The sequence below is a fragment of the Hypomesus transpacificus genome, chromosome 2 (genome assembly GCF_021917145.1).
Source record: "Hypomesus transpacificus isolate Combined female chromosome 2, fHypTra1, whole genome shotgun sequence".
In the NCBI taxonomy this organism is placed as follows: Eukaryota; Metazoa; Chordata; class Actinopteri; order Osmeriformes; family Osmeridae; genus Hypomesus; species Hypomesus transpacificus.
Genome location: NC_061061.1, coordinates 8,933,038 through 9,005,126, shown reverse-complemented (window position 1 = coordinate 9,005,126; position 72,089 = coordinate 8,933,038). Strand labels below are relative to the sequence as shown.

General features: G+C 42.3%; 2 protein-coding genes across 4 annotated transcripts; one reads left to right on the top strand and one right to left on the bottom strand.

Moving 5' to 3' along the window:
* Positions 1-33,721: 33,721 nt before the first annotated feature.
* On the top strand, positions 33,722-49,817 carry LOC124483631 (myosin heavy chain, fast skeletal muscle-like). Its single transcript, XM_047044154.1, has 40 exons — positions 33,722-33,763; positions 34,043-34,261; positions 34,464-34,607; positions 34,724-34,880; positions 34,991-35,018; positions 35,183-35,291; positions 35,859-35,951; positions 36,049-36,112; positions 36,217-36,315; positions 36,443-36,546; positions 36,623-36,761; positions 36,865-36,983; positions 37,119-37,268; positions 37,487-37,657; positions 37,805-38,108; positions 38,263-38,327; positions 38,457-38,544; positions 39,541-39,658; positions 39,742-39,865; positions 40,185-40,321; positions 41,061-41,316; positions 41,385-41,627; positions 41,716-41,892; positions 42,100-42,245; positions 43,193-43,283; positions 43,410-43,799; positions 44,066-44,192; positions 44,319-44,437; positions 44,569-44,765; positions 44,909-45,092; positions 45,285-45,450; positions 45,646-45,770; positions 45,869-46,177; positions 46,476-46,679; positions 46,783-46,908; positions 48,282-48,452; positions 48,679-48,783; positions 48,871-48,966; positions 49,131-49,262; positions 49,763-49,817. Exons 2-40 carry the CDS (start codon positions 34,055-34,057, stop codon positions 49,778-49,780), a joined length of 5,802 nt encoding a protein of 1,933 aa, XP_046900110.1. The 5' UTR covers positions 33,722-33,763; positions 34,043-34,054; the 3' UTR covers positions 49,781-49,817.
* Positions 49,818-55,240: 5,423 nt separating this feature from the next.
* Positions 55,241-70,636, bottom strand: LOC124483595 (inner centromere protein). 3 transcript variants are annotated; one of them, XM_047044107.1, is made up of 19 exons: positions 70,433-70,636; positions 69,840-69,991; positions 69,550-69,657; positions 68,824-69,467; positions 68,095-68,134; positions 67,745-67,956; positions 67,013-67,052; positions 66,838-66,931; positions 66,597-66,737; positions 66,441-66,458; positions 65,949-66,058; positions 65,712-65,832; positions 65,497-65,619; positions 64,214-64,377; positions 63,984-64,104; positions 57,712-57,777; positions 57,433-57,492; positions 56,370-56,523; positions 55,241-56,087 (listed from the first exon to the last, which is right to left on the bottom strand). In XM_047044107.1, exons 2-19 carry the CDS (start codon positions 69,980-69,982, stop codon positions 55,903-55,905), a joined length of 2,544 nt encoding a protein of 847 aa, XP_046900063.1. In that variant the 5' UTR covers positions 69,983-69,991; positions 70,433-70,636; the 3' UTR covers positions 55,241-55,902. The 3 variants fall into 3 exon arrangements, with proteins under 3 accessions (XP_046900063.1, XP_046900081.1, XP_046900073.1); XM_047044125.1 differs by lacking the exon at positions 57,712-57,777; XM_047044117.1 differs by lacking the exon at positions 66,441-66,458.
* Between the last annotated feature and the right edge of the window lie 1,453 nt (positions 70,637-72,089).

Genomic DNA, 72,089 nt, shown 5'->3' with positions numbered 1-72,089 from the left:
TTAATTCAAGCTTAGTACCAGCTATTCTATCTGGCTTAGGTGTGGAGTTGTGCAATAACAATAGATTAGTGTTGCTTATAAACAAAGTAGCAGTTTGCATGAGCTCCACAGGTTTACCTGTGTTCAAGTTTTGATATTCAGGATACCTTTTACCTTTTATAATATGATACATTTGATAATATGGACACGAAGGGCTGAGAAACTGAATCACCACTCCGACATCATGAACACCCTTCTCTCATTTCCTACACACATTCATGAAGCACACATGTACACGTGCAGAACATACAGCAAATAAACTCAATAATAACAGATTCAGATAACACACTGCTATTGGCCATTTCTTAATCATGATATCATGTTAAACAGTGATTATCAAGTAGTGGGCATGGATGCCATGGATATCAATAACTGATATCCATGGCATAAACCCCACCTACAGTTTTTTTCAGTCGCTAACAAGTATTTGTCCAAACAGTTGTCACATTTTCAAAACTCTAAACACAATTAGCACAGCATCAGTCTTTTTTGGCCATACAATTCACATATTTCATGTATTTTTCACACAATATTCAGTCAGTGAACACTTACATTTTCTTAACAGACAAGCTATACCTCCCAACAAAATGATGGATTGTTTGTGTAGTATTTACGAATGTTGACACACAACATCCCACAATAGCAAAAACAATCATCCAAACCTTAGATACAGTATAAAAACATCTGCTTCTGCAATGATATTACTGTAGTTCAAAAACAACATATCTCAGCTGAAAAAAAAAAAAAAGACAATTGAAAAATGGACACACAGCTGATTTATGTTGGGTAAAGTGGGCCAACCACAGCTGATTCCAGTTTAGCTTAGACTCAGTGGCAGGGGTTATTTCCTTCAATTACTATAAAAGAAGGACTTTGAGGAGTGATGTTTTTGGAAACAGAAACAGAAAAATACAAACAAAGTAATGGTTGGACGAGGAAGAGCAAGGGGCCCAGGGAGATTCGAGCAGGCCCAGTTAGAGATGGAGGGAGAGGTGCAGAAGCAGTGAGAGATGCAGAAGGAGGTGCAGGTGCAGTGAGAGGAGCAGGGCTGGGGAGAAGAGCAGGCCCAAGGAGAAGGCAAGGTAGAGGTGTAAGAATGTGTGGTGGTGGCATTCCAAGGGCTGCAAGAACAGTAGTCAGGGATGAACTTCGTGCCACTATCATTGACCATGTAATCAACCACGGTCTTTCACAAAGAGAGGCTGGTGAAAGAGTGCAACCCAAGTTGAGGTGGTCAACGGTTGCCTCCATTATACGCATCTTTCAACAAACCAATATTTTGTTCACTGTAAGCATTACTGTAAAACCTTTTCTGTTCTATTACGGTATACTGTGTTTCTACTGTACTTCCTTTAGTAAACAGTAAGAAAAAAACCTACTGATTTGCTTTTTCTTGAAATGTGTTTGAATGTGAACATTATTGTATATGTGGACATACAGTTCCCAACCAAGAAATTTAGTGTAAAAGGTGGATTGCATGTTTTGCATGCTAATACCTGAAACATAAGTCTATGCAGTTTTTATAATGTCAATAGCCAGTATTTTGAAACCTGGTGTACTTTGACTGCATGTACCTTGTGAAGTGAAAACAAGTGTTATTCTTTGACAGAATCATTTCATTTTGAGTCAGATTTCCAGTGTTTTGGTAAAGTCAGTGTGTGCAGAGAAACATGTGTTCTGTCTTGAAATGGAGAGTTAGTATATACAGTGCCCTCCAAAAGTATTGGAACAGTGAGGCGAATTCCTTTATTTTTGCTGTAGACTGAAAACATTTGGGCTTGACATCAAATAATGAACGTGAGACCAGAGATCAACGTTTCAGCTTTTATTTCCAGGTATTTACATCAGGATCTGATGCACAACTAAGAAAATATCACATTTTGTTTGAATCCACCCATTTGTCATGTGATCAAAAGTATTGGAACAGATATACTTAAAACATATTTAAGTGAATAAGACTTAATATTTAGTTGCAAATCCTTTGCTTTCAATAACTGCAGCAAGTCTGTGACCCATTGACGTCACCAAACTTTTGCATTCTTCCTTTTTGATGCTTTCCCAGGCTTTCACTGCAGCCTCTTTCAGTTGTTGTTTGTTTTGTGGGGTTCCTCCCTTCAGTCTCCTCTTAAGCAGGTAAAATGCATGCTCTATAGGGTTTAAGTCTGGAGATTGACTTGGCCAGTCTAATACCTTCCATTTCTTGCCCCTGATGAACTCCTTTGTTGTTTTGGCAGTGTGTTTTGGGTCGTTATCTTGCTGCATGATGAAGGCTCTGCCAATCAGTTTGGTTGCATCTTTCCTTAAATTGGCAGACAAAATGTTTCTGTAGACTTCCGAGTTCATTTTGCTGCTGCCATCATGTGTTACATCCTCAATGAAGATTAATGAGCCCGTCCCAGAAGAAGCCATGCAAGCCCAAGCCATGACATTACCTCCACCGTGTTTCACAGATGAGCTTGTGTGTTTGGGATCATGAGCAGTTCCTTTCTTTCTCCAAACTTTAGCCTTTCCATCACTTTGGTAAAAGTTAATCTTTGTCTCATCAGTCCATAAAACTTTGAGGTTCATCTCTGTACTTTTTGGCAAATTCCAGCCTGGCCTTCCTATTCTTCTTGCTAATGAGTGGTTTGCATCTTCTGGTGTAGCCCTTGTACTTTTGTTCATGAAGTCTTCTGCGAACAGTAGATAGTGATACCTTCACTCCTGCCATCTGGAGGTTGTTGCTGATCTCACTAACAGTTGTTTTAGGGTCTTTCTTTACAGCTCTCACAATGTTTCTGTCATCAACTGCTGATGTTTTCCTTGGTCTACCTGTTCGACGTCTGTTACTTAGTACACCAGTAGTTTTCTTCTTCAGGACATTCCAAATGGTTGTACTGGCTATGGCCAATGTTTCTGCAATGGCTCTGATTGATTTTCCATCTTCTCTAAGACTCACAATTGCTTGTTTTTCACCCAAAGACAGCGCTCTGGTTTTCATGTTGTTTTCACCTCTGAATACAGTCTGCATAGACAAAACCTATCTTACCCAATCTGAACCTGAGTGTAGACATTCAGTGGTATTTATTGATTGAATAATGTATGTAATAGGACACACCTGGGCAACAAAACACACCTGTCAGTCACATGTTCCAATACTTTTGCTCACGTGACAAATGGGTGGGTTCGAACAAAAAGGTGATATTTTCTAATTTGTGCATCAGATCCTGATGTAAATACCTGGAAATAAAAGCTGAAACGTTGATCTCTGGTTTCACATTCATCGTTTGATGTCAAGCCCAAATGTTTTCAGTCTACAGCAAAAATAAAGGAATTGGCCTCACTGTTCCAATACTTTTGGAGGGCACTGTATTTAACAATTTATTTTTGAGAAGAAAATTATCCATTTGGCCAATTGTGTTTTGTAGGAGTCAGTCTGTGTTAAGAGTTTAGAAAAAGTATCCGAAGTATGGGTAAGCGCTTCTTAGCGATTGAAAAAAACTGTAAGTCACGTTTTCAAAACTCTTCACACAGCGAGCACAACAGAAGTACATGTGGGCTAAACTGTGGACCATTTATCATTGATTTGACACAAAATGCATTCAATGACTACATCTTTCAAATGACATTCATTCTTTTCTCACTTCGACACAACATCTGCCAAAACTGTACCTACAGGCCAATTTGCACATGCTTACATACTGTTTTCGAAACTGTTATGTTGGACCAACTGGCTACTGGGGTGTGGACCCAAATGCACGACTCCACTGAAGGTCAAGTTGACTGGTTTATTGAATTGAGGTGAAGGAGAGCGAAGGAGATCCGGTGGGGCAGGCAGGTGTGGCAGGCAGGCTGATGAACCGGAGGATGTGGTCTGTAGCAGGCAGAGAGGAAACAAGGTTTTAGGACGGACTAGATATAGTACCATGTACTGGGAGCCGATACTACCTTCTGGACGAAGCGTTGAACTGGCGATGAGTGACAGGAAAACCGGGGTTATACTGTGGTGCTGATGAGGGGATGGGTTGCAGGTGTGTCAATTACACAGGAGGAATGGAGTATGGCATGAAACCTGGAGCCGGCACAGAAATCCAGAACAGAAATCCCGGCCCGGATTAGGCCGGGGACATAACAGTACCCCCTCCCCCAACGGGCGCCCCCTGGCGCCCGGCGCCCCTCCAGCAGCTCCGGGATGGGCACGGCGAAAGTCCCGGATCAGGGCAGGGTCCAGGATCCGGGAACGAGGAACCCAGCAGCGTTCCTCAGGACCGTAGCCCATCCAGTCCACCAGGTATTGAAAACCCCGGCCGCGGCGGCGCACATACAGCAGCCGACGCACAGTGTAGACGGGATGACCGTCCACCATTCGGGGGGGTGGAGGGGCAGGGTCGGGAGGGCAGAGAGGACTGGAGGACACAGGTTTAAGATGGGAGACATGGAACACCGGGTGGACCCGGAGAGAGGAGTGGAGCTTCAGCCGGATAGCGCAGGGGTTGATGACAGACTCCACCTCAAAAGGACCCACGTATCGGGGTGCAAGCTTACGGGAGTCCACTTTGAGGGGCAGGTTCTTGGCCTGAAGCCAAACCTTTTGTCAGGGGTGTATGTCGGAGCAGGGGAACGGCGACGATCGGCCAGGCGCTTGGATGAGGCAGAAGCGCGCAGGAGCGCAGACCGGGCCGAACTCCAAACTCGATGGCATCGGCGCATATGGTCCTGCACCGAGGGCACAGCGGCCTCGTTCTCCTGTGCAGGGAACAGGGGTGGTTGGTAGCCCAAAGAGCACATGAAGGGGGACATCCCCGAAGAGGCGTTGACCAGGGTGTTATGGGCATATTCCACCCATGGCAGGTAGGTGCTCCAGGTGGATGGCCTAGCAGAGGCAACGCTGCGGAGTGCTGCTTCCATCTCCTGGTTTACGCGCTCCGTTTGGCCATTGGTCTGGGGATGGAACCCCGAAGATAGGCTGACCGTTGCACCAACAGCCTTGCAAAAGGCCCTCCACACCTGGGACGTAAACTGGGGGCCTCGGTCAGACACGATGTCCAGAGGGATTCCATGGAGGCGGAAAATGTGACTGACCAGGAGATCAGAGGTCTCTCTGGACGACGGCAGCTTGGGTAGGGCAGCAAAGTGAGCGGCCTTGGAAAACCTGTCAACTATGGTGAGAACAGTGGTCATGCCATTGGATGGAGGAAGGCCGGTGACAAAATCAAAGGGCAATGTGGGACCAAGGGCGGCTTGGTACCGGCAGCGGGCGCAGGAGTCCAGCTTGTGGATGAGAGGAGGTCTTGTTCCGTGCACAAGTGGTGCACGCTGAGACAAATGAACGGGTGTCAGACGTCATTGTGGGCCACCAGAAGTGCTGTCGGAGGAAGGCCAGGGTGCGGGTAATGCCTGGATGGCAGGTGAGGCGGGTGGAGTGGGCCCACTGGAGCACTTGAGTGCGAACGGAGTCGGGAACAAACAGACGGTTTTGGGGTCCCGTACCTGGGTCTGGCTGTTGCTGCTGTGCCTGGGTGACCAATGACTCAATCTCCCATGACACAGTGGCAAAAAGGCAGGTGGGAGGCAAGATGGGCTCAGGAGGGGAGTCCCTTTCGTCTGGAGCATGCAAGCGGGAGAGGGCATCCGGTTTAGTGTTGCGGGACCCCGGACGGTAGGTGAGGTGGAAATTGAATCTGCCAAAAAACAGGGCCCACCGAGCTTGGCGAGGGTTGAGGCGTTTTGCTGACTGAAGGTAGGAGAGGTTCTTGTGGTCTGTCCAAACTACAAAGGGCTGGTCAGAACCCTCCAGCCAGTGGCGCCACTCCTCCAACGCCAGCTTCATCGCCAGCAGCTCCTTGTTCCCGACATCGTAGTTCTTCTCGGCGGATGTGAGCTTGCGGGAGAAGTAAGCACAGGGGTGCAGCTTCTGGTCTGGGGGGAATCGTTGTGACAGGATGGCTCCCACTCCAGTGTCTGAGGCATCAACCTCAACCACGAATTGTAGCGTGGGATCAGGCTGGGTGAGGATTGGGGTGGAAACGAATCGTCGCTTGAGCTCCTGGAAGGCGGCCTCTGCCTCCGGGGTCCACCTGAAGGGTGTGGATGTGGACGTGAGGGCTGTGAGTGGAGCAGCGACCTGGCTGTAGTTCCTGATGAAGCGGCGATAGAAATTGGCGAACCTCAGGAAGCGTTGGAGCTGCTTCAGGTTGCTCGGCGAAGGCCATTCTGTTACGGCCATCACCTTGGCTGTATCCATCTCCATCCGCCCCTTGGAAATTACATGGCCCAGGAAGGATATGGAGGATGCATGGAACTCACATTTCTCTTGTTTGACGAATAACCGGTTCTGGAGGAGGCGCTCAAGGACTTGACGGACATGTTGAGTATGTTCATTGAGGGACCGGGAGAAAATGAGGATGTTGTCGAGGTAGACAAAGACAAACCGGTTGAGCATATCACGGAGGACGTCATTTACCAGGGCCTGGAACACTGCAGGTGCATTGGAGAGTCCGAAGGGGACCACAAGGTATTCGAAGTGGCCCAGCGGAGTGTTGAAGGCTGTCTTCCACTCATCCCCCTCCCGGACGCGCACCAAATGGTAGGCGTTTCGCAGGTCCAACTTGGCGAAGATGGAGGCATCACGGAGGGGAACGAATGCAGAGCTGAGGAGTGGCAGGGGGTATGTATTCCGGGTGGTGATGGCGTTCAAGCCCCGGTAGTCCATGCAGGGTCGCAGCCCTCCATCCTTCTTCCCTACAAAGAAAAATCCCGCCCCCAGTGGGGAAGAGGACGGACGAGGCCTGCTGCCAGCGAATCCCGAACGTAAGATTCCATGGCCTCAGTTTCAGGACGGGAGAGGTTATAAAGACGCCCGCTAGGGAGGGGCGCGCCTGGGAGCAGATCGATGGCAAGGTCATATGGGCGGTGGGGTGGCAGGGACGGGGCATCTTGTTTACTGAATACTGGCGCAAGGTCGTGGTACTCCTGTGGTACTGTGGACATGTCTGGAGGAGCCACAGAGGTGGGGGAATCGGCAGAGTCCGGGGTGGCAGCCGACCCGAGACAGCGCTGGAAGCAGTGACTGCCCCAGGAAGTAATCTCCCCGGTAACCCAGTTGATGTGGGGATTGTGGAGCTGCAACCAGGGGTATCCCAGCACCAGAGGTGACAGTGGGCAGTCGATGACATGGAGTCGGATTGTTTCATGGTGGTTGCCAGCAAGGAGCTTGAGAGGTGCCGTCTGTTGCTCAATGTGGGCAATCCTTTGGCCGCTTAGCCCTCTGACTACCACAGGTGGACTGACGGGTTCACAGTCCAATCCCAGTTGCCTGGCCATCTCCCGGTCAATGAAGTTGCCGGCAGCTCCCGAGTCGATGAGGGCTTGGACCAACGTAGAGACTGTGCGCCATGTGAGTGTGACGCCAAGGGTTGAACGCGGAGGGGATGAGCAGGCTCGACCCGTCAGTACCTCCCCTACTACTGGCGGGCCTGTTCGTTTCCCGGGCGAGTAGGGCAGGTGGCCACCAGGTGTCCAGGTTGACCGCAGTACAGACAGGCACCCTCGGCTCTTCTGCGTGCCCGCTCCTCAGGAGTCAACCTTGCACGCCCGAGCTGCATGGGCTCAGGCTCGCTGTTCAGATGGGTACCAGGGGATGCCGGTGTTCGAGGTGGGGGTGACTGTGGGCGTCGAAGGGGGGACAAGGGACGTGGCTGGGAGCGAGGAACCCTTTCACGGCGGCGCTCATGGAGCCGGTTGTCCAACCGAATAGACAAAGAGATGAGCTGTTCCAGGTCGGTTGGTTCGTCCCGGGAGGCCAACTCATCCTTCATGGTCTCAGTCAGTCCCTGGTGGAAAACAGCCCGCAGCGCGGCATCGTTCCAGCCGCTCTCAGCCGAAAGTGTCCGGAACTCTATGGTGTAATCGGCCACACTACGGAGACCCTGACGGAGTGACGTGAGGCGCTTCCCAGGATCCGGCCCCCCTTCAGGGTGATCAAACACTTTCAGCAGCTCTCCAGTGAAGGACCCATATGAGGAGCTCAGCGAGCCCCCGGTGGTCCAGACCGCGGTGGCCCAGGAAAGCGCCCTTCCAGACAGAGAACCGATCACATAGGCTATCCTTGCCCTGTCTGTGGGATAGGATGACGGTTGCTGTTCGAATACCAGGGAGCACTGAAGCAGGAATGGACGACAGCGTCCTGGCTCACCGGTGAAGCGCTCTGGGGCTGTGACATGGGGTTCTCGGTGGTAAGGAGCAGCGACAGGCGGGGACTCTGCCGGAGGAGCAGGAAGGCCCTGGGGAGGCTGTAAGGACCCCAGGGCAGCCAGGACTTGGCGAGGGTGCGGGAGAGGTTCTGCATGGTTTCCTCATGACGTGCCAGTACTGCACCTTGGTCGCCGATTGCCCTGCGAACAGGATCGACGTCCGAGTCGGCTGGGTCGCTCATGGCCAGTTCAAACTGTTATGTTGGACCAACTGGCTACTGGGGTGTGGACCCAAATGCACGACTCCACTGAAGGTCAAGTTGACTGGTTTATTGAATTGAGGTGAAGGAGAGCGAAGGAGATCCGGTGGGGCAGGCAGGTGTGGCAGGCAGGCTGATGAACCGGAGGATGTGGTCTGTAGCAGGCAGAGAGGAAACAAGGTTTTAGGACGGACTAGATATAGTACCATGTACTGGGAGCCGATACTACCTTCTGGACGAAGCGTTGAACTGGCGATGAGTGACAGGAAAACCGGGGTTGAAATACTGTGGTGCTGATGAGGGGATGGGTTGCAGGTGTGTCAATTACACAGGAGGAATGGAGTATGGCATGAAACCTGGAGCCGGCACAGAAATCCAGAAAACAGAAATCCCGGCCCGGATTAGGCCGGGGACATAACAGAAACTGTTAAACTTCAGTTCAAAACAATAACATAATAAAAAACTGAATAAGACAGAAATTTGCAAAATTTCTACAGTAATATTGTAATGAAATATATTTTGAATCAAAAAAATTAAATGCTATAAAATGATCTCTACGGAAGGGTTGTGCTAGGTGAGGAAAAGGATGCAGAGAGAAGAAAGCCAACATTTGTATGGGACAATGTGGCATGTCACCACTCCTGTGCAGTCACCGAGTGGTTTGCAGCCCATCCCAGAATGGTGTCACTTTTCTTCCCACCTCTCCATTCCTCAACCCCATAGAATCATTATTTTCCTCATGGAAGTGGAAGGTTTACTGTATGACCACCATCCACATGATCAAATGTCCCTCCTGGACGCAATGAATGCTGGATGCCTGGACATTGCCAGGGATGGATCAGGCATGCCAGAAGATTATTTCCTATGTGTATTGCTGTAGATGACAAATATAGCCAAATGCAAAAGATTACAGTAGCATTCCTATTGTATCTATCAGTGGATGGTGTGTATACAAATTATTGTATTCTGGAATTAGCGGAAAAAAAGAAAGATATACAACATATTGAAGCATACTGCATCATGTCTGATTCATTCCAGTAACATATATTGCAGTGAATTCTAAACAGTAGAGAGATGTCCTTGTTTTACACAAGAAAACATTGTATAATGCTACCTGTTGTTAGTGATTTTTAGGTCATTGTTTTGTGGGTGACAAAGTATGTTTGCTGGCTGTCAACCTTTGCTAGTGTTATGTAAGAATGAGTTGATTTGAAATATGTATGAAGTGATTTGGTAGTTTTAGTGAATTTTAAATGTGCAATTAACTGCTGTGCCGAGCTGAAAGTTGGTTAGGAGAACTGTGTGAAGAGTTTTGAAAAAGTGACCTAAGTATTGAGAAATGTGTCCTAGCGACTGTAAAAAACTGTAATACAATGAGAAACTCCTGCAACAGCATCTGTGCGTGACTGGAAGGCATTAGAGACAGTTGTTGCATAGTTTCCGCCTGCTTTCTCACTATCTGAAGTCCACAATGAAAATTTTGGCCAAATATATTCCTGTTACTCTGTCCCCTGCCCATCTCCTGGGGTAACTTTCTTGGTACAGTAAGTGCTTCTTCATATACATCTCTGCAATATCATGAGGAGCCAAACAATACCGTTTTTTACAATCGCTATGACAGTTTTTTCAATACCTTTAACAAGTTTTCTAAACTCTTAACGCACCAACACATCTACCACACACAATTGGCAAAACTGTTAATTTCATGCTCAAAATCACACATTGTAAACTAAACTCAAACACTAATTGTCATAACACAAAAATACACTAAACATGACACCATGTCTACCAAACACTAACACACGTTCTCTTTTCACAGTAACATTTAGTCAATCATAGCACAATGTCATAAAAAACACTAACATCAGATGGAATTACAGAAACTGCATTCATTTATGCAGGTATGTGTCAGGTCTCACAGTATATGGATTATAGATTGTGTTTGCAATGCAGTTTCTTTTGAAGCCTCTCTACATTTTTGTTTTGTTGGGTTTAGTAAATGCATGCATTTTGTTTCTTTTGCTGCAGAAATTCTGAACAAAAAATGAATGACCGATGTTATAGAATGTACGGTTACTGTATTGAGAAAAAGAAGACAGAAACATAATTGCTGCAGTAAAGGCTTCATTTGTAACAGGACATTACTGCAAGAAATATGCAATATAGCTGCCATTTACAGTATTACCCTAGCTCTGGCCCTTCTCTGAGCGCCACCACACATTTTACGTAACTCCTCTCCCTTGCCCTTGTCCCACTCCTCTCCCTTGTCCTGATACTTGTCTTCCTCTCCTTCGTGCAGGTATTCCTGTATTCTACTGTAATTTCTTCTTGTTGCTCTATACTGTTTTTTTCCACACAAGATCAGCACAAAGAGCTCCACTTTGCAGTATATATACCATATAGTCATGCGATTGAAAGAACCTTAACACAATAGTGTTTCCTAGTTGGGAATCAACTGACATTTATAGTATTTGCATAACTTCAAACAGCTTTTTCTCAGTAGCAATGGAATAAAATACAGGTTTTGAACATTGTTATCTGTTCTGATATACAGTGTTAAAGCATTGGTAAAATGGTCCGTAAAAATCGATTGTTTTAGTCTTGGTTGAGCTTGTGTGTAAAAGAAGTTCAAGCATTTAAAATGTGTGTTTACTCTATGCATTTTGTGTCAAAGCAACAAGAAATGTGTTAATTGTATAGCCAACACAGACGGATGTTGTGCTAACTGTGTTAAGAGTTTCGGAAACTTGTTAAAGGTATTGAAAAAACTGTCATAGCGATTGTAAAAAACTAACATCCAATGTGGATCTGGGACATGCATAACTACGTCATGCACAAAGAGCATCTCAGGTCAAATCATCTAACATTTTAGATTTACTTACTGTGACAATATGGGTTATAATAATTCACATGGGTTTCTGCAGCAGACGTTCTATGAGCAAAGCAGGTTCAGGCATGGCACTCGGCAGCGCGCATCATATCACCCATCTCCGTGTTCTTAGCCCATAGGCTTACCGTGCGTGTCCACTACAGCGGCGCGGAACGGCGCGGAGCGGCGCGGAGCGTCGGCTTCCAATTCATTTTCAATGAAACCGGGCGTTGAAGCCGACGCCGACGCGCCGCCCGCACCGCTGTAGTGGACACGCACGGTACGCCGCGGTGCTATAAATCGCACGCACACGCATCCTCAATTACCTTAGTGTTCTGCTGCCACCCACCACCACCACCATCCCCTTCTCCCCCATGCCTGTTTGTACTCCACGTGGTGGATTTTACTTGTTGCTCCTTGCCTCATTTCATGCATTGTGCAGCGAACGGCAGAATCCAGCTGGTCGCTTCTTCCTGGGCCAAGTTGCGGGCAGCGGAATCCGGCTGGTCCCTTTGTCCGATCGCAAACATGTCCCCCAGCATACTCCTAGCATATTTGACGCCTCGGGCAAGAAATCTTGTGCCGCCCCCCTACCCCACCGGCCGCCCCAACAGAGTACACGTAGCATTTGGCAGGACCACAACCGCTATACTTTTTTATGGCCAGCAGAGGGGGCCAAATTACGGAAAAAGCCGCCCCTCTCGGCGGAAAATGCCCCTGCTCTGCACATATCATGATGTAACTGCACATAAATGATACCATGCAATAGTCACAGCAAACAATATGAAATCACCACAACAAACAAAAACATCTCAAATCATAATCAAAACCCAACTGGCATCTGTGACATAGGCACTTTGCCTTTCCACCAGCTCTCCCTTCAGCTCCTTAAGCGTGGCCTACGCACGCCTGTGCCACTCACTTTCCCGGTCTAGGGACTGGCGCTAAACTTCCCCGGCAGCACCTGACTCCAGAACTTTCCTCTTCTCTTGCTCCAGAAGCTCCCTCTCTTACTGCAGCAGCTTGAGTTCCTCCATGAGCTGCTGGCTCTGCTGGTTATTTTATATTGTAAATTACAGGCAACTTATATTTTATTTTGTTATTGTATATTTTATTTTGTATTCTAATTCCACTTAGTAATGCTAATGTATGTACCCTCAGTATAAATAGTCCACATATTTAAATTTAAAGTTCCTATATATTTATTGTATGCACCTTTCTGCCAAAGCAAATTCCTTGTCTGTGCAAACTTTCATGGCGAATAAATTCCATTTAGATTCTGATTCTGAAGAAGCATGCTTGTTACAGTACATGTGAGTTACCATGTGATGGCATTAAAGCAAAGAATCTCTCTCTTTCTCGCTGTCTATGTCTCTCTCCTTCTCTATGTCTTCCTATCTATTAATGGTCAGGATCAGGGTAGGCTATTTATAAACAAAACTAACTAACTTAGAGTATCAGAAAATCATAGAGTAAACAACAACTAAGAATATGTCAGCCACTACTAATTTGGCTACATACACTTGTGTCATCTAAAAGATATACAGTATAGTATCTGAGTAGAATGATTATTATGCAGGTGACAAAAAACAGGTAGTGATTTCAGGTGACCTAGAACCCAACAAAGTGCCATTCAGTGGTAATTCCTTGTAATAATTTCTGACCTATATGTGCTTGGGTGATGTGCTTGAACAACTGACAAAATAATCCTTTAAAATACAGGTACATTGTATTATTTGAGGTGACTGGCTCATGGGCCCACAGAGCTCTCCCTCTTTTCCCAGCCCTGCACATTCTGGACTTGTATAGGAATAAAAGCCCAAGTACTAATATTCAAACTGATACATGGTGCTATGATATCAACACTGTCTGTTTGTATTGGAAGTAATGATGTAGAGGTGCAGGGAGCAGATCTGGGATGGGGAATTGGAGAAGCATGGAGAGTAGCCTGAAGTAGCTGTTGACGAGCCTCTCACCTCAAGCGTCTGGGAGCCAGCATTCTACGGGAGCTTCCCTGACAGACTGTATTCATGCCACAGCATTTGTAAACAGTATGAGTGTGTGTGTGTGTGTGTGTGTGTGTGCCTTTGAGCATTTTGGTATTACTTGTGGTGAATAAGTGAAGGCACAGTAAAAACAACCATTCTGTCTTCTTTGTCTTGCATATTACATCCTTGAAGGATGAAGCCTACAGTGCACAGTATACCCAAATAACCCCCAAATACCTTAAACTTTACCCCAGGGTGCGAATTACAGAGGGGTTTGGGGGGGGGTCTGACCCCCCTAATTAAGACTTGGACCCCCCCAAAAGAGGTAAAAACAACAGGTCGAGGGGGTTGATACACAGCCTGGAGAAGAAGTTGACCCCTCCGATTGTCATTGTATGATTCACACTCTGCTTTACCCCACAACATTTCTACCCCACAATCCAAACTTAAAAAAACTCAAATCAATTTCTTCATGACTGACCTTGAGACTGCTCTAATAGCTGCTTGGCTCATTTAGTATGATGATGGATCATAAAGTAAGAGCTACAACATCAATTGCCATGTCTATTTTTGTCAGCAATCATACGCTTACTTCTGTGACCATATTAAAAAGAGGTGAGCTTGCTTGTAAATCAATCCCTGAATACTTCTTTAAATTGTTGTTTTGAATGGTGTAACTCTGTTGTTGAAGTTTACATCCTACTTCAGACAGCACCTTCCATGAAACTCATCACAGCATTGTAAATCCTTTATTGTCCATCACACTGCATTGCAGTGCAGAGGCACCCAGTGGTGGGCAAGCACAATGATTCAGCCAAGAAAGTCAACACCCCATGTTTTCCCCCTAACATTTCTGACATTGGTGCTGTAATAGATTTACCACTGAAATGTTTGGACTGGAATACAAATCATGGACTGCCAGTCTCTGCTTAGTGAACTTTGTGGACCCCTAACCTTACATGTGACATTTCCCATCCCAAATTAGATATGATCTCAGGGGACATTTTTTATGATTCAAATCAAGTTACCAAAAACATGCTGATGGGTTAAGTCTAGACAGGGCCGGCGCGAGTACCTTCGCCGCCCTAGGCAAGATGTTTCAACTAATAATAAATAAAAGAATCCCCGGTTCCTCCCCCTCTTCCCCCCCTCCCGGCCTGTGATGCCGATCACAGTCCTCAGCCCTGTAGCTACCTCTGCTTATACTAACCAAGTTGAACAATGGATTTTGGTGTTTCAACACCCATTGACACTTCCCTACTGTATGACTATTTTAAGCCTGTGTTCTGCTCCTCTCTTTCACCAACTGTCTCTGGAGGAGGGGATCTCTCATTGAATTGCTCCTCCTAAGGTTTTTTCAATTTTTTCTCCTCTAGTGAGTTTTTCTGGGGGTTTTCCTTGTCTTCCTTGAGGGTTTAGGTTGGTTGAGGGGCAGTTCTATGGGCGTATGTGAAGCCCTCTGTGACATGCTTGCGTGTAAAAAGGGCTATACAAATACATTTTGATTTGAGAATAATCTGTATGGTTTTCCTGATTGCTGTCCACTATTTTAGATAACATGTAGGGATCTTCACAAAATAGTCAGAGTTAACACACTTATTTACTTTGATGACCCTTGGTAATCAACTGGTGCATAATAAATTACTGGTTGGCATGAGAGACACATAGCTTGGTCTTCAAGTCACAAAAATCCTGTCACATAATATGTTACCGTTGAAATAGTAAAATACGTATTTGGAATCATATCCTCAACCCAGGAGTTTATTTGAGTTTGAAAAATCTTCAATTCAGAGAGGCCTTTTTGTGACCTGACGACACAAAAGCGCAACTTAAAAAAGGTTAAATTAAAACATTATCATGGGTTGTTGACTATGATGGAAAGTATAAAAGAAATCTGTATGGTTTAAAATAAATACATTTTATTACTGGATCTAAAAGTAAATTAAAGCCTTTTTATTTTATATCCTTCTTGTGAACATACTGATGGTTAACATGAAAAATGTTACGTCCCCGGCCTGTTGGCTCCCAGCTCTGGGTGTCCTGCCACATTTTCCAGCCTTCCTGTGAAACTGACACACCTACAACTCATCCCCTCATCAGCAACACAGTATTTCAGTATAACGTAATTACATAATTACATTTACATTTATTCATTTAGCAGATGCTTTTATCGAAAGCAACTTCCAAGAGAGAGCTTTACAAAAGTGCATAGGTCACTGATCATAACAACGAGATAGCCCCTAACATTGCGGGTAGCCAAAATATGAGCTTACATTGTGAAAAAAACTAAACGCACCGCTGGGAAGAACCATAAGAGCATGCAGTTAAACAAGTTCCAATTAAACAACATGTGCTCACACAAGCCACCAATACAAAGTTGCACCAAAGCTGTGGTTTGGCTACTATGCCTGCTAAAAAGCAACCAAAATAAAGAAAGAACACAAATATGTCAATAATGACAGAGCTATCAAATCATCAGAATTAATCACCCCCAAAGAGGGCACTCTCACTGCAAAGGAATGAAAGGACAGGAGTAGGCCCGCCAAACAAATTTAATAACCAAACATAACTTGGAGGTGGTTTCACACACACACGATTCAAAAGGCACACATTGTAGCAGAACATAACCGCCAATGCAAGCCTTGAGATGCTGGCTTAATACTAGTTGCACTGAAATAGCGAATATGGTTTAAATGTTCCACCCCACTAATTTCGTATTAAATGTAATTCTAAGGTAGGGAAAAACAGTGGCTACTAATGGCTCCTGAAAGTAGCAAATGACACATTTGCCATGTGCCCATCAAACGTACTGGATTTACATGTAATTAAGACTTTGTGCAATTAGTACCTGTACGTCTGTGTTGATGTCATAGACTGTAGACTGGAACAATGTATTTTTTAGCACGGGGCACTACAAAGACAATAAGTGCATTATCAATGCAGAGCAGTACAGACATTTCCCATTTAATCCCACAAATTTACACTGTTTAATACACTTCACATTTACCGTCATAAAATCCCAGATAAAACACAGACATCGGTAAGCATAGGCTACGTGCTGATTAAGCTATGCATAACCTGTTTAAAAAGAAAGCTTGTCCTTTCCCGCTTCACCTTAATCACCGCTGGCAAAATCCTGCCGCAAGCAGTGCTCTTACCACTGCGTTTGTCGCGCTCTGATTGCAAACAAAAGACTGAATGTGGCGTGCCATCTACCTGCGTTTAATTGAAATGAACGTGTCAGGTGCGCTAGGCTTGGTCACTTGGTCACTTTGAGACTTCCTGACTTATCCCACTCCCACCGGTCACACTTATGGAGTGCTTAAAGCATATTTGGTCCCCAACCGGAAGAAGCTGGCTCAGCCTCCCAAGGAAGCTGAAGAGACCAGCAAGGCCACCAACTCCAAAGTGTGGCTCTCTGGAGAAAACCAAGCAGAGGCTGCAGGGAGAGGTGGAGGACCTTATGAACATAGACTGTTAGAGGTTAACCTGTTATTTTATGTCCTCCTCAATTACTTTACTAAACTTCTTTCACTTTACTTTCTCTTCCTTCAGAGAGACTACAGTGTTGCTTCTCTTCTATTTTTACTACTCTAAGCCCTTGCAGGTGACAGCTGCTCTTTATCAGAAAAAGCATGAGAATGTGACAGTCACCTAGTGACTCAGAAAACTCAGATGAACTTTTAAACATTGTAATAAGTACTTTGTTGTTTTTTTCAGCAGATTAAACATACCCTTAATCAATTTGGTATCTTGTATGTATATTTTTATCAAGGGGGAGGAGTTGTAATGTAATCACAAACCTAAAGTGAACAGTAGCTTCAGGAAGTGAAAAGTTATCTATTTCCATGCTTGTGAGACATCATACAGTACACCATGTTTCCTTTACATGGGTTTGTTGTCATATTTGTTGGTAAGTTGTCAAATAATTAATGTTAGGTTAATGGTCAAAAACTACAGCAGGCACTACAGAAATGGACCATGCCAGCAACAGGCCTGGACATTAATTATTTTAAATGTGTAGAAATTTTAAGTTGATCCAAATGCCTTTAATGTCTTCCTGAGAAAAGCACCAGTATTTTTGCCCTCCATAAAGAACAAATCATGATAAGCCAATGACATGCTTTCATTGTTTTCATTACTTTCTGTTTTTTTTGTAGTTAATGCTCTGGTTTAAGTACTCTTGATCCCATGGTGATGCTTTGACAAAGCATGTAAGAAGAGCTTCAGGACCCAGTCTGAGAATCAGGTGTGGACTCAATATTTTTGAAGCCAGCACTGGAACCCATGAGAATTACATCCTGTTTGGGTACCCTTGAGCAGGAGTTGTTGGCAGCCACTGCATTTCAAACAATAGATCTCAGGGGTATTAATAAATGAGCGAAGCAAGTTCAGGCATGGCACTCGGGCAGCGCGCGTCATATCACCCATCGCCGTATCTTAAGTAAGTAAATTGTATTTATAAAGCACACTCTCAACACAGCAAGGCTGACCGAGGTGCCGAACAAATGCACAAAAATAATAATACAAATACATAAAAAAACACAATAAAATACATAACAGGGCTCCAGACTGCAACAAATGGACGCATTTTGCGACCAGTTTTTGAGACAGTGCGAGCATTTTTTACAAGGACTCGCGCATGTGCAACCTACACATTTGGAATTTATTGGGTGTGCACAACGTCAGCACACGTTAGCAACGGCGCATAGATACAACGTTCTAGTAAGACAGCGATATCAGCGAGCCCTCAACATAGGTACCGTAGCTAAAAGTCTTGGAAAGTTTAGTCTATTTTTCGGTAGATTCCTACGAACATGTCTTAATCTGCCAGACAAGTGGGTTCCCCTTCGTTCTTTTGGTGAGCAGTTTCACAAGCCCTTCTAACCTGGCGTCATGGAGCCTAGTAGCTACTTATTTAGCACTAGCGTTGCTACTGTATCCTTGGCTGTGTTTGAGCTGTTGCGCTGTTATACTCAGCAAGTCGTGTTGTGGTGTCGGAGGTATGTACAGTACGTAATGTCACATTACATAATGTATTTAAAGGTCACATGACATGAAAACTTAACGTTAGGAGGTTATTTAACATTAATATGAGTTCCCCTAGCCTGCCTTTGGTCCCCCAGTGGCTAGAATTTTCGATAGGTGTAAACCAAGCCCTGGGTGTTCTTCTCCGCCTTTGAGAAACTGAAGGCTCAAACGCTCGGTTTGAAAATCTCCTCCTTGTGACATCGCAAGGAGCCAGGCTACCGCCCTTCTCTCTGCTTTGCCCGCCCAGATAATTTGGCCCGCCCATGAAAAACTGAGCTACGATCGTGCAAAGGCAAGTGCAATATCGGTTTTTCCTGGAGAGACATCATGACTTACAAACGAACGAAGCATTACAGTTGCTCAGTGTTTTTTTTTTGTTCCTTCATCCAAGCCTCTGCACAACCAGTATCTTTATTTTATTTTCGCTGGAAAAGCGCCGACACAACTTCCCAAAGTTTTGTATGTCTGCGCCAAACATTTCAGCCACTACTGTTTCCTCAACTTGAGCCAATACAAAGCTGGTTTTGCTGAAATTAAATTCTGGATCATTACTAACTCTCCTTGGTCAAGCTACAAACCTTGGACAAGTAAGTTAACTAACGCTATATCATTTTGTTGCTTTACTGTATATGGTTACTTAGCTTACTACCCTTAGAATGTGGCTGTAACATTAGCTCTGCAGCTAACAGCTGAGTTACTGTTACTAATGTAAAGGTAGATGGCATCAAGTGTGTGTGTGAATACAAACACAGTAACGCGAGTATTGTACACTTCCTTGTTATTTGGATAACCGTTCTGCTGTTGGTGTTATGGCCCGCGATATCCGCCTTTCTCCTCATTGAAATGACTATGAGTGTACACCTCGGCAAACCAGGGTGATCTGATGAGAATGGCTAAATTCGAGGCATTTTATTTGCATGGACAGTTGCACCACCTGACATTCTGGAGGTTTGAAATGCCAAAGCATAAAATTATATGTATTATTTGAATGTACTGAAATGTATTACAACTAATTAGGTTTGAAAGAGTAAATTGATACGTCATGAATTGATTACATAATTCTTTTTTGAAATAATGCACTCGGACACCAAAATATGCATGTCATGTCATTGACCCATAAGGTGTGCCCCTAAATGTTCTGCTTGCGCTCCTTAAAATGTCAGTCAGCAAACAGTCAACAACAGCAAAACAAGTAATATCACAACTCAAGTGTGCTCTTGGGGCATAATGCCGCCAATGGGCTGCAATGACGAGGAACTGTTCCCGTTCTTCCTGGAAAGCAGCGATGCCGCTCCATCCGCACCCCTGCATGCTCCCCTGGGGAAGGCGTTGGCGAAAGGGAAGCGGGGCTCCGCTTCCCGTCCTGCTGGCGTGTTGCCCACGAAGAGGGCTCGCCTACAGGAGCCAACTCCGACCACGAGCACTCCTGGTGATCCCTTATTGGCAGCCCTCTCGGACATCAAGCTGTCCCTCGGCGACATGGTCTTCCGTATCGCCATCCTGGAGGCCGGGGCGGCAATGGCTCCCGTTCCAGCCAAATCCTAGTAGGTATGGATATCAACCTTCAGATCTTGCTGGGTGCTACCAACCTCTTAGGCAAGCGTCTGGTCGATTGCGGGGATGTGTCGGTGTTCTTTAACTGCAGCGACCCCGGGATGTCAAAGAACTTGACTCTGGACGAATTCTGTGTGGCATTCGGTGTGTACCGAATGTTTCTGCTAAATAACTAAATGTAAATGTACCGAGATACATTGTGCGAGGTGTACCCCGAGCATCGCGTTAAGCTGGATGACTACCTTGCTTTTATATGGGATCTGGCCCTGCACTACGGCGGCAGTTTGTTTTACAAATATCATAAGAGTCTGACCGCCAAGGCTGCCCTGTACCTCCAGAAATGGAATCTGCGGCTGGACTGGTCGGTGAGGGATCTCGACCTGGTGAGCCGGCTGTTCACTGGGCACATGCCGCTCTCCTGCTTAGTGCGCAGATGCCTTGGTCACTCGGTAAATCTCTGTCTTACAACCGCATACGTGGCTGATGTCAAATTTGAGGCGCCTCAGAGGCAGTATCAAAAGGTGGTCGGAGGAAAGTAGGGCCCAAACAAACATCCACAGTCAGTCCAACACTTTGTATTAATTTCAATGACAACGTGTGTCTTTATGCTAACTGCAAATATCTGCATTGCAGTTACTGCGGGGACGCTCATCCCCGAATTGTGTACCCTCGTCGGGCCCACCCGGCCCCGAAGGACAAGTGAATAAAGTGTCAACCCCCGTGAACATTGAGAGACTCAGCATTGCTTTAGAGGGACATCCAGACCGCTGTTTTGTGTTGTACTTGTTGAATGGTCTAACTCATGGGTTCAATGCTGGTCTGTCTGTGCTACCGACTGTTAGTCATGTATGCAACAACCTACAGAGTGCAGTTTGTGAGCCGGGCATCGTGGATACGCTCGTCCAAAAAGAGTAAGCTAAAGGGTTCATGATTGGGCCTTATGAGGAATCCCCTTTTTCCCCGTTCAGGGTCAGCCCCATGGGCGTAGCCACACAGAAGTACTCGTGCAAGAAGCGTCTAATAGTCAATCTGACGGCTCCGCACGGCTGCGTGGTGCCCAGCGTAAACAGCCTGATACCATGTGAGCCTTTTTCCTTATGTTATGCAAGCATGGACAACGCCATCCACATGATCAAAATCACAGGTGTGGGCGCGTGGCTGGGCAAAGCGGACGTGACCGATGCGTTTAAGGTCATGCCGCTCCACCCTCCCAATGGCATCTGTTCGGCGTACGATGGCCCGGTAAACTGTATTTTTCTGTTTGGTTAACTTTCGGCTGCCACAGCAGCCCACACATCTTCGACATACTGTCGGAAGCACTGTGCTGGATTCTGTTAAACGTGCGTAAATTGCCTTTCGTCCTGCACCTACTGGAGGACTTTTTGGTGGTGGATTTTCCGTGTTCGCCTCCGGCCCGTTGTATTTCTGTGTTGCGGGACACTTTCGACGAGCTAGGCGTCCCGTTATCTGACGAGAAGACCGTAGGCCCGCCGGACTCACTCGAGTTTTTCGGCATCCAGCTGGATAGCGTACTAATGCAGGCCTCGTTGCCCGCGGAGAAGCTTGAGCGCATTCGCTCCGTAATTGGGGCCACCTGCAGTGAGGTGTCCATGAGCAAACGCAAAATGCTGGCTGTTAGGCCATCTAACCTTCGCAATGCATAATGTCCGAACATGTCCGTGCTGTGCGATTTCATGGTGCACTGTTTTAAAACCCAAGCTGCAACCGTCATCCATCAAGGCATTGGTGGCAGGTGTTCAGTTCCACGTTCGGTTCGTGGATCCCTCGGCATGCAGCCTTCTGGGAAGCCCATCTATCCGCCTCCTCATGAATGGTCTACGGAAGCAGCGGCCCGAAAGGAAAGACAAACGTCTCCCAATCACACTCCCTCTACTGCACAATCTGGTGCCTGCTCTGAGACAGGGATGCTTTGGGCTTTATGTCGACACCCTGCTCGAGACATTCTCACGGCGTTCTACGGGTTTCTGCGGTGCGGCGAATACACCACTAGATGCTCTACCTTTGATCCTTCCTGCGATCTCACTATGTCCGTTTTAAGTATAGGAAGTGGGATGTTCACCATTGTCCTGAAGCACAGTAAAACTGATGCGAAATGCAAAGGCACCCCCATTGTGATTGATTAAACTAACTGTGCCTTTTGTCCACTCTCGTCCATGTACCGGTACCTGCTATGCCGCCCCTCGGGCGATACCTGATGAGCCCCTGTTTGCCAGCAACACAGTCGGCAAGGACTTGACCAGATCGTGGCTCACGCAGCATCTCCGACAGCTGTACGAGCGCTGTGGCCTGTCCCCGGAGCTGCATACAGTGCATTCTTTCCGTATCTGGGCGGCCACCTCCGCTTCTGCGAAGGTGTCCACATCAACGCTGAAAATGATGGGCCGGTGGTCGTCATCGGCCTACGAGCACTACGTGCGCCCAAACGCGTTGGACATTGTGGATGCGTGGAAGATGTTGAGCGCTTGGTATACAATAAAGAGACTTAAATTAGACAATGCTCAGCAACATTCCTACTAGAAGCATAGGGCTCAAGCCAAGCAGGTCCTAGTCTTCAGGTCTTAGTCTTCATCAAAGGTCCTCATGTCTCCTGTGGTTGGGTGGCTCCGTATATTGCTAATACTAAAATGTATCTTCGGGTCTCCATGTAGCTGTGGCAATTCACAGACATGCTCTGATGCGCTAAGCTAGCCATCAGAATCCACAGTGTCTACATGGAGATATCCGTTGAGATGCCCTGGACTCCCAGGGAACAGCAGATTTTCCGCTGACACATTTGTTCTCACAACCTCATGTAACATTCCATGTCTGCACACAGACACTGAGGGCAGGTCTCTAGAGGAAGCATACATTTGCCCTGTATGGATGAGAAGGCTATCAGTTCTTCCAACGCTGGATTTCTCTGTACAATCTCTGTTGCCTCGTCACTAGTAAATAAGTGGGATGTCATGTGGTTCTCCTGTGGCACAGGAGGAGCAACGCTCCGCTCTACACATAGTCTAACCTGGCATAGTGTCTGTGTTTTTGGGATTTCACTCGTTGCTCCCTGCCTCATGTCATGCATGCTGCAGTGAAGGCAGGGAGCGCTTCCCCATGTACATCCATTCCGCCAATGTTAAACCTATTTTTCATGTGTATGAATAAATGGTGAAATCAATCACGTTAAATGAGCGAAGCAAGTTCAGGCATGGCACTCGGGCAGCGGCTTACCCATCGCCGTATCCTACAGCCATAGGCTTAGCTCGATAGACGTCGCTAAAAGTCACACATGCACTACACGCATCCTCGCTAACCTTAGTGTTATGCGCTGCTGCCACCCACCACCTACCCCTTCTCTCCCATGTGTTCTGTCTGTTCTTCCCGTGGATGATTTAACTTGTTGCTCCCTGCCTCATGTCATGTCAGGCATGCTATAGTGAAGGCAGAGAGTACTTCCCCATGTACACATACATTACATGTATTCATTTAGCAGACGCTTTATCCAAAGCGACTTCCAAGAGAGAGCTTTACAAAGTGCATAGGTCACTGATAATAACAGTTTGGCTACCCCCAAAGCATTGCGGGTAGCCAAAACAAGAAGCACACATTGTGGACAACCAAAAAATAAGTGCCAAATGGAAGAACCATAAGAGCATGTAGTTACAAGTTACAATTAAACAACATGAATCTCTAAGTGCAAGTGTACCTGTAGAAAAAAGCAAGCAACAGTAAAACATTAAATTAAATAAGATTGACTAAAATAGAATATTTTGCAGCGAATACAACAGTTTAAATCAGTTACCACTAACCAACAAGAGCGACAAATCAAGAGTCATTGTGATCCTTGAGGAAACTAGCATTGGGTTCAGCAAACCATTCCTAAGTACCGTTGTACTCCCGGAACAAGTGTGTCTTGAGCCTTCTCTTGAAGGTGGAGAGAGTCTGTGTCTCTGATGGAGGTGGGGAGTTGATTCCACCACTGGGGGGCCAGGCAGGAGAAGAGCTTGTGTTGGGACCGGGCGGACTTGAGCGGTGGGACCACCAGGTCCACCAGGTCTGAAGAAGACCGTAGGTGGCGGGTGGGGGTGTAAGGCTGCAGGAGACACTTGATGTAGTCGGGTGTGGTCCCGTTCACTGCTCGAAAGGTCAGTACCAGAGTCTTGAATCTGATGCGGGCCGTACATGTACATCCATTCCTCCCATGTTAAACCAATTTTTCATGTGTATGAATAAATGGTGAAATCAATCACATGAGTGTCTTGACTGAACTCCCCTTCAAGTGAGTTCTCACAATGAGAGCCAGCCAAGCAAATTCCATTTTGGCCTCTACCTTCTCAAGTACTTCAATATTTACAAATGTCAGAATCATTTGATGTACAATTTATCTGTACACATCCTTTTACGGATTAATTTACATAGTTTTATATGTTCAGAGTTGCTCATGAGCTCCCCCAGTACATGAGGAGGTGACCCACTTGGATCAGACCCAATTTAGAATTGGGAATGACACAGGGGGAGCCTGGAGCAAGAAGAGAAATGAGAGGAGCCTGGATGGCAGCCAAAGCAAGCCACTGAGGAACCTCTTCACCTCAGACGACTGGGAGTCAGTTTACTATAAGGGATCCCCCACAGACATATTCATTGTCCAATGTTTGTGTTATGTAGTACGTCTGCAATGAGGCTAGTTATGAGGTTAGCTATTAAAATCAATAGTGTCTGCTTTGGTCTTTCCTTCTGTGTAATGTCAATTTTTTCAGTTTTTCTCTTTGTCTTAGCTATTCCTGTTTTGGGGATTCCAATACTTCTTGTTCAGAGTGGGGTGATTAAAACATTAATTTGGATACAGACGATTTATGTGAATTTCAGCAACCATATACGGTAAAATATGGGAGTTGATGGGGTGTGGACAAGGAGCTTGTCCCTTGCAATAGAATCCTGCACAATTTCGTTTTTTTGAGCCGTGACCGAACCGCGCAGGCAACATCGATTCCAAGACCAAACCAACACCCGACACAAGGACAGATTTCCCCCCGAAAACCAAACCACCCGCATCAAGAGCCGAATCCTTAATTGTTGAAAAAATTATAGATGTATTTAATTGGTTTACAATCCAAACGTAATATTCCTCTGCGTGTCCCTTAAGGATTTATCAATTGTGTGACACTATTTTAACTCTTAAGTAACTGCAAAGCAAAAAGCTTTTGTAGATTTATTTTTCACGACAATGCGTATATTGACAACTGACATCGCTAAAAGAAAATTGTAGCCTATAACCTATAGGCTAAATAGCTTATTTGTACATTAAGCTAAATATTTATGGTGTTGTTTAGAATTAGAAAATTAAACACATCTTTAAATATTTTATTTTAATAACGTTTCCGACCCGCAACATTAGTTCTGAACAGCAAGTCGCCCTGCGGGTTGAAATATTTTTTTCCCTTAACCTCAAAAATCATATTTTAGCAGGTTACCTGCGAAGAACCCCGGGTACCCAACCCGAAGCAGGACTCTACCTTACAGTCAGTTCACTGTAAGGGATCCCCCACAGATGTATTCATCGTCCAATGTGTGTGTGACGTGTAGTATGTCTGCAGAGGGGCCCGTTATGAGGATGGCTATTAATAGAATCAACAGTCAGGAACAGGCCACGGTAAAGGCCAAAAGGGAGTAACAGTCAAAACAATGCTAAATAAAACAAGTTATAGATATGGCTGCAAGTATGCATTACTTTTGTTATGTTATGCAACCATTTATTTCCTTCTTACAGATTTGCAGTGGATTAATACAAATTGTTCAAGAGTAAAACATAACATTTTGTTCCTTCTTGATTAGTAGCAGCAACAGCTGCTACTAATCAATCAAGATTCTTGCTTGTATTTTCCACAGGTACACTCTTGCACTTTTGTGGTTCAATGCTGTTTAATTGTAACTTGTCTAACTACATGGTCCTATCGTTCCTCCCCTTGGGACTTATTTGGTTTTCACAATGTATGCTTCATGTTTGGTTACCCACAATGTTTGGGGCTATCTCGTTATGTTCAGTGACCTATGCACTTTTGTAAAGCTCTCTCTTGGAAGTTGCTTTGGATAAAAGTGTCTGCTAAATGCATAAATGTAATGTAAGATTATTATTGCCATTACTGCCTATATTGTGGGTGAGTGGTATTTCAACTAAACATGTTTTCAACTAAGAACGTTTTCATTCTTCAGATACAGAATTAACTGGGTTCCCAAAAGCTTTTTTCATTGGTGTGTTTCTGCAGCATGGCTTTAACATCCGACAACACCACTCAAATCAAGCGTCTTCAAAGCTTTATCACCAACATTAGATTCAATGGCACTGCTGACTCGTTGAATTTTTCTATTTTACAACTTGGACACTGAGTGTGGAAGGCACGTAATGTGACCTTAAGTATCAACCCCCATATAGCCTCTCACATATTAAACATACTGTAATACTTTTCCAACTGGGATATTTGGCCTGGAAAATAAATGACCTGGTCTTTCAAACTGAGATCCAGGATTTTGTTGCCTGCCATTGCATGTGACACATCCCGAATTAGACTTTGATTCAAGAGTCCCTTTTTTATAACTCAAATCAAGTTACCAAAGTAAATGCTGAGGTCTTACACAGACTTCTTGTAAGTGTAAGGAGGTTACAACAGCAAGTCCTAAAAAACCTGAGAAAATATGTTTTATATAAGTATTTGGTGGATGGACATCCCACAAGGTTTAACTATTTATTGACATAGCTGTCAATTTAAACAGACCCCTTGGTTGTTTTCATTTTCGTATCTAAATATCCATTCCTTCCTGCAACCCGTAACCATGAGTATGGACGTGGAGATGGTCCAGTATGGAAAAACTGCGATTTACCTTTGCAAGCCTGAGAGGGAGAGGGTTGAGGCCCAGACTTTACCATTTGATGCTAAGAATGCCTGCTATATACCTGACCTCAAGGGTCTAGTTGTTAAGAGAGATGGCAGGCAGTGAGATGTGAAAAAAGGAGCTAAGAGTATAAATGTTTGTGGTCATAACCACGTGAGTATATATAGCAAAACTAATGTACAGTAGCAACATATTTGACTATGTGCAAAAACCTGTCGGCCTGTCAATTGATACATTTCAGTTAGCTTTATTGAAACTCACTTCCTATGGCATTTAGGAAGTGAGTCGAATTAAAATGAATTCAGTCTTTACTCATGTTTCTTCATTTTTAAGATCATTAATATTTGTACATGTTTTGGACATTAGATTAAAACCTTCAAAAAAGAGGAAGTCATGGGCATGAACCCTCCTAAGTATGACACGAGTGAGGACATGGCCATGATGCCCTCAAGCTTTTGTGCTGCGTTATGCAGCATGGATGATCTACTTAAGAAAATGACATATGTACACATGAGCCATCTTAAGGAAGCCAACCAGACCAGTAAAAAATACCATAATAAAAAATACTGTCACGTTAAAACTTACGTTTGTATGAGTTGAGGAATACAGCTCTACGTAGTTTACCTTTACCCTTCAAAGGCTAAATTGTTCTCTGTTAGCTTGCACCCTTTTCAAGTTGATGCATTTTGCTGAGCTTAGGGTATAGTGGAAAGTTAACATTCGAAGATAGAAGTTCACCTTCATGAATTGGTCCAGACTCCAGGATGTGTTGCAGTCAGGCATGTTGTACGGAAGATCTGATCGATATTTCGAGTTGAATTCTTCGTCTTAGAAAGGTGGCCTTGCATGTGTTGTCCGAGTGATATAAAATGTTTTGCAAATGGTATGGTAGTCATCCATTCGTCAAAATAGTCATTTTGAATGTAATGCAGGAATCCAACTCATAATACAGTTTAATTCAATGTTGTCTCTGAAAAAACTATTTGTTTTAGTGAATAATTAGTTAATGATTAGTGAATGTATCATTATGTTATGACTTTACTTGAGGAGGCACATGACTATTAACAAATGATTAAGTACCGTCTCAATCCATGGATGCCGCCATTGTGGTAATTAACACATGAATTAAGGTATTACCATTAGTTTACCCTGTTAACTCAGGGTTTTAGTTCACACAGTTAACAGTATTAATTTGCACGTTTAACTGAAGTAGTTAACTCACCTATCAGTTAATGTGTTGATATAAATAGGAATTTGCACATGATTCTGATTTTAATTAATAGTAAATCATATGTGATTCCCTATTAACAAATGATGTGTTCATGATCAGTGCATAATCAAGTACTTTCTGAGTTATGTATTGACTGATGATGATTCATGCATTAGTTTAAGTATTAATGAACGCTCATTAATGCACCCTTATTGTAAAGTGTTACCTCCGGAGGGTATTTGGAGGAGGGATCTGTAGGAAGGGTTTCCCCAGCAGTGGCCTCTGCTGATTTTAAGCAGAGGTACTGACACACATGCATAATTATGGTACTACAGGTAAGAAAAATGTACAGTAAGAAATCAAGATTTCTCTCGATTCAGATACAAAGTATTGAATGCCGGTGTAATCCCCGAAAGGCCAGTTTGTTGACAACAAGCTTCTGAGAAGCTGCCTGGGTTAATTGATGTACACCATGAGAAGTACAAGTTTGGACACACCAAGGTAACATACCAGATACACTCTTGATGATGCGATTCAAGCAACTTTATGGTAAATCCTCTGCCAACAGTGCATTGGCATTCATTTGATTAGATGAACAGTCTTTTTGAGAGCAATATGTGAATCTGTTTTAGTCATCTTTTTTAATTCAGTTTCATATTCTCCCTATGCCTCAAGTGTTCTTCAAAGCTGGTCTGCTTGGTGTCCTTGAGGAGATGAAAAGCTTGCTAATCTAGCAACCATGATGCAGGCTCTTGCTCGTGGATACCTAATGAGAAGGCAGTTTACCAAGATGATGGAGGGAAGGTGAGACTGAGAAGATACTAAGAAAAATACGGAGTCAGGTTTTTTCCATTCAAACCATGTTTTTAAGGAGTGATTCAATCCTGTTTAACTATGAAGCAATTGTTAGAATAATGACTTTATAACTTTGATGTGATTTTGGAATAATGGATGTCTTGGACTTGATGGATTGATGATAGATTTTACGTGTAGGAATGGGATGGGGTTAGGATAATGATTTATTTGCATTGCATCATTTTGTATCGAGCTAACCAATTACTCTCTTTATCTCTCTTTATCAGAGTGTCTATCTACACCATCCAGTACAATATCCTCTCCTTCATGAATGTGAAACAGAATGTAACCAGACTTCAAGACCTGGTGGATAAGCCGCAGCTTAAAGTGAAGGCCTACAAGTGACAGGCTGAGGAGGCTGAGAGTCATACGTTAATTAATATGAATGCAATGAATGTAATGAATGCTGGCCTCTGTAAAGCGACTTTGAGTACCTTGAAAAAAGCGATTTATAAATAAAATGTATTATTATTATTAATATTAAAGAATTAGACTTGATTACAAAGTAAAATAGCAATTAACCAAATCAGCCTTTTAAAAATGGGATGGCCATTCTGCTAATCTTCAAACCTGTTCTCAATGTCACCCAGGAAGAGCAGTCCAACTCCCAAATGTCCAAGTTCAGGAAGGTTCGGCATGAGCTAGAGGAGGCTGAGGAGCGTGCCGACATCGCCAAGTCTCAGGTCAACAAGCTCAGAACCAAACTCGTGACACTGGAAAGGTAAAGATCTGCTGACAGCAATGTTAAGAATACAATTTGACTATTTATTTAGAACATACTTTTTTCCAAAGTGACAAAGTTTGTACAAACTCTTAGTACAAATGTTACTCTTGATCTATGGCCTATACGGTTGTCTTGTAGACATTGCTTCACAGCACACATTTCATCACTAAATAGCACAACATAGTTGAAAGTGTAGAATTAAAAGTGAAAAAAACGGACACATATATATATTTTCCAACACTGTATTTATAAGTCTCTCTATAAATCACGCTTTTTTTCATAGAAAAAAACTTACAATCAGGTGCGATTTACAGTACCATTCAAAAGTTTGGACACATGAATGGGAAAATGTGTCCATATTTTTTGACTGGTACTGTTTATATCAGAATATATAAAATTTAACATGTTTTTAAATATTAATTCATACTGACTGACATGAACCAACAAGTTAAACAGATTCAGTGATGTGGAATGAGATCGGGAGCTTGGTGAACTAGCTTACCAGTAATTTGCTTGTTGGACTCGCTAGCTTTTAATGTTAATTTAGCCTATTCAGCTTCCCAGTAATTTATTTATGTTATTGTGTAGCTGAATAACTGTTAATGTGATACGTTAACATACCGGACCTCAGCCTGTTCTGTGTGCTATTGTATAGTGGAATAACTTGCCTTTCCAGATTAAATGTCTGTTCTTGGTCTTGGATGTTGTGAAATATTTTTCTGAATAAATGAGATTTATTATCCAATACAATTGATATATGTTATTTTCCTCTTCATGATAATTTTTTGGACTGATGCAATTTATACTCTGGAGCGATTTACGGTCCAAAAAATAGGGTACGTTAAAGAAGCTGAATAGACATAACAACGGGACCCAAGACAGTGCTGTGTTTCATAAAATAGGATTTTCATGGTAATATTTTAAGGATTGTTTGAAAAAAAATCTTGTTGACAATACAATATTGGCTTTGTGGATTTGTTATGGGAAGAAAAAAACTAAATATTGTACACAGACTGATGTTACATAAAATATCTTTACATGTAGAATAATATTAGAATCACCCTCAGCGAGACAAGCACATCATCTCACATGTCCCCCCCACCCTTTCTCATCCACTGTCATTGCAGCTGACCAGCGACAGTATCGGTATCGGACAGGTAATACACACTTTCCGAATAAAGAAATTCACCGTTCACACACACAATATTAAGAATGACTCAGCAAAATAAGTGTCCAACCCTGAGATAACACCCTGCTACAGGGTCAGTCTTGCACAAAAGAGACACATGCATCAAATTATACTGTTTAAAGGGGATGACCATGACCATGTGATTATGTCCTACAAATTCTCATCTACATCTGCTGCTCACTTTACGTCTTTGGCGTTACTACAGTATTATGTAGTTTTATTTAACTGAGATACTGAAGAGGTTACTGGAACAGGTCGAGCCAGCCAGCTTGAACAAACTGTTGAATTACCTCTGACTCCCTAAACTGTCTGGGGGTCAGTTTGCTGAGAGGGATTCCCCTAACAAATTATTTATGGCAAATCATGTGTGTGTTTGTGGATGTGTGGGATTGTGTCTGTGTGTGCGTGTGTATGTGCACTGTAGTCATAGAATTTGAGAATAATGGGTCTATGAAGATAAATGCTACATAACTTTTCCACGACTGTTGCTTCAGTTAGTAGTAGAACCAAAGACCTATTAAATGATGTGTAACATCTGAATGTTTATATAAATATATGAATGTTTCTCCTTTCCCTATCATTCTTACCATCGACAGAAAACATCTCTCCTCAGAGGTCAAGGTTATTATTGACTTCAACAAGCATATAAGGCTTTTCTGACATGATACTTCTCATGTGGCACTGCTGAATGAGTATATTTCTTCTTGTCCTGTCAAGCTGTTTTCCAACATGGTGATGTCAAGGTGGTGGGCAAGAAAGCAATGTGACCATATATGTCCAGATGTTCCACCACAACATATCCCATTCATACTTTGGACATTGATACCAAGATGAAGTGGCCAGTCAGATAAATAGCCCTGAAGGTCTGCCAAGCCAAAACCTTTTCTGGCCTTTCATTGGAGGCACATATAGTTATTTATTGGCCTCACCTTTTATTTGACACCTCAAATCTCAAATTGGACTTAAACTTAGGGGATATGAAATGTTTATTGGTCCAAGCTACTAGCACTACTTGAGCAACCAAAGAAATTGCTTATGTGGCGTTTACGCTTAATGGGGTTTAAAATAAGATCTTTCACATATCATTGGACAATGTTGCATGGTCATGCAATAATCATACAAAACTATTCAATTAATCACCCCACTGCAATAATGCATCTTGAGTTGGTTAGCCCTTACTTGATTCACTTTTTGTTAAGTAGTTTGTAATGGTTTGACATGTTTTACAACCTTTCCATGTCAAAAATGTTCTAGATATAATAAGCCAGACATGCAGCACAGATTGTTGGTCTCAGCCTCAGTTAATGTCATCAAAGCTTTGGGATGAAGTTAATTCATTTCCGACTAGAGAAACCTGAAATACAGGCGTGACATCTTTACATGTTGTCTCCTTATAACTGGATTTAAAGCAAGTCTACTGTAAATGTCTATGGCTTGCTAAATCAGTATATCATGTCATTCGATAATTTATTATCCAAAGGAAATAGGTCTTAGATGTCAATGGACTGAAGAAACCAGACTGGTCACATTTCAAAGTCATTATCAAAAAATCCATACAGTTCAATCATGTATGTGGGTAACTAGACATTTAATCTGTATACTCTTCACGTTGATTTTGAAATAATACACCCAATGTTCCCTCTCAAATAAAAACAATTTTTTTCCTTTTTTGGAGAACTATTTCTATGATATAGAATGAAACAGGACACAAATTAGGGAATTCTTTCAAAAGGTGTGCAAAAACTGCATGCTGTAAAACAAAAAAATACAATTATAAATATACATCGCCAATGATCCAGCTGGATCTAGTGCTGTACTCATTACAACCATTAATGTTTACTGTACTTAAGAGAAATCCAGCTAAGGCCTTTGTATACATTATTGTATAACCTATATGAGTAAACCCATAAAAAAACTCGTTTTAAACTCTAAGAAAAATGAACATGATGCGTAATATATTCAGAAATGTCCTATATTATGCAAAGGGACATAGAGTGAAGGAGGGAAGCAAGGGACGGGGTAAGAGTCAAACTGTAGACTCTTGTCTCTAATCCATCTCCTTTAGGAGAGTAGTCCACAATTAGCTTCTGCTTGCTAATCATTCTCCACTAGATATAAGGAGTCCCACAGAGCAGCATCCATGGACAGACAACTTCCACCTGTGGGGTAAGATACTTGTTATTTTCACATCCTTATTATTGAGATCAGGCACATAGATAAGAATCATAACGCTTATTACGTGATGAGTAGGTTTGCCTTGCCCATATCCAAGAAAAATGAGTCAACTATTGTGGACAAACATGTAAGATTGAGTTTTGAATGTAAAGACTATGTGATACAATACGTTTTGTCCCATAACTGAAATACTATTTTGGGATGACAGACTTTGCTTTACTATAAGATATTGGATGTTGATGTTGTGTTCTTTAACAACATTTAACATTTACAGTAAATCATGTTTGTTGTGTAGCAGGGATGCACTGATTCATTTTCCATGAATGGGTATTGGCCACCATGTTTATATCTGCTGACTACTTTAAAATGGCTGATTACTTGCGATCAAATGTGTGGCACCATCATATTTCTACAATAGGTTATGTTTTTTTGTTTTTACACATATCAATGTGTCCATCAAATGTGTATACCATAACAATTTGTGGTCATTTGTCCTATGTCTGAATGGTATACATTTTTTCTTCATCAAATATATGTACAAATTATTTAAAATTAACCCAGAGTAAAGTCAAAATATTAGCATCAGTCAGTTTTGTTATATAAATATCAGCTTTAAGTGTTGGCAAATCATTTTCTTATCAGTACATCCCTACTATGTAATACTCAAATGTGATGGGAGGTATAGCAATGACATGTAAATATTGTTTATGTTGTTCTGGTTGTTTTATTTCTGGATTATTACTCAAAAACTCAAAACAAACATATTTTACAGCACCAACTAAGAGTCAATTTCATCTGGGAGTGGAAAAACAGGTGAGATACAGTTTGATGCTCCATATGAGTGTATACTGCTCAAAGCTAAAGCACCATCAGTATATCTACTATTGTAATTGTATAAAATGTTTTATTTTATTTTTATTATACACCTTTTGTAGGCTTCTGAGGCCTACTTACTTTACAGTATAATACAGTAATGCACTCATCATTTATACTTTCAGGCCCACAGGATAATTATGAATTTATGAGAAAGGGAACATAATTTAAATCAAAAGAAGGAATAGATTTTTTAACAGTGATATATTTTTCCCCCAGTGAGTCAGCACCATGAGTACGGACGCGGAGATGGCCATATATGGCAAGGCTGCCATTTACCTTCGTAAACCTGAGAGGGAGAGGCTTGAGGCCCAGGCTGCACCATTTGATTCTAAGAATGCCTGCTATGTGCCTGATGTCAAGGAGTTGTACCTCAAGGGTCTGGTTGTTAAGAGAGATGGCGGGAAGTGTGATGTGAAAGTACTTATCACAGAGGAGGTAAGAGGATACTTAGCACGGAATGAAATAATTATTTGGTGGACTTGTTTCTGTACATCTGTATTTTGCAGCCACAGTTACTGACACATTTAAACTGTTTAAAAACGTACAAAAACTAGGAAAAATGATTGAAATTCCGTAAAAATGTTGATATTATTCAATTTGTGTAGGCTTCATGCATGTAATTGACATCATATTTCAGGTTAAATCCTTCAAAGAAGAGGACGTCTTGCAGATGAACCCTCCTAAATATGATAAGATTGAGGACATGGCCATGATGACCTACCTCAGTGAAGCTACTGTCCTGTATAACCTCAAAGAGCGTTATGCCGCATGGATGATCTACGTAAGAAAACTACACATATAGACATGAGACACCTTAAGGAAGCAAATGAAACCCTCAGAAAATGTATACTTGAACTTTAATAGCAATATATCCCTTTACTCTCTGCTCATATGCAGACCTACTCTGGGCTCTTTTGTGCCACGGTGAACCCCTACAAGTGGCTCCCTGTATATGACATGGAAGTGGTCAACGCCTACAGAGGGAAGAAGCGCATGGAGGCTCCACCCCACATCTTCTCTGTCTCTGACAACGCCTATCAGTTCATGTTGACTGGTATGGACGCTCACTGATGGATGACTGAATTCATAAATAGATGGACGAATGTATTCTTATTTGCTTCTCGTATCACTTCTGACATATTTATATTTTCAATTTACTTTCAGATAAGGAGAACCAGTCAGTCCTAATCACGTAAGTTTAAGACTTTGACTGAGTGTATATTTTATGTATATACTATATATATACTTATATGTATATAAATATGAAAATAGTCGTGATTAATGACTTCAGAAGTTTGACAACACTTATTTTAGTTCATGTACACTAAATTATATTTTTATAATCTAATAAACTAGTGGAGAATCCGGTGCTGGAAAGACTGTAAACACCAAACGTGTCATCCAGTACTTTGCCACAATTGCTGTTTCTGGAGGGAAGAAGGAAGTAGTACCCGGCAAAATGCAGGTATGACCTTACATACACCATATAAAGAGCATGCCATCAATTGTTGACCCATCATTGTTTTCAGCCCCCAAAAAAGTTTTTCCAAGGTACAGTTCAAGGGTGTATGTTTCATTTTACATGAAAACTGTAAATAAATCCTCACATTTTTGATTAAGAAAATTATAGCCACTGGCTGCATCATCAGTTTTAAAACAAATCTGTCCCCCCACATTTGGAAACAAGCATACTCCCTTCGTATACGGTAGTTAAAATATAGTTTATATCTTCAAAATATGTTGTCATTCTTGACAGCCGTCCTGTTGTAGTTTTACATGCATCATATCATTAATAAGACTATTAGCATGTTACTTAAATAGCAACTTAAGAAGTTAAGGATTTATGACATTCTTTAAGTGGGGGGTACTGTGTTAACTCTGACCAAACATATTAAACTAAAGGTGTTCAAAGATAATATAAAAATATGGTTAGACCTAGTCTAGGGGAAGTGATTAAAGACGAAGTGACAAGAGAACTACTTTGGAATATAGGTGATAAGTCTACATAACCAACTGGTTTGTGTCCCTTCAGGGTTCCCTTGAGGATCAGATCATTGCAGCTAACCCTCTACTGGAGTCCTACGGTAATGCCAAGACAGTGAGGAATGACAACTCATCTCGCTTTGTAAGTTTGGAGGGAAAATATATATTGTTTAACATTTTACACTAACTTAGAAATCAATAGGATATGTTGAAAAAGCCCTCTCTATGCACTCCTTCAGGGTAAATTTATTAGGATTCACTTCCACATGAATGGAAAACTGGCGAGTGCTGACATTGAGACCTGTAAGTTGGTTTGGATCATTTCCCAGTTGATCCTTTAAATAAATGTTAGTGTCCATTCAAATTGTTCTAATTTTTCTCTAACCTTTCAACCATGTCTCTCACAGACCTGCTGGAGAAGTCCAGAGTAAGTTTCCAGCTGCCTGATGAGAGAGGCTACCACATCTTCTACCAGATGATGACCAACCACAAACCTGAGCTTGTTGGTGAGGCACTGTAGGGAAAGATGTTCTGAATGGCATTTACTCCTTTGTCCACTCATTGAGGGTTCAGTCTTTTACATAAAATGTACACATGCCTTGGGTGATAATCATTTGAGTTTTGTTTCCACAGAAATGTCACTTATCACCACCAACCCCTATGACTACCCCATGATCAGCCAGGGTCAGATCACTGTGGCCAGTATTGATGACACAGTCGAGCTTGATGCCACAGATGTAAGTCAGTAAAAGGGTTGAACTTGAAAATCATAATGTATTGGTGGTTTATTGTAAACGTTATTTCCCCCTCCAGGATGCTATTGATATCTTGGGCTTCACCGGTGAAGAGAAGATGGGCATCTACAAGTTTACCGGTGCTGTCATGCACCATGGCAACATGAAATTCAAGCAGAAGCAGCGTGAGGAGCAGGCTGAGCCAGATGGCACAGAGGGTAAGCCAAATTGTTTGTATCGATGTTCTGAAGAGCATTCATTTATCTATATTTCTTTGGTAAACATTGCACTATGATGCACATTGCGCCTTTCTCTCCCCAGTGGCTGATAAAATTGGCTACCTTCTGGGTCTGAACTCAGCTGAAATGCTGAAAGCCCTGTGCTACCCCAGAGTGAAGGTCGGCAATGAGTATGTGACCAAGGGTCAGACAGTGGATCAGGTAAGGCTTGGAAATATAGCTAAGAAATAAAGCTTGATTGTAATATTCATTTTAGCATTGTGTTCAATTATTACGGGTAAAAAACTATTCATAAAATGAAATCAATGTTTAAGTGGAACCAACATTATAACACAGGTGAACAATTCAGTGAGTGCTCTGGCCAAGTCCATCTATGAGAGGATGTTCTTGTGGATGGTCATCCGCATCAACCAGATGTTGGACACCAAGCAGCCAAGGAACTACTACATCGGTGTGCTTGACATTGCTGGTTTTGAGATCTTTGACGTGAGTTTGAGATTATTATGGTCATAATGGCAATATTTGAAAGATTATTAGAAATACGTTCAAAAGTGGTTTCTTTTGTGTCATTAAACTATACAGATAGTATCTACTCTATTTGAATGATTTGATTTAGTGGAACAAAAAGTGCAGATGAAGTAAAAAATGAATACGGTATGGTGGGATTGTTCAATGAAGGTTTGCCAAACTTTGCAAATCTACAGTACAACAGCATGGAGCAGCTGTGCATCAACTTCACCAATGAGAAACTGCAACAGTTCTTCAACCACACCATGTTCGTCCTGGAGCAAGAGGAGTACAAGAAGGAGGGCATTGTCTGGGCTTTCATTGACTTTGGCATGGACTTGGCTGCCTGCATTGAGCTTATTGAGAAGGTGAGGTGTCTGTAAAAACTGTGGATATGTCATACCTGGCAAGGATACAAGGTAATTCAGACATGTAGATACAGTATGCCTAAACTTTCGTATCAGTTAACTCTCATACATAGTATATTTGACTGATCAAAGTATATTTCTACACAGCCAATGGGCATTTTCTCCATCCTTGAAGAGGAGTGCATGTTCCCCAAGGCTTCAGACGTTTCCTTCAAGAACAAGCTGTATGACCAACATCTTGGAAAGACTAAGGCATTTGAGAAGCCTAAACCAGCAAAGGGCAAAGCAGAAGCCCACTTTTCTCTGATCCACTATGCTGGTACAGTGGACTACAATGTCACTGGCTGGCTGGACAAGAACAAGGATCCCCTGAACGACTCTGTGATTCAGCTGTATGGAAAGTCCTCAACTAAACTGTTGGCCACACTCTATGTTGCTCCTCCACCTGAGGGTTAGTATGGTTGAATTAGATTACAAACACACAGGTTTATACATTACACATATTAACATGATTTGTTGCTTGAACAGTATTGTTCACAGTATTGTTCAAGCAACAAGACATATTAATATATTATGTTGTCTAACTCCTGACACTCCTATAACAGATACCACAAAGAAAGGAGGCAAGAAGAAGGGAGGTTCCATGCAGACTGTGTCTTCTCAGTTCAGAGTAAGTGAGGTTTTTTTAAATATAATTTTTGATAGTTTCATGCTGTGATTGTACTTTAATATTAGTGAGCATTTTAGCTTTATTGTGAATTATATCTGAGAGTAACAATGCTTTATAACAACCTAACAGGAGAACTTAGGCAAGCTGATGACCAACTTGAGGAGCACCCACCCTCATTTTGTGCGCTGTCTGATCCCCAATGAGTCAAAGACTCCAGGTAACTTATATTGTTTTACATATTATTTATCTTAAGTCATTATCGACTTTATGGGGAGATACTACAGGTGAATAGGAAAAAGAAATCCTGTTCTTCTATCAGAATGAAACTTTACCACATGAATATACCCCAAATGATAAGATATATTTGTATTGTGACTTTTAGTTTCTCGCCCAATAGATTATGCAAATGACGTGTTTTCTCATTAAATATGCACTAATTATAATTACAATACAATGTAGAACACGGCAACTACATCATAAATGAAGTCAGAACTTTTTGGTTTGTTTTAATGGGATCAATAACTAATTGGTTAGAATTGTTCAGAGGCTTTTGTCAAAATAATGTTTTTTCAGTCAATTATGTTGAAATGCACTTGACAAGTGCTAAAAAAACATGTTTTCGCCTCTTTTTGGGGATATAACACCACATGAAATGAGATTGACAAAAAATATTTGAAAATCCCCCTGAACATGTCTAGATATTGCAATTACAAAGCAGTGTGTAAAATTGTTTGGCTTTACCCATTATGAGCCAAGAGTTGTCTAGCTTGACATGTGTGCTAGATGCCATTTGGAGAAAATCGCTGTTAAACATTTAGAAGGGTTAGAACAGCTTCTCTCTATAGCTCTGTGTTCCCCCCCTCCCTGCCATGACAAAAGAGTAAATAGCAATATATGATTTGGCTAGCCATATGCTTGAGAGAATAAACTTTCCAACAATGTACAATTCATTTAAGTTATTTCTTAACTTGCTGAGACAAATTTCAATAAAAGTTGGTAACAGACCATGATTTAAGGTTTTGTTTACTTGGCGAAGGTTGTATAAAATAATTTAAAAAATAAAATTTTGTGGCAATATTTGTGGCATGTTATGAAAGTTTACTGAGTTTTTGTCTGTAGTACCTCTACTTAAACATAGAGTACATTCATTTGATTATTATGTCTATGATTAACTTCCACAAAGTAAAAAGCTGACCCTTAATGTTTCATCCAGGTCTGATGGAGAACTTCCTGGTTATCCACCAGTTGAGGTGTAATGGTGTGCTGGAGGGTATTAGGATTTGCACAAAGGGCTTCCCCAGCAGAATCCTCTATGCTGACTTCAAGCAGAGGTAATGTTACACACTAATGCAACAAAGATATGGTAGGTGGATAACAACATATCAATTAATAAACCAAATTTCTCCCTATTCAGATACAAAGTATTGAATGCCGGTGTAATCCCCGAAGGCCAGTTCATGGATAACAAGAAGGCTTCTGAGAAGCTTCTTGGGTCAATTGATGTGAACCATGAGGAGTACAAGTTTGGACACACCAAGGTAACATACCATACACTATTGATGATGGGATACTGGCAACTCATGTTTGTGACCTACAGAGGTTATTAAATATCTAATTTTCCTGGTAAACATTCAAAATGCAGTTTAACGTTTTCTTGAGCAATCCAACAATCTTAATAATATGAGACCAGAATATGATTACATGTGAGAAATGTATTTATTATAAGCAAGTCATTTAATTGGCATTTATTTGATCCTAACATCATACATCACGTTGCTTTCTACTTAAATAGCAATATGTTAACACTAGAAGTGTTTATGTTGTTTTTTAAAGTTTTGTTTCATACTTGTGTCTCAGGTGTTCTTCAAAGCTGGTCTGCTTGGTGTACTTGAGGAGATGAGAGATGAGAAGCTCGCTAATCTGGTAACCATGACACAGGCTCTTGCCCGTGGATACGTGATGAGGAAGGAGTTTACCAAGATGATGGAGAGGAGGTGAGATGGAGATGATAACAAAATAATAATATTGATTAAAGTATTTCCATTCAAATCTTGTTTTTAGGGATTGATACATTTGGTTTTACTATGAAGCAGTTTTTAGAATGATTCTCATTATTTTGGAACCCTGGCTATCTTGGGCTTTTTTGGAATGATGTAGGAATGTAGGAATGGGTTTGGTTTAGTGTAACGGACAGACTCCCAAGACAAATGGTAATTGATCCAAGTGCGGGTTTATTGGGGTGTAGTTGGACAAGCAGGGGTCATACACAATTATCAGAGCCAGAGAGGAAATCCAAAATGGTAGTCAGCTTACAGGTGTAGGTCAAACAGGGGCGGACTGGGCAATGAAGGCAAGGCTTGGTCAGGTTCCACAGGACAGGCAAGGGTCTGGATCACGGCGTCCAGGAATAGTAAAGGTGGAGCAGATAAGAGGTCAGGGGCAAAAACAAGGTCAGTATATAATAGAGTCCATCCGGATATTGCCTAGAAATGTCACTATATTGTTAACAAGACTCAGCACAGAGTGAAGGGAGTGACTGGATTAAATACACAGAGCAGAAGAGAGTGGACTGATGGGTTTAATTGTTTGCAGGCGTGAAGAGGGAGTGCCGTCTTAGTACTCAGGTGATGATGATCTGAGACACGGGGACCTGATTGTCACAGTTAGGGTGCAATACAAATTGCATAATTTGTATTGAGCTAAACAATTACTGTGTCTGTCTCTCATTATCAGAGAGTCTATCTACACCATCCAGTACAATGTCCGCTCATTCATGAATGTGAAACACTGGCCATGGATGAAGGTCTACTACAAGATCAAGCCTCTTCTGCAAAGTGCTGAGACAGAGAAGGAGCTGGCCAACATGAAAGAGGACTATGAGAAATGTAAAGTTGCTCTTACCAAGGCTGAGGCTCGCAAGAAGGAGCTGGAGGAGAAAATGGTGTCCCTCATGCAGGAGAAGAATGACTTGGCTCTCCAAGTTGCATCTGTGAGTGAGCCACACACACACACACACACACACCACATTCAAGTCTAATTAACCTCTGTTATTCTCAGGAATCAGAAGGTCTGAATGATGCTGAAGAGAGATGTGAGGGTCTGATCAAGAGCAAAATCCAGCTGGAGGCTAAACTCAAAGAGACAACAGAAAGGCTGGAGGATGAGGAGGAGATCAATGCTGAGCTGACAGCCAAGAAGAGGAAGCTGGAGGATGAGTGCTCTGAGCTGAAGAAGGACATTGATGATCTGGAGCTTACGCTGGCCAAAGTGGAGAAGGAGAAACATGCCACCGAGAACAAGGTATTAACATCTCACCAATATCCAAGCAGAAGCTTGTTCAAAAGCACCAAACAATAGTTTTCACTTGAACTAATGTTGTCTTGTGCAGGTTAAAAACCTGACTGAGGAGATGGCATCTCAAGATGAGAGTGTTGCCAAGCTGACCAAGGAAAAGAAAGCCCTGCAAGAGGCCCACCAGCAGACACTGGATGACCTGCAGGCAGAGGAGGACAAAGTCAACACTCTGACCAAGGCCAAGACCAAGCTGGAACAGCAAGTAGATGATGTGAGTAAACTTACCTTTCGTGCTCAATTTGGGTTTTTTATCCAACTTTGCCTCGATTGGTATTGAATTTAATCTCATATAATAAGTTAGTTTTAAGGATTCAGTTGGACAACTGACTAATATATCGCATATTATACATTACTATATAATGAATAAAAAACTGTTAACATCAAAGCTTTAGTATGAGAATTGTGTTTTGTCCTCTAGCTTGAAGGTTCTCTGGAGCAAGAGAAGAAGCTCCGTATGGACCTGGAGAGAAGCAAAAGAAAGCTGGAGGGAGACCTGAAACTGGCTCAGGAGTCCATAATGGACCTGGAAAACGACAAGCAGCAGTCTGATGAAAAGATCAAGAAGTAAGTATTGTATGATCATTAGAGACATTCTTGACATCATATTGATTTCATTTACTCCAGCAATCCTTACATTGAATTTCCACTTCAATATAATAATTTTGACATCCAATGTTCAACCCGATCTACTGTAGCCTGGTCCTAACCAGACCCTCGTACATTTCATTTGTACAGAGGGTCTGCGTTCGCTCCATTGACAAGCGTTAACTTCCTTGAAGGCGGGTCCTCTGTTGAAGTTTAAAACTATTGGATCTGCTTAGAGCCACTCTGATCTGCCATAACCAATCGCAAGCGTTCGCCTTAGCCAACTCCTTCACCACTACTGTAACGGAGCTAGCTGCCGTAGCTGGAAAATCAAACTTTTCCTGAACGCCGTGGGGAGGGCCACAACATCATGGCCACCAACAAAACTCAGCGAGGAATGTTCTTGCTCCGGCTTTAACTTATGGAAATTCGGCAGCGTTGCCACAACCGCAGAATAGCTTCGCTCGCATCTTTCTCCGCCGCCAATACTGAACTACTCAAACTAGTGCACGACATTAACGTCATCGTTCTCAGCCACTCCCTCTGTTCGCTGATTGGACCTACAAAAAATGTGTTTCTGAGAACCGACTTCAAAGTCAAACTCCCAGACCTAGTACAGAAGCAAAATCCAAATTGAGCGGAAGTACGTAGGAGGGCAGAGCCAGGCTAGATCTACTGGTCATGCTTTTCAAATTGATTATTCATATTACTCACCTTGGAGTAATTCAATAATAAAGACCTATGAAACTGAGTTTTGCGTTTCTAGTTATACTAATCAGATAACTTAATTGAACATCTATGTCATTAGGGATAACAAGGCTTCTTTTGAAATAATTAACAGAAAAATTATGGATGTGCTTTACAGTTTAATCTCCACTCAATGACACAAAACCAAAACTTGACATGGATTCATTTGTGCACTAAAGGAAGGACTTTGAGACCAGCCAGCTCCTCAGCAAGGTTGAAGATGAGCAGTCTCTGGGTGCCCAGCTGCAGAAGAAAATCAAGGAGCTCCAGGTGCGCTGTAGCTACTACATAAGTAACATTTCCTGGTTTTGCCTTGATTATATTTGACTTGCTTGTGTTTAAACTTCACCCTGTCTGTTTAGTCCTTTTCCTGCTAAATGTTGTTGTCTACTGTAGGCTCGTATTGAAGAGCTGGAAGAGGAGATTGAGGCTGAGCGTGCTGCCAGGGCCAAGGTGGAGAAGCAGAGGGCTGATCTGTCCAGGGAACTTGAGGAGATCAGTGAGAGGCTGGAGGAGGCTGGAGGCGCCACATCTGCTCAGATTGAGATGAACAAGAAGCGAGAGGCTGAGTTCCAGAAGCTGAGACGTGACCTGGAGGAGTCCACCCTGCAGCATGAGTCCACCGCCTCAGCCCTGAGGAAGAAGCAGGCTGACAGTGTGGCAGAGCTGGGAGAGCAGATCGACAACCTGCAGCGCGTCAAACAGAAGCTTGAGAAAGAGAAGAGTGAATACAAGATGGAGATTGATGACCTTTCTTCTAACATGGAGGCAGTTGCTAAGGCTAAGGTCAGTGATACAAATAAACCTAAACAGAAAGATAGAATATGTGTAAAACTGTACCAATTAAGCAAAGGTTGGGTTTTAGAGTGGGTTACCAAGGTTTGTGGAAAGCCTTTTTATGCTGATTTTAAATTCCTTCTTAAAGGCGCCTTTGTAATTTCAAATAATTTACAAAATGTTAACAATTCATTGGAAAACATTGTGTTACACTTAACGGTAAGAAAAAAAAACGATATTATCTATGTGATTGAAACATGATGTTTGTTCCACAGGGCAATCTGGAGAAGATGTGTCGTACCCTTGAGGACCAGCTCAGTGAGCTCAAGACCAAGAATGATGAGAATGTTCGCCAGGTCAATGACATCAGTGGACAGAGAGCCCGACTCCTCACTGAGAACGGTACGGGACATATTTGTTCAAAGGCCTACATGCAGAAATATGTTCCACAAGGTGTTTATTGAAAACAATCAAAACAAGTATAATAAAGAATCAGACCTAAGGAATAGCTTCCTTAATTCCCCACAGGTGAGTTTGGTCGCCACCTGGAGGAGAAGGAAGCCCTGGTGTCTCAGTTGACCAGAGGCAAGCAGGCCTACACCCAGCAGATTGAGGAACTCAAGAGACACGTTGAGGAGGAGGTCAAGGTAAAACAAATAAAGTTGTTTATATGTCTATATGTTGATCAACTATGACAGTTTTACAGTACAGTGGTTTGCAAATACTCTTTTTTGGTCCCTTACTACATCACCCTCATCTCAAATTATTTTCCTCTCAGGCTAAGAACGCACTGGCCCATGGTGTCCAATCTGCCCGCCATGACTGTGACCTGCTGAGAGAGCAGTTTGAGGAGGAACAGGAGGCCAAAGCAGAGCTACAACGTGGCATGTCCAAGGCTAATTCTGAGGTGGCTCAGTGGAGAACCAAGTATGAAACTGATGCCATCCAAAGGACAGAGGAGCTGGAAGAGGCCAAGTAAGTACAAAACAAATGTAGACTTCCTTACGCTCACAATATAGAAAGTTGATAGTAATTCATAGTACCCCAATATAAAGTTACTGTCAACCACTCAAAGTTTGCACTCAGGACAGAACACCATTGCAATACTTTGTCAACAGAAAGAAGTTGGCTCAGCGTCTCCAGGATGCTGAGGAGACCATCGAGGCCACCAACTCCAAGTGTGCCTCTCTGGAGAAGACCAAGCAAAGGCTGCAGGGAGAGGTGGAGGACCTCATGATTGATGTTGAGAGAGCCAATGGCCTGGCTGCAAACCTGGATAAGAAGCAGAGGAACTTTGACAAGGTGAAAAATATTGTGCCAGTTCTAGGTTTTGATGTAATTGTAAGTGTGGAACATGGATGGACCTAAATCTGCAATTGAAGCTTAAGAACTATATTGACATGCTCATGCCCTGCTTTTGTGCCTTGAGCCCAACGCATTGTTTACATGTTGACGTTATTTGTTTACTCTACTTTTGTGTGTGCTTCCTCTTAGGTTCTTGCAGAGTGGAAGCAGAAGTATGAGGAGGGCCAGGCTGAGCTGGAGGGAGCTCAGAAGGAGGCTCGTTCTCTCAGCACAGAGCTCTTCAAGATGAAGAACTCCTATGAGGAGGCTCTTGACCAACTTGAGACTCTGAAGAGAGAAAACAAGAACTTGCAACGTGAGATAAATGTAGTGTGTGGTGTTTTTGTATTATTGAAAAGAGAGAATTATTTCCTATTTCACCATCTCATTATACTGTGCATTAGTTGATTTACAGAACCATCAACTGGAGGAAAACAGTTTCCTGTTGAGATCATGTTTGATCCAGTAAACTAAGCTTGTTAATTGAACAATCTTCTGTTTCAAATCACAGAGGAGATCTCTGACCTGACCGAGCAGATCGGAGAGACTGGCAAAAGCATTCATGAGCTGGAGAAGGCCAGGAAGACAGTGGAGACAGAGAAGTCTGAGATCCAGACGGCTCTGGAGGAGGCTGAGGTACAAACTTACACAATTTCCAGAATGAAGTGGAAATTATAAACATTCTAAGGATTATCTCAAATAAGTGACATTTGCTAAAACATTACTTTATTTAGGGAACACTGGAGCATGAAGAGTCCAAGATTCTGCGTGTGCAGCTGGAGCTGAACCAGATCAAGGGTGAGGTGGACAGGAAGCTGGCAGAGAAGGATGAGGAGATGGAGCAGATCAAGAGGAACAGCCAGAGAGTGCTGGATTCCATGCAGAGCACCCTGGACTCAGAGGTCCGCAGCAGGAATGATGCTCTGAGAATCAAGAAGAAGATGGAGGGAGACCTGAATGAGATGGAGATCCAGCTGAGCCATGCTAACCGCCAGGCTGCTGAGTCCCAGAAGCAGCTGAGGAATGTTCAGGGGCAGCTCAAGGTACTGTGAATGTTAACCATAGTGATGAGTAGACTGCAGTGAACTACATTAATACTTACTTCAGACCATTACTGCAGATCTACACTCAAAATGGGGGCTCAAATATCCATCTCAGATTATATTTGTTTTGAAAAACATGGGTGCATGTGTATAGAAGGGCAATTCATAATATCATCCTTAAAAAGAACAGTACACCTTCCAGTACAAACAGTACTGCTGAAGCAGTAGAAGACAGTATAAGAAATACTGTACACAGCAGCATCTTCTCATTCTTCTCTACACTCTCTGGTGTTTCTAGGATGCCCAATTGCACCTGGATGATGCCGTCCGGGCTGCAGACGACATGAAGGAACAGGCTTCCATGGTGGAGCGCAGAAATGGTCTGATGGTGGCTGAGATTGAAGAGCTGAGAGTGGGTCTGGAGCAGACAGAGAGAGGCCGCAAAGTGGCCGAGCAGGAGCTGGTGGATGCCAGCGAGAGAGTGGGACTGCTGCATTCCCAGGTGTGGACAACCTACACACACACACATACACATAAACACATAGTTAAATAACATTCACAGCAAAGGTTTTGTTTTTGCTTTATCCATGTGTACTCTCTTCCAGAACACCAGCCTGTTGAACACCAAGAAGAAGCTTGAGTCTGACCTGATTCAGGTGCAGGGAGAGGTGGACGACATTGTCCAGGAGGCCAGAAATGCTGAGGAGAAGGCCAAGAAGGCCATCACTGATGTGAGTCTGGCTTACTAAGTATCACAGTACAGTCACTATTAAGTCACTACTTTACTTACATCATCATTAAGGCCATTTCAAAGCAATATGGAACCACCATATCATCATACAGTAGCCTACCCCCATGGTAGCATACCTTCCTTCTTATGGCCATGTTCTAGTGATTTCTTCATAACTCATGTGTTCACAATTCTAGTGTCGACCCCCACTGATCCATCTATGCAGAAACGTTTTAGATGGTGCTGATTCTTATGCCGTTCAGTTCTCAAAAGGCTTTGTTTGTTGGGTCATTCCACCAGTATATGGTCTAGATCAGGGGTTTTCAAAGGGTAAGGCAGTGAGCCTCCCTTGAGAGAACATCAAGTCACCGGGGCCTCCCCCATTTTAACAGGGCCATAAAATGATTTTTGGGGGGTATTTCACACTGTGGAATATCCTTAAGGTCTCCGAATAGGGTATGTAACATTGGTTGGGCTGAAAATGTCCCGGGTGCTGTTCTATGCGCCCTAATGCACCCTGTGAAATAGCCCTGGAATAAAACGAGAGGGTTTCTTCTTTCTATGGTATGCACATGAATATATAGATGAGCTGCGCGCTGATTGGTTAGTTTACAATGACTGACGCTGCGGAGCAAAGCGCAACATGGTTAACAGTACTCAGTGAAACATCGAAGGTGGAGACTTAAAATAAAAACGTACATATAAATCTATTGTGTCTACACAACACTGTTTTCAACAGATTGACTCGACATCATTTGAAATGATAACGTTAGTTGTTTCCACTTCTATTGTTGAGCAAACGGGATCAACATAGGCAGTGTTGCCGCTCCCACCGCATCGTGCGTTGATTTAGGCGAGAAACAGGAGGACTTCCTCACGCAAGTCACAACAGCGGACTTCAGAGTGCAGGAGTAGCTGGCGAAAGTGTGCGCCCATCTCATCGCAGAGGCCAATGCCAACATTTGGGACTTAACCCGAACCTAAGACTTAGTCATGGTTTTGATTGTGAGGTGCAATCGGAACTTCACATCAATGCGAGCGAAATTCTTTGCATTAATTTTCTTTTTTAAAATCTTTTTTTTTTTGCTTAATGTGGCCCAGCCTAATATGAACATTACGTTGGACTCATATTCTTATATTTTCCAGAAATTACAACCCAAAATCCAATATTTTACAATCCAAAATATATATTTGCCGCCTCCCCTGAAACTCTTTGGCGCCCCCCAGGGGAGGCGCGCCTCACACTTTGAAAACCCCTGGTCTAGATGATATAGTTCTGTACTGAGAAATCATTTTTGTTCATGTAACCTGGTACAATATACTATGTGTATGTACAGTTCCTCAGTTCAACCAAGCTGTATTCTATTGTTGCAGGCGGCCATGATGGCAGAAGAGTTGAAGAAGGAGCAAGACACCAGCTCTCACCTTGAAAGGATGAAAAAGAATCTTGAAGTGACAGTAAAGGACCTGCAGCACCGTCTAGATGAAGCAGAGAACCTAGCCATGAAGGGTGGCAAGAAGCAGCTCCAGAAACTGGAGTCCAGGGTGAGATGATAGTCACCTTTAAACTCAGTAAACTATTGTGTATTAAAAGTTATTGAGAAGAATATGTTTAATAAGTGTCTTCTCCCTAAAATAATTGATACTCTAAATGACTTCAAATGCTTTCATTGAGGTAAAATACAGTATTTTGTATGCAATTGATTAGAGTTATTTGTGTTTGAGTGGTAGATTCCATAGGTTCACCCATGAGCTCATGTCCTCCATTCAGGTGCGTGAGCTTGAGACTGAGGTTGATGCTGAACAGAGGAGAGGTGTAGATGCAGTCAAGGGAGTCCGCAAGTATGAGCGCAGAGTCAAAGAGCTGACATACCAGGTAACAACACAGTTAAAAACAGTATATGTTGATATGACAGTATATGTTGATACAAATAATTTAAATGTACCTTATCATCTGCTTCAGACTGAGGAGGATAAGAAGAATGTAACCAGACTTCAGGACCTGGTGGATAAGCTGCAGCTTAAAGTGAAGGCTTACAAGAGACAGGCTGAGGAGGCGGTAAGTCTAATAACTTATTTGAGCTTTGCTTATGCAAAAAAAAGCTTTCCTAGCTTTCGGTGGATATCTGTATGGCTTTACCAATTGTTCTTGTCTAAATGATCACTGCAGCAAGCACATTTACAAAGTTTTTAAGAAATCTTTTAAAAATGAATTCATCCCAGGAGGAGCAGTCCAACTCCCACATGTCCAAGTTCAGAAAGGTTCAGCATGAGCTGGAGGAGGCTGAGGAGCGTGCCGACATTGCTGAGTCTCAGGTCAACAAGCTCAGAACCAAGAGTCGTGACTCTGGAAAGGTAAAGATCTCCTGATGTCACACCATCGGTTCAGACAAGAAATGCATTACAGCAGGGGTCCCCAAACTACGGCCCGGCCCTCTGAACAATGCCAGTCTTAAATTATTTTCAAATTTTTTCTTTTGAAAAAAAAAAGGTTTACACTGATTAAAAAGTAAATAGATGTTTTGATTTCAATAGCAATGAATATGAAAAAAGTTATTTACAATATAAATAATGCTCTTTTAATAGGCTGTATATATATCTTTTGATATGTACGAATGTATGGTTTATAACATAGTAATAAACTAATCTAGCATAATAAATACATTTAAAATCATAATAAAATATCCACAATAATACTGGTAGTTACTACTGCCCAAGTAATTTTCTGTTCCGACCCGGCCCCACATTAAAGAAAAGAAAATTATCTGGCCCTCGCAGATAAGTTTGGGGACCCCTGTATTACAGTGTTTCAATTCATTACAATAATTCCCTGTTTTTTTCTTTTTTTAAATCAGGCAAAAGAAGCGGAATAGACACTAACCTGAACAAGACCCTATGCCTAAACATTGCTATGTTTCATAAAATATGGTTTACATAGTGATATTTTGAGGTTTAAAAAAAATAAAAGAAACCATCTTCAAAACGCCATGGCTTGTGGATTTCTTGTAGGAAATATACATGTTGTCTAAGGTTGCACAACTTTGTACCTATAAATTAGTTTACACAGGTCAATAAAGCACATAAAAAATGTCTGCATTTTCTGCAGCTCAAATAACCCCCAAAAAACACAAGGGGCATGTTGCCCAGGGCACAGATTTGTTTTTATCCGGCCCTGAACTGCAGGCTGCACGCTTGACCAGGAATTACAACAGTGACCTTAGAGAACTACAACCCTTTTTTAACTTGTCTAACACGCCCCCCAGCATATAATACGTATAATACTACAGTACGAATAGTATTTATTTTCGTAAAGTTCACATGTATCTGCTTCTTGATCGGACTTGTACCACATACTGAATGTGCAATGCCTTAAAGGGGCAATTGACTGGGTTTTTTGGGTATTTCACACTGTTCCTTAAGATCTCCGAATAGGGTATGTAACATTGGTTGGGTTGAAAATGGCCCGGGTGCTGTTCTATGCCCTCTTACAGATCGTCTGAAATGTTCCCGGGAAAAAACACTAGCTTTTCTCCTTTTATGGTATGCTCATTAATATTTAGATAAACTGCGCGCTGATTGGTTGGTTATCAACAAGTGAAGCTGGGAGCAAAAACGCAACACGGCCAACAGCAGCACTCGCTGAAACACTGAAGTTGGAGACTTGAAATAAAAACGCGCAAATAAATCTATTGTGTCTACACAACACTGTTTTCAACAGATTGACTATATAACATTTGAAATGATAACATTACTTGTTTCCACTTCTGTTGTTGAAGCAAACTGGATTGACTTAGGTGGGTAGAACATTAGGCTACAGCTTAGCAACCAAACGTTGTTGTAATCGTGATTCTACTCGGCTTCAGTTAGCTAGCTAGGCTAGCTCTAGATATCTTGCTGTAAAATAACATGACAAACATCTGGACAAACATGCATCGTGAATTGTAGATTTTCATTACACAGGTTATTTATTTAATGAAACACAGTCAGGAACATGAATCAACGTTAGCCCCATTGCCAATAAACTAGGCTAAATTATCACACATTCTATGCTCTTGCGTTAACTAGCAAGCTAAACTTGTTTACATGCCTACAGTCTAGGTGTTACTAGTAACAGTTACTAGCAATGCTAATGTATCCTGTATCTAAAACCTGCCTTTCTCCAGTTCTTTCAAATAGATTATCTAGACAGGCGTTAGCAATAAGCCAGACTGCAGTTCGTTTTCTGGCTATTTTTCGGAAGCTTCCCTTCTAATGCCCACTACAGCTAGTCTAGCTAGAGTCATTTGATGTGTGTAGAAACGTATTTAGCATTCTACCTGGTATGCTATATACAGGAAACTTTAGCATTGCTAATAACTTTTAGCACAACATCTTACTGTCCTTATAGCTTGCGGTTGCAATGAGCATATGGTTGGAACAGCACCTCTTTCCAGGTTCAGCTTCCTAGCATATCCTGCTTGAAATTGTCCAAGGTTGTCAAAACTGTCTTGGGTGAAATGTTCAGAGCAAATGAATGATTGAGTGTCGAACTTCGCCTGGATCTTCTCATAGACAACAGCAGCCATGCCTGTTGAATGTTTGGCTCCTTGGGAAGACTGTAAGTGTTAGCCTTCCCTGTACAGCCTGGAACACAGCATTTACGACCGTGGTCCATAATCAATATCCTTGTTATAATTCAAAACGTTCTTCTTTGTAATTCCTTATAAGTAGCCTACACAGAGCAGCGCGCAGCTAAACTAGTATCGGAGATAGACGCTACCTCTGGCTGGTCTGGATGTAAATTCTGGGGCGTGACAAAGATACAGACCAGAGCCAATAAGAGGGCGATCACCGGTCCTACGTAGGACCGGTGGCTTTGTTGAAAAGCTAGCGTTTTACAGCCAAATTTTTTCTTTTTGAGATTTGAATAGGAAAGAGGTGTCAATAGACTTTGATATTCACGGTATGTTCAGTTTACCCTCCGAACTGTCGTTTTTCAACAATGACAAGGTAAAATCGGTTTTGCAGTCAATTGCCCCTTTAACTCCAGCTCACAAGCTCATGGCAGCTAGTTGCAAGCATGCACGCGTTTCGGAGCTAGTAACAAGCTTCTGCGCAAGACCGGACGAGTCGGTCTGGAAAGATGGCACGGACCGTTATTTGGCGCTCTCGCTTGCCTCACTGCGCCACTAAGCACTTTTCATAGAATTGAATGGGGACGCCATCTTGGAAGACAGAAGTAGCTATCTCTATTTATATTAACTCTGAGTTTACCGGGGATATCATTCATTTCAATGGAGAACTGCCGAGAAGTCCCGCTGCAAACATATTAAAGAATTAGGGGGATTTGTGCCAGATGAGCTATGTTCGTGTGCAGAGGTGTCATGTCTCTATACTTTACTGAAGTAATAATTTTTCAGACGACTTTCTACTTCTACTTAGCCTGACGTTGTCATACTCATAATTCTAGTCAGAATATCAGTCTGAAAACTCTCCGTTGGGCTGTGACTATGGGGCGTGTTTCAACCAAACTCGTAAAACAAATGCCTCTTCGCTCAATTGGATAGACCTACAACCAATCAGAGCAGCGTAATATGTTGTTTGTTGAAAATATATTCAACCCAAGGGCTCTTTCGTGACGTTTTTGATTACGTTACAGTTGATCATCTGTCCATCATCGTATAAAGCCCGCCCTGGAAATTTCATTGGTCCATCCAGATTCTGGTTTTCTGTAGTTGTCCCCAATACGAGACCCTCCAGACCCAACTTCCCGACAAAATTATTTTGTACTCCTTACATTTGAAAAATTGCCTCGTTACTCCAATTTCAGTTAGGCTTGTCATCTTTCAAAAAACACACCAAAAAATAACCTATCCAGATAAATTGCCCGATCCGTATAGAGTGAATTTGATTGTGGTTGGATGAGAAGTATAAACATATACGATTCCGACACCCTATTGGTTTGTACGCAAACCATCGCTCCTGAACATGACGCAAATCATGTCACACTCCAGCAAGGAAATAGCAGACGTATGTAGATGTCCGTGGCAGAGACTCGAGAGAACTCAAGCAAAATGTCCCAACCAAGCACCAGCAAGGAGGTAGGTGGCCAGCAAGACCAGACAACCCTTCTACATCCCTGGGCTGGCCGTACCTGGAATAATTTTTAAAAATGGTTGGATGAAAAAACAACTTTCCAAATGCGCTGCAAGCACTGCGCAACCAAGTAGGCCTACCGCAGCTAATGGCTTTCAAAAACTCGCCGTCTAATTTGAATAAAGGTTATTGATGAAATGCCTCCGAAGTTTGACTTTTTGCACCATTACAATACTTACAGGCAACTAGTCATCATCAGTGCCGGTCCAAGCACATTCGGCGCCCTAGGCGAGATGTATGGACCCCCCCCGACCCCCCCCCCCCCCCCCCCCCCCCCCCCCGGGAGCGCAAATCGGGATGCCGCCCCCCAATCGCAACACGGATATGTAACAGTGTGAAATACCCCTAAAACCCAGTCAATCACCTCTTTAAGGAATACGATTCAATTAAAACCTTTTCATATGAAGTTAAGCAACCAAGATTTTTACTGAAAAGCTTTTCATGCATCCCTTGTGTGAAGCAGAACTTTTCCCAGGCAGAAAGTTCCCCAAATGTATGAGTGTATGTTTTAAACGATGTATCTATGATCTACCTCCACAAACACATCAAGAGGTGCCACCATGACCTGTACGTGTCTCTGCTGATTAGTGGAGAGATCAGACCAGAGACTCTGTCCTCCTCTCGACCACGCCCCAACACCACTTCCTCCCCCCCTCCCCCCGATCCCCACCCATGGAAGCATGGACATGGAAAAGGCCAGACATCACCACTGTGACCAGTGTGGTAAGAGCTTCAGTCATTCAGGAAACTTAAAGACACACCAGCTTGTTCACCCCGGAGAAAGCTGGACCAGTGTGGGAAGAGTTTCATTCAGTCAAGACATTTAAAGATACACCAGCGTGTTCAGTCAGGAGAGAAGCCGTAACACTGTGACCAGTGAGGGAAGAGCTTCAGTCGGTTAGGACATTTAAATACTTATGTGATGTACACAATAATAAAACATATTGAGTGCTACTGTCTTAGATATACTGAGAGCATAATGTTGTTATCGTAACTCAAGCCTCGTTTCCATATTCACATACATTTGTGTTAGCTTTCCTTCAGCTGGAGTTTGATAGACAGGGCTTTCACAAAATGCACCAAGGAGGAAGACCCATCGACACATGTCTATAGTGGAAAAAGGCGTTTGTTTGCGGGTTAAGTACCTATTCCAGGTGCTGTGAAAAGTTTATTTTAAACATGTTAACATGCTGGTTACCCAATTTCTCACAGGTAAGGGCAAGATAACCACTAACCTCCCGAGCGTGCATCCGCAAATACTTCCCCACGCCCAAGTGCTTCATGTTCCTGCCCCCTACTTCCCCTGAGAACATGGTTCGACTGTAGCCAGTTGCATAAACTTAGTTTAAGACTAGTCTTGGCCTTAGACTGTCTTAAATTGTCAGGTTAGACTAGTCTAACTAAGCCTGTCTGTTGCATAAATAGTAAGGCTGAATTAATTTAATGTAAAAAAGTTAGCCACCTCTCCCCCTGGCTGACCCTTGCGGTAAGGGCTGAGTTGTTATGCCAACGATCTGTTAGTAGGCTACGTCATTATCTTGGCATAATTTATTACGGAAGGAAATAAGTGTGTTACAGTTTTTCAAAATTGTTAACACACAAAAAGCAAACATATTGCACAATTTTCAGAACCTTAACTTCATGTAACAATTGCTCCACCCAATTTGGCACTACTTCACACTCCCTTATCTTCATTAGACTCTGACTTTCCTTGTTTACACACTGATGTCAATTACACGTCACCTTGTTGTCAAAACACTACACACAATGTTCAGTTGTTGCAAACACTTCTCAAGTAAAGTCTCAAAGCATCAACGTACAACACACAAATATTCAAATCTCTAAACACTCAGGTCTGGTGAGCAATTTGTGATCGGGACTGCAGCATAAAAAGGGCCTTGAGCCTCTGTTTTGATTGGTGAACAATGGAGAACTTAGAACATAACAACCAGAGAAGGAGAGGGGTATGAGTGAGAGGAGGACAAGGAAGAGGACAAGGAAGAGGACAAGGAGGACGACAAGGAGGACGACAAGGAGGACAAGGAGGAGGACAAGGAGGAGGATAAGGAGTACGACAAGAAGGAGGATGAGGAAGAAGAGAAGAAAGAAGAATAGTGATCTCTAATGAGATTCGGGCCACTGTGGTTGACCATGTGCTCAACCATGGTTTGAGCATGAGGGAGGCTGGCCAGAGGGTCCAACCAAATCTCAGCCGCTTCACAGTTGCTGCCATTAGAACCTTTAGAATGCATTTAGTGCAGCATTCTTGACTACAGTACTCAAACTATGGCACATATGATAATGACACAGCTATCCACTATTTACAAATCAATACCTCCACACCACTTGCAGTCCCTGCCATGCAGTTAGCACTCCTGATCCCTCAGAGATGGGATTCAATTAGCTGTGTGAAAAACAAATTATTTTGTTGACGTGTGTACCCAGCCGTACTGGCAGCCAGATTGAAATGCATGTGCTGTCTAGTGCTGGTGGGTGGTCCAGACACCATGTCCAAGATAACCACCCGCTGCATTCAGTCCTAAGGTGGAGCAACAACTACATTTACTGATGCAATTTCACCAAACAAAACAAGCAATAATAATGTTCAATTGTAGATTTTGGGGGACAAAAATGGTTAGACAAAGGAAGGAAATCTCCAGAGGAAGCTCACTTGATTTAAGGGTAATCTTCACCAAATGTGACAGATCCAAACATCACTGATGAGGGCAATTTGAAATAAGTTATTTATTCATTGACTTTAATGATGCTCAACTAATTTTATTCATGTTACAACATTTAACACAATATTCTTTAAATGAAATAAAATATATAAAAAATACTTTTCCCCACTACATTGGGTTTAATGGGGGAGAGTTCCCATTCGTGGGGGTGAGTTCCAGACTGCAGAGCTGGTGCGTTTGAAGAAACGAGGTTTGCTCTTGTCAAAGATGTTCTCCAGCCGTGGCTCTTCAATCACCCCAAAATAACTGTGCAGGTTCAGCGGATTGAAATATTGTTTCATCATCGACTGCTTTAGACTGAGGCCTAAAGGACACAGTTAAAATTACATTAATTTAATGTGAAGCAAATCATTTGTTACAGTTGTCAGTCATTGTATCCTACCCTTTTCCATAAAAATGCATAATTATTCCAGAAGAAAACTGTTTAAACGCTACTGCAATTTCCAATGTGTCGTTATGATGTAATGAGGCAAATGCCATGTTATACTGGCCGTGTGGACTAGAACTATAGATGTGGTTGGTGACCAGTTAATATATAATGATGTCATGAATCATAAAGAGGCATATTCCTTTGTCGTCAAAATACCTTCTGCCCATGATGGAATGGGTTTCCTTGGTGCCGACTCATCATCTGTGGAGTCATCACTATTCTGGTCCATCCCATAATTCTCAGGATTATAGCTGATAACCAAAGGTTTGTTGCCACCCTTTGGCGTGATTTCATAAGACTGAGGAGATTGCTGCAGGGAAGGACAAAATCATACTGCAAGTCTGAATATATCATACTATTATGCCAGGAATCTCTATATGTGTATGAAGTTGTTTGGACGTGACAAATTAGGGATACATTTGGCTATATCTGAGTAAACATTCAACTCCAACCGACATTGCCGAACAAGAAGAACAAGCAACCAGTAATAGTGTATTGGCCAATTGTGTTGAGTCAGGTGGGAGTCAGGTGGCTGAGCGGTTAGGCACTCGGGCTAGTAATCTGAAGGTCGCCAGTTCAATTCCCGGCCGAGCCACTTGACGTTGTGTTGCCTTGGGCAAGGCACTTCATCCTACTTGCCTCGCTGCCTGTACTTACTGTAAGTCACTCTGGATAAGAGCGTCTGCTAAATGACTAAATGTAAATGTATTAATGATGTCGGTTATTGAGGCACTATTTATAAGAATGAGGTTACACATCATAATTGTGTCCAAGCAATTAAGAAAAACAAATTCAACGTAAACACTATTGTCAATAATATGCAAGACATAAACTGTACAAAATAACGCAATTCTCCTAAGCACTTTACAGTATGTTTACAAACTGCAGTGTCTTTTTGAACATACTACCACTAGCTGTGGTGATCATGGTATTTTAAAGAGAGCGAGAGCCACAACAGCCACTGTACTGTCAATTAACCAACATCTAAATCACTGTGTCCATCACAGGCACTGCACTTTACTGACACACAATGCTATAATTCTAGGAATCTGTCAGTGTATGTATCTGTGTTACTGAATCAATTAACCAACATCACTGGCTTAATCACTGGCTGCACCAAGAGCACGGGTACAGCACTAGTTATACAAATTATACTCAGGTTCTGAATGTGAAGGCAAGTATTAGATAGAATAGTAGAAATGCACATTTACTCCCATACCTCAATGTCCAGAGTCTGGTTTAAAGGTAATCCTTTTCCTACAGGTGTCATAACAGCATGCTGCAATAGAGAGCATACAAGGGTGAAAAACTGTTCTTAACTCTGATCGGTGATTAAATGAAATATCTATTTGAAATAATCATACTATAGTAACAGATATAATAACAATGCATCAATATACAAACAATAACAACAATTTTAAGTGTTTCCCACAACACTTTAAAATTATTCTTCAAAGTCCCTGTCTGTAACAACAACCATGAGGTATAAGTTGATAACCTCTGGCTTTACAGCTTCTCTCTGTTTGGCAGCCCTCTCCTCTTCAGCCAACCTCGCCTGCTCCACCTTGTGGAACACACATACATATGAAAGCAGGAGCCTATGAGACCGTATAGTCGATAATTCTTACCTGGTCTCATATATAACACCATAACCTCACATATATACCATTATACTCTTGCACATAAAGGCATACCCTTTTACATGCAGTCAAACTTTCCTTTATTTACTATCATACTGTCTTACACAGATTTCTATTCTCTCTTACACACACAAAAATACCCTCTTATATGCACCATCATACTAAAGTATGATAACATGTAAAAGACAAATAGTATGTGTGAAACAGTATAGTGTATGTAATATGTGTATGTAATAGTACATACAAGTCAGATTAATAGTCTGTGAATAATAAGAACCATAATTACTCTGTAAATGTAAGAGAATACTTGCTTATGTGAGAGTTTGATTGAAACGGAAGGCAGTTTGAAAAGAAAATGGTACTTTTGTAGCTAACGGCCCACCTTCCCTATCAAGACGAGACTGAGTGACATGACAAGATGGCAGACAGTGGGCAGCTTAATGAAGCCATTTGACTCATTAATAACATTTTGAATACTCCAAATGCTGCGGCTTCATTGTCAGACATGTTGATGATCAAAGACAACAGCCATCTACAGAGGATATTTCTAACGTCGACGATGAAATGCCAAATGACGTTGTGTCCTTGGGCAAGGCACTTCACCCTACTTGCCTCAGGGTGAATGTCCCTGTACTTACTGTAAGTCGCTCTGGATAAGAGCGTCTGCTAGATGACAATGTAAATATTAGCGTGGATTTAATGCTATTTTCCAAGATGAGCAATTTATGGGTTTTAGTTTTTTTACTTCATTGAAAATTGAAAGGTTGTGGAAGTAGGCCAGAGTTTATTAGAATATTCTGGTGTATATTTAAGATTTTTTGACACAATTTCGATTTTTTTTTTATAGATTTGCGAGGATTAAGCTATTTTCAAAGATTAGTGTTTTTCTATCATTTTATTTGAAATTTCATTGAAAAAGTAAAGGCTGTGGAGGTATACCAGACATTGTTAAGATACTCTGGTGTCTGTTTGAGGTTTTATATTTCAAAAAATACTATAAAAGTCATTTTTCAAAATGGTATGGGTAGTTTTCACCCGGTCCATAACGCGATGCTGCAAAGTAGCATCTTCCAAATGTGAAATGAATGTCGAATATGAAACTAACTTCACCTCGGTCAAGTAACACACTTTTTCGATGTATTTAGTGTGAAATGCTCCCACACCTTGGATGACTTGGGTTGTAGCTACTGATTTCTCTGCCTCCGCCATGTGTTTCAGAACAAAGTTACTCAACGTCTCTCCGATGGCCTTTCCTCTACCTCTGCTCCATGGTCAATGTAACTTTTTTTTTAAATACTCAAACATCTCCGCGACTTATTGAGTGGCTTAATAATCGCGCAACACAACAAATCAATAATGAAATTAGTTGCCAATGCTTTTAATAATCGATTTTAAATGATTTGTTGTTGCAGCGCTAATTATAATTACATTTTCTTAAATAAATAATTGTGTATTGGCCTTATTCGATCAGCGTCACAATAGCCTGCCGCGGCCATTTTGTTGTCATAGAAAGCAACAGCAGAGGGTGCTAGCTCTAACTGACAGACCGAGGCTGAAAGCAAAAAGAAAACAACTATATTTAGCTAACGTTAGCTAAAAATGATCGAGACGCTCAAATGGTGAACTGTGTCATACACGGCTGTACCAACAACAGCAGCAAAAGCACAGGACTTCACTATTTTGCTATCCCTACTGTCAGAAAAAACGAAGGGAAAGATACCGAGGAGCTGAGTCACCGAAGGAGAGAACTATGGTTGCTCAGAATTAACAGACTGAACTTCCAGCCTACTCCTCACAGCAAAGTCTATTCTGACCAGAACTAGGGGATTTTTATGATGTGAATAAATGTATGATTACTTAAGGCAAATCATATTTTATCAAGGTGATTTCAGGCAGCCATTTTTTTACAAAAACTTCTCCATCCACCATACCTCATTAGACAACTTAATTTTGAACCACTTCAATTACAAGATGGAGAAATACTTTGAGTAGGTGGAATATCCACAAATCTGTGGGCAATGTAGAACAGAAGACAGATTAGAAATATCCTATTTTGATTAAAAGTTATGACCATTCTAGTGATTAGTGGAGACAGGGGAACTGGAATTACCCTCCCCCAAAAGTAGCTAGCGCTATGGCTGGATACTCCTCTCGATAATTAAAAAACGCTTCGAGTTTCTTCCACAATCGACCGAATTGGCCAAACAAGGCATGTACATTTAGCTTACAGTGTACATAATCTAGCTAGTTAATGTTGTTTTTCCAAGTTTTTTAGAAATCTACTCAAATCGAGGCTAAACAGTGCTACTACCGTCATAGCTGCCTGTCACAAACGGCCAAGCCGGACACCTAATTCTTTCCTGAAAAAACTCGCGTCACTCCCACTAACAAATTCTTCGTAAGTAAAAAGTTTCGACTTTTAATAGACAATATTGACACCACATATTAAGAGACTTGTCTTTACTCATAATATCGTCTCCGATATCGTCTCCGATTTCAATTCAAAGCTGTAAATCTAACACTGTAGGCAATTTCCCATGGTCTCCGCTCTAGCTCCGCCTCGGAAAACAATGGCTGCCGTTGCTGACGATACATTTATTTTCCCCTCCCAGTAACCCCTTAACCAATGATATGTACTTTGAGCTTAAGTTGTCATGAGTATCTGGCAGTTTTCAGAAATAAAATCGGCGATTGGACGGCAAAGATATTAAGACGGGAACCATGGGCATGGTCCGGCAGGAAAGGACTAGCTACGTGGGGGATGGGGGCTTTCTATAACAAAATGGCCGCGGCAGGCAATTGTGACGCTGATCGAATAAGGCCAATAAAACTCCTGTATCCCATCTGCTCTACTTTCATAGAATTCACTACTTAAGATTAGTAGACCAATTATTAAGAAAGGCCATTACTAAAGGTCACATGATATCGCGCGCGCCATAACACTAGGGCTGCAACGATTAGTCGACGTTATCGACAACGTCGACAGTAAAAAATAGTCGACAAATATTTCTGTTGTCGACAAATCGTTTGATCTCATAGGACCTATTTTAAGTGCCTGCAATAACGTGATTTGACCAGTGCGGTGCTGTAGCGCTAGACTAATGCAGCCCTCCCGTATGCTATCCAATAGAAGAAAACAGCGGTAAACATTTTAGGGTGCAAACGGGCCTGAAAAAGTAGTGTGGGAAAGTTTCACCAAAGATCCAACTAAAAATACTGTAATATGTAATGTGTGCAAGGCGGAACTTGTTTTCCATGGTAGCACAATGTGCATGCATGAACATTTAAAACGAAAGCATCCCCGCACGAGAGGAGATGGAAACGGCAAGAATTAGTGTGCTCAAGCTGGATGGCTAGTTAGCTACACCAGTTGATAATAACTAATTACGCAGTATTTCACGGATACTAACACCGTGGCAACATGTCCACAGACAGCAGTTAGACAGTTCAGTGTAATGAGACAAACAAAAAGCCAGTCCAGAAATTATACTGTTACTCACGGTTTTTCATTGAACAGAACCCTGTTGTCTTACAAGAGATATGTTTACATTCATCCTCTTTTTTGTCTGTAATACAACTGACTTATTTTTGTTTATTTATCTTTTAAATACTTTAAAGCAACATGATTGAAACAATGCTAAGAGAGCATTTTTGATTTAGGTTGGACACAGTTGGACAAAAAGAGATGTAATAGCCTGTTCAGTTGGCTCACATTGCATACAAATATTTTTTTCAAAAGCTGATGTGATTTCTTTGTTTTATTTATTAGTTAGAATAAGTATAACTCAATGTTTTAACCAATTGCAAAAGCTGAATAATCGTTCAAAGCATTCTGATTAATCAATGAAAAAATAGATTAGTCGACCAATCGATCTAATAATCGTTAGATTAGTCGATCATCAAAATCGTTTGTTGCAGCCCTACTTAACACTAACAGTATAACGGTTATCCAAATAACAAAGAAGTTTACAACACTGGCGTTACAGCATGTGTATTCACTAGAGCTGTCAAATGATAAAAATATTTAATCGCGATTAATGTCATAGTTAACTCGCGATTAATCTCAATTAATCGCACATTTTTATCTATTCTAAATGTCCATTGATTTCTTTTTCATCCATTCTTTTTTCAAATTTTAATGCTCTTATCGACACGGAAAAGTGGTTCGGATTGCTTTGTGCAAATGTTTTTTTTTTTTTATTGAAAACAACATTGCAATCGCCTGGCTTTGACGAGCAGGCGGAGAATTCGCATCAGCTGTGTGCTTGGCCATCGAAATTGTTTTTTTTGACTCCACGACGTGCTGCGATGATAGCTCAGTTCAGAACGACAGAACACACTGATCACTTTGGTCTTGTCAATGGAACCATTTGGCAACCTTTTAAAAGTAAACTTTCCATTCAGAATCTTATTGGCATCCATTTCGGCGTCTGGCGCTGGCAATCAACTCAAAACGTAACGTTAGCCTACTACCGAATGTCTAATATCCGTAAACGGGCTCTGCTACGACTCTTTAGCCGGCTCGCAAGCCCAAACAAGTGTGTGTGGCGTGCCTGTTGTTTTGTTTCCGGTCTAGCTAGATCCGGTGTGGTATTGTAGTTTTTCTAAAGTCAGTGGTTGTTGCAACAGACTGTGAAAAAAACTACAAAGTTTGCTAGGTCAAAAAGAGCGTTAATCGCGCGATAAACAAATTGACGCCGTTAATTTGGGTTTGCGTTAACGCCGTTAATAACGCGTTTAACTGACAGCACTAGTATTCACACACATACTTGATGCTATCTACCTTTACATTAGCAACAGTAACTCAGCTGTTAGCTGAAGAACAAATGTTACAGCCACATTCTAAGGGTAGCAAGTTGGTAACCATATACAGTAAAGCAACAAAATGATATAGCGTTAGTTAACTTACTTGTCCAAGGTTTGTAGCTTGACCAAGGAGAGTTAGTAATGATCCAGAATTGAATTTCATCAAGGCCAGCTTTGTATTGGCTCACATTGGGGAAACAGTAGTAGGCGCAGACATACAAAACTTTGGGTTGTGTCGGCGCATTTCCCGCGAAAATAAAATTAAGATACTGGTTGTACAGAAGCTCGGATAAAATAACTAAAAAAAGACTTTTGTTTTGATTTGTACATCTAAACACTGAGCAACTGTTATGCTTTGTTCGTTTGCTAGCCATGATTTCTTTCAAGGAAAAAACGATATCGCACTCGCCTCTGCACAATCGTAGCTCAGTTTCTCATGGGCGGGCCAGATTATCTGGGCGGGCAAAGCAGAGAGAAGGGCGGTAGCCTTCCTCATTGTGACATCACAACAAGGACCTTTTCAAACCAAGTGTTTGAGCCTTCAATTTCTCAAAGGCAGAGAAGAATACCCAGGCCATGGTTTACACCTATTGAAAATTCTAGCCACTGGGGGACCAAAGGCAAGCTAGGGGAACTCATATTAATGTTGAATAACCTCCTAAAGTGAGGTTTTCGTGTCATGTGACCTTTAAATAAGGTTTCCTCAGTCCCTTTAAACAAATTATAAGGTGGTGCCCTTTTAACAAGACTTTATAGATTAAGTATTGCTAATCTTATCGTGCAAACCCCGCTACACTGTGTAAGAGAGTAAGATAGTAAATAAAGGAAAGTTTGACTGTGCATGTAAAAAGGTATGCCAGTTTAAGTGCCAGAGTATAATGGTATATATGGGAGCAGGGTTTCCCACAGAAAATTGGTTATTTAAGGTGGTAGGGTGGGGTGCAGAGAAGGGAGACTGGAATTGGTCATGGTTTGGAATGAAAGGGAGAAAACAGGACAGAGTAACACGGCGGATATCGCTCAGTTTTTTCTAACAAGGTAATTAAGGTGGCAGGCGTGTGTGGCTCAGGCGGCCGCCTTAACTGCAAAGTGCTGCGGGAAACCCTGATGGGAGAGTATAAATGGTATATCTATACATCTATCTATAGATCTCTATCTCTCTCTATATATATATATATATGAGGTTATGGTGTTGTATGTGAGACTAAGTATGAATTATCGCCTATACAGCCTTTCATAGTAGTATTCACTTGAATACTTAAATCAGTCGGTATGTGGCTGAGCACACCACACTTTTACTTGTGTGGTATAACTTAAAATTTACCCTCTTCTTCTGCTCCTCCAACTCCTTTTTCTTCTCCTCTAGCACTCTCTTTTCTTTCTCTTTTGCAGACTTTTCTGCTTCCCTCTGGAGAGCCAGGGCCTTTTCCCACTCCGCTCGCTCTCTGAAACAAGCAAGTTCAAGATGATCCCACAAAAGGAATACAAATTAGAAAAATCTACCACAAATGCATGGCTTCTCCCGAAAAGTAATCAAATGGGAGAACAGCTCACTTTTCAGCAGCTGCCAGTTTCTCTCTCTCTAGCTCCTTCTCCCTCTCCTGCTCTTTTTTCAGCTCATGTGCCCGGCGGGCCTCAGCCAGTTTGCGAGCTCGCTCTTGCTCCTCCTCTGCCCTCCGCCTGGCCTGCTGGTCCTGCAAGCGCCTCTCCTCCTCCTCCTGGGGTCACAGAATGGTCAGACACACAACCACATCCTCGCATCCATAGTATACCATAGGGCTGTCCCCACTCAGTCAACTATCAATCTTCTGGTTGATATGCTGTTGGTCGATTAAGATTTTTTTTTGTCAAGCCGCCGTATGGCAGTGAGATCTGATTCCCACTTGTGTCATTATTTCTGAATTAAAGAAATGTTCACAGAAATTGTAGATTATATTATTTAAGACAAATAAAGAAACTCAAAAAATATATGATTTAAAAGAAATGTTGTTAATCTGCTCTTTGTTTTGTTTTTTTGCACACGGCACGAGCAGAATTGGCTGCCGAACTACAAACTCTGCCACAGCCTACTTTGTCGGTGTTATTAGTCAGTAAGTGGTAAAGAAATCTGTGGAATGGCAGCATTTCATTAAAGTACATTTATGAAGTACCGGGGGATGCTAAAAACGTTGAATGCAAACTATGCCAACAACGGTTTATTTTTCATAGTTCAACGTCGAGTATGATGTAGCCTAGCCTACCACCTGAAAAATGTAAGTTGGCCTATACTTCATTCATGCTAACGTGTTAACACATTGGGTTGAGCGTTCCCCACTCATTCTACGCAAGTTTGCATGCTGCACTTTTTCAGGCAGCGATCAGCGCGGTTTGATGATTTGCAGGTTAAACAAACAATATTTTGTATTTGTAGTACATTGTAAGAGATAATACATAATAACCAATATTTTGCATTATATTGGCATTCGGTAACAACAGGACTGGTGACACGAGACTTATTATTAGTGATAGTTTATATTATAGCGACTGAATCTGGAATGTTCAGCTCGGGAAAATGTTTGTACATTTATGTTTGTCTAGTTGTCAATCTCCCTTCTTACGTATGTATTTCTTTAATATTATCTCTCAGAACAGTCAGGTAAAACATCACACAAAAGTGTTTGATGAAAAACATTGTGACATTTATAGAAGAAAAAAAAAAACGTTTCGAATTTCAATTAGTCGATTTTCAGAAGTGTTTAGTCGAGTCTTGGTCGACCAAAGAAAATCTTAGTCGGGGACAGCCCTAGTATATTGACTCAAGCTACTCCCCCCAAAAAAACATTGGAATGGGGTCTCACAGCTTGTTGGATCTTCTTCCTCCTCGTTTCCTCCTCCAACCTCCGCCTCTGCTCCAGTTCTTCTTGCCGCTTGGTGGCCACCTTCTTCTTGGCCTTCTCTTCGGCCAAGCGCTCCACTCTCAGCTGAGAAACAACAGTACAGACATAAGAGCCATGTTGCACACTCAGCCTTTGAAATGTCACTTAATGACAGTTAGGCCTAACCCTATACTCACTTTATCATTTTTCTCGTCGATTTGTGCCATTTTTTGCTCAATTTTCTTTTTTTTCTCTTCTTCTTTCTGTTCTTCCTTCACTCGTGCCTCCACAACCTTTCTGAGTCTTTCATCCCTCTTCCTGAAAGTGATGACGTAATAATACTGAAACTTACTGGTAAAGCGAAATACCGGTAATCCAAGCAAGTAGCAACATTTTACATACATTAAACTGACCACATTTTAATCAACACAAACCTTTTCATTTCTTCACGTTTTCTTTTTTTTTCCTCCTCCATCTTTCTCTTCCGTTCTTCCTCCTGCTCCTGCTTCTTTTTAACAGCCTCCAGTTTCAGACGCTCCCTTTCCTGAAACAAAATATATTTGTTATAAACAGTTGAAGTTTTACCATGACAGATTCTACTGCTATAGTGAGACTAAATAACGAAAAGGTTTGTAGTAGCAATCTTTTTTATTTAAAGTGAAATCCAGACAATGAGTGATAGTAATAAAGAAGAGGATGGCAGTGCATCACTGATCTAATTACCAAATATTTTACAATGTTAATACATAATGTTATAGTGGCATGTTAATAGTTCATAGACAGGAAAGACCACTAGTACCATTTCTATCAACCAACACAGATGAGACGAGGTGACAAGATGTTCACACATTTGGTGACGTGCCGAAAACTACTCTATAAAACCCCCAACATTTACAATCAGACCTGGTTTGTACACTAACACTTACCACGATACCACTGACCGACTAGGAAGCAGGGAGGAAGAGAAATGTTTGATTAAGAAACTACATTATGAACATTCTAGAAAAATCTACGCTATTTTGTAAAAATGGACAGATTGTAAAGCTAGCAGATGTGAGGAGGCCAGATTGATTGAGACTTACCTTGGCATCAACTTTGAGAGGAGTGGCGTGATTAATGAAGGACTTCATCACACTGCCACGGCCTACAGAGCTTGGAGTCATCATCAGCATCTGGTTCTTCTGCACAGTATGGAGGAAGGACCTCATATTGGGCCTTATTGCCTAGGCATCACAGACCATTGTTTAACGTTATGACGACACCGCTTATAAAAAGCAACAGGACAGTGCTATGGCTAACAGTTTGAAAACACCTTCAACTTACAGTCTGGCTTTTCTTGGGAGGAGAGGGCTTCTTCTTTGGGCTTTGGAAATCGCCTGATGCATCAGTGCCTCTGCGTTTGGAGCTTGGTCGGGATCTAGGACAAGGGCATAGTTGACTGAAAATGTATCTTTACTCTATTATTTGGACTTTAGGCCTAAATGGTTTCACAACTTACCTTAGAATGGAGTGTGACTGATTTTTTTTCCAGCCACCATCTACGGACAAATCATGCATGTGTAACTATGGTTGTTAAGCCACCTTCTCACACAGAACAAAGATACTACACACAGACCATTCATACAGCAGGTTCCATAAGCCCATTAACAGTTTACTTTTATTTCTACTTTCAAAAGAAATATTAATATAAAACTGTTTCTTTGTGAACACTAAAAACGTCTCAAAAGTTGGTGTGACAACCATTTTCCCCAACTTTACCTCTGGTATTACTTCTAAATGTTTGTGCAGAATTTTACAAAACACTTTATTCCTGCACTCCTTTACAGCATCCTAGAGGCGAAACTGTTTTGCCTTTTCAATTGTTCCCAAAACTGTTCAACATGTATGAGTTTTGATGATGCAATATTTAATTGTAGGTTACACACAATTGAGTTAGCCTGTTGTCATTTTCTGGCCCATGGTCTTGCCTTGGATTAAAAAGATTTGGTTTCATAAAATATATTTTGTGCTGCACTTAGAAATAGTCTATTTAGCTACTATTTGGCACTGTGATCGATTTTCAGCACTTATCCTTTCAACCAATGTTTTTTCAAAAGCCCTAAATGGAGCACTTACAGGAGCATTAGATGGCCTAGCAAGACCACACTTGTGGAATGAACATCAGTATGTTTGCGAATATTAAAGACGAACAGTAGTCTGTGTAGACAGCAAATTATACGACAAATGGTACCTGAACCAGAGTAGGGTGTGCTACTCTTGTCTTTGGTGATGATGGGGATGGTGGAAACCATGCTCGGAGTATTCTGGGCCATGGAGCGGGTGAAACGAATTCCATCAGACTCTGACTGTGGAAGGAGCTTCATATCCTGAACCTCTGGAGAAGTCTCTGTGTCGGTAGCTTTAGTCTGTTCCTCTGCTGTGGTTGCCTCTTCAGACTCCACCCTAAGGTGAACACACAGTATGAACTTTAAAAGGAAGTGAGCACACTTGTTGTGGAGCTATTAATAAATGAAATCCCCAACAAACAATCACTAAAGGAATAAAACGGTGTTTAATAAAACAAATATGGAATATACTTACCCTTTTGTATTCTCTACAACATCAGACATTATGACATCCTCTGCATTGAGAGATAACGTCAGTTAAAAAGTTGGACATCTACACCTTAACTGCAGAACACAACCCAACAAATTACCATCTCTAGTTTTGGACAAAAAGGGCAGAAAAACAACATGATTTGACACAGCACCCCCTGCCACTTCCAATAACAACATTAAGATGTCATGTGATGACAATGTGCAGCAGCAGTGTTGCAAACTGTATGCACAAGCCAATATGATGGCACGCAAATTTCATGTGTACGTATTATGTTAAAACTGCCCTTTTAAAGCCTCAATACTCCACTCTATACAGCCCACTTGTGGTTCATTGTTCATGGCTCACATTAAAGCAAAAATGAAAAAGCTTCAGGTGGCATTTAATGATGCATTCAGAAAATCGCTTAAGCTCCCAAGATGGACAAGTGCAAGTCATACGTTTGCATCTAGTCAAGTTCCCACTTCTTCATCTTCTGTTAAGGAATTAAACGTAACGTGTGCCGGCTAAATAATAAAAAAACGATTGATCAGAATGGCTCTAACTGATCCTACACAAAGAGACCAGGTATTCCACTTGTTTTTGGAAACATTGAAACAAAAATCTATGTGTTTTATTCACGTTAGACATATTCCTGTCTGTGTCCATTACGTTTGTCCTTGTATTGTATTTTTGTTCTATATGGACAGTATGTCGTGAATACATATTACTCACCACTGACGTTACTGCTGCAGGTGGAGCTACCCATGCGAGCCTTCTTCTTCAGAAAGGAGCGCCTGGAGGCCTGCCGCACCGACTCCTGGGTCATGCTGTGGCGTAGGCCTGCCAGGGAGCGCCGAAGGGTGAGAGAGTGGCGCACGGAGCTTCTGCGCGAGCTGGAGGTGGTGGCTATGGCCATCTTGGTGGCAGAGCGGCCAGGGGAGGGTGCGGCTTGTACTAGTAGGTCAGCAGACCGGCGGTCGGCAGCGGTGAGTTTCACCACAGCATCTGGCAGCTGCAGGCTGGCTGGCGAGTGGTGTGGACTCGTAGTGTGCAGACTACTAAACTCCTTCCCTGTCTCTGTCTCCTTGTGTGTGTTGTTCACTGGGATTTGAACGTAAATCTCTTCTTTAGGTGCCCTCTCTGGAGGCCTATCTGAAAGAGATTTGGGAGGGGTTCTGCTGATACCTGAAAGCAGCTCCACATCCTCTGCCTCCTCAGACTGCTGCTTTAGGCCCTGCTTGTTTCTACGAGTGCTGCGTTTGGGCTCTTCAAACACCTCAGAGGTGGCTGCCTCTGGGTTAGCATCATCTTCAGCGATGAGATTCAGTGTACTAACAGAAGAGCGGCGCAAGTTACTACGCTTGCCTTTTGAAAATCTAAAGGTGAAAATAAACACAAACAGTTAGGTATGCGTAGCTATGAAAGTCATCCAAGTGAGTAGGCTAGAGCACAACATACCGTCTCTTGGCTGTCTTTTCAGCCCGTCCCAAAGAAACTCGTTTTCTGCGATTGCTTTTCTTCTGGGATGGGGTCTTTGGCATCAACTCTGGCTCAGCACTGAAATCACTGGGATGCAAAAGAAAAATAAGCAGTTCATAAATAAATTATTGTAAATACAATAAAACCAAACTATTCCCCCCTCCATGTTCTCATATTTCCAGTTGTCTTATTTTGGAAATGGGAGGGAAGACCCTACCTTAGCAAGCTAGAGTATATACACAACACAAACCTCCAAATTGTCAACTCACCTGGAGAACATCCGATTGGCTTCCTGCTGGATCTCCACGAGCCAAACCATGTGGACGTTTTCGATGTCACTTATAAATTCTTGTACTTTGCCATCAAACAGTTGCATGAGGGCTTGCGTTGACGAGAATACTGAACAGCTCATGGTGAAGGCCTGAAAAAGACAATTTGGCTTATTAACAGTGCAGCGCTTTGCAATTTATCTAGACTAGCAAGCCTGCCCGACAGCAACACTATGAATAAATCATGAATTCGACAACAAATCAACCAGCAATGCTAGTTTATGAGAAATAATTAGGACTAGCTAGGCGACGTAAGCTAGCTTGCTAGCAAGCAGCAAATAGTTAGTGGTAGTCTGCTGTTCTAATGTCCCTGCTACAACACACCTGATTCAAATGAATGGTCATAAACAGGTTTCTGCAGACCTGGATTACGACCATTCATATTAATCAGGTGTGTTGGAGCAGGGAAACATATAAAACATGCAGGACAAGTGTTCCCTGAGGACCAGGGTTGGGAACCACTGGTGTAGTTAGACTAGTACAGTCCTGGCAAAATGACTTCAACCAAAACGATTAGCTAACTAGGTACTTACCTGAACGAAGGTCCCTACCCTGAGAACATGAGATACAGGAACAAATGTATGTAGTCAGTTATTTTATAATAACCAGTCCTGCAGTGTCAAGAACTTCATAAAACCGTAACTACTGCATTTTCTTATTTTTCCGTATCACCCGCTGAAAACTGTTCATATAGTTTTAAACTCCCAGTGCCAATGGGGTGCCGTTCTGAAATGACGTAAGAAAACGTCTGCTCGTTTTGGCATGAAAAAGTAATGTTGCGTTTTGTTCCAGGTTCAACCCTGTCGACGAAAACTGGACAAGCGGATGAAGCACTCGAAATCTATAAAAGCAGTTACGGGCCGCCTATAAACGCTGTTGGTATTAACCCGGTGGCCCTAAGGAAGGAGGGGTTGCTCTAACGTTAGGTGTATTCGACCTAATGCAGCCCCGGCGGCGCCGACAGTTGGCTGCTGTAGAATGCCAACTGTGCCAAAACGTGTACAATTCCATACCAATGAATATACCTACTACCTCAGTTTGAACAAGAACAAAATCAATAGACAGATAAAGACAATACTCGACAACGAGAAAAAAACTCAACAATGCTTACATTTATATTTAGTCATTTAGCAGACACTCTTATCCAGAGCGACTTACAGTAAGTACAAGGACATTCCCCCGGGCAAGTAGGGTGAAGTCCGGCAACCTTCTGATAACCAGCCCGATTCCCTAACCGCTCAGCCACCCGACACACTAACTTTCAAATTATAACTACATAACAAACACAAAGATAAATAATATTACAAATAAACATATAAACAATATCTATAGGCCTACATATACACCAGTGGCGGCTGCTGGTCTTTCAAAGAGGGGAAGCTCATTTTCGGCCTACATCCCAAAATTGTTTTGGGCTAATTCACTGGCTAGTTCACTCCTACGACAAGCCTAGCCTACTGAATGAATCAATGAATGAACAAACAATCTAACAAAACAATATCCTTCACCACTCCTTCACTCACTCACCCCGCTCAACCGGGCGGGGTGGTGGGACAGGCTTGCTTCTTTCCCCACATATTAAATACACATCCACACCACTCTCTGTTACTGCCAAATCATTTGAACACCATTATGTGATGCTAACTAATCCTTCAAGCATCACTTGACTCTCTCTGTCCCCTGTCTACCAGGCCTGCACGATCTTCTCCCCCCTGCCCGTGGCTTACGGATGTTATTCGTGAAGAACGGTCCACCCTTCGAGCAGCTGAGAGGAGATGGCGCAAGTCCAAAGACGGTCTGGACCTTGATAAGTATCACTCCCTCCTTAAATCCTTCTCTTCTCACATAACTGGTGCCAAAACCCTCTACTTTCTTAACAAAATTAACTCCGCTTCAAACCCCCACAAACTTTTCTCTACCTTCTCCACCCTTCTTAACCCACCTCCCCCACCCCCTCCCTCCACCCTGACAGCAGACGACTTCTCCTCCTTCTTTGAGAAAAAAGTCGCCGACATTAGCAGTCGGTTCCCTAAACCCACCTTTCCTACCCCCTCACCCTCCATTACTGACCCAACTAAATGTCTAAACTCCTTCTCTCCCCTGTCCGAGGCAGAGCTCTCTGACCTCATTCTCTCTCATCGCCCCACCTCCTGTCCCCTTGATCCTGTCCCCTCCCCTCTCTTTCAAACC

Bases quoted from the DNA above. Each gene is read 5' to 3' on its own strand.
- LOC124483595 (XM_047044107.1), bottom strand. From the start codon at position 69,982: ATGAGCTGTTCAGTATTCTCGTCAACGCAAGCCCTCATGCAACTGTTT. The intron at 67,957-68,094 runs GTAAGTATATTC...TGTTCACCTTAG, and splicing joins GTTGTAGAGAATACAAAAGG to GGTGGAGTCTGAAGAGGCAA. The intron at 64,105-64,213 runs GTGAGCTGTTCT...TGCTTGTTTCAG, and splicing joins AAACTGGCAGCTGCTGAAAA to AGAGCGAGCGGAGTGGGAAA.
- LOC124483631 (XM_047044154.1), top strand. From the start codon at position 34,055: ATGAGTACGGACGCGGAGATGGCCATATATGGCAAGGCTGCCATTTAC. The intron at 46,680-46,782 runs GTGTGGACAACC...ACTCTCTTCCAG, and splicing joins TGGGACTGCTGCATTCCCAG to AACACCAGCCTGTTGAACAC. The intron at 48,967-49,130 runs GTAAGTCTAATA...AATTCATCCCAG, and splicing joins AGAGACAGGCTGAGGAGGCG to GAGGAGCAGTCCAACTCCCA.